Below are 58,731 nucleotides of genomic sequence, written 5' to 3' on the forward strand. Positions count from 1 at the left end.
AAAAGACCTCGTACTGCCTCGTACAGGATGCTGCACCCTAGTGAGACGAAACACTTCCCTTATGATAATTCCAACGCAGCTACTAAATCGGTCTCAAAGGAGACAGAGAAGTTTGAGCAAACCCAACTCAGTTCCCCTAGGCCATAGGCGATCAACCCCTTGGGACAAATTCTAGAGAGGACTTGTGCCCTGGTATGGGGCCACTGAGAATGCTCATGAAATAGATAGGTTGGGTTATGTTCTTGAAGGACATCTTAATGCAACCATGCTTGGGTTTAGAGCTGCCTCCGCAGAAATTAAACAGAATAGGTTAATGACTTTGCAAAATAGGGCAGCCTTGGATTATCTGTTGGCAGCACAGGGGGGCGTATGTGCTCTAGTGGGAACTTCATGTTGTACTTTCATTCCAGACTACTGGAAATATCTCCACTGCCATAGAAGAATTAGACAAGCTAATGGGCGCGTTAATGGAAGGAGAGGCTGTTGAAGGTAGCTGGCCTTTTGCATGGCTGACTTCCCTGTTTGGGGCTTGGGGAGCAACAGTTTTCCATTGGCTCATCTATGGCCTAGTAATCCTTCTTGCTGTACTACTTATCATTGCTTGTGTTAAGAAACTTTGTAGCAAAACGGTTGACACTGTCCTCACTATGCCATTACTTACCACTGAAGATGAGGCATCGGAGCCTTACCCCCCAGACTTGTTTCCCATGCCTGATTACATGTCTGATGAAGATGATGCTAATCAAGAGCATCGGAATGACAATGTCAATCTGATGGCACACCTGGTCTGTAGGCCATGCCCACAGCAAGGATTCTGTAAGGGGTGTTCTAAGGAGCTTCATGAGTGCACAGGTGTGTAATACCTTTTGAATTGTATACACTATGTGAAGGTTTTAAGTTCAATGACTCAACGGCGGTCATTCATGTGGATAAGGTCATAGTGTTCGAAAGATCCCTTCCCCAGATGTTTATACTTATATCTGCAAGGCTGAACAATGGAATCCTTAATTCAGACAGGTTACCTTGACGTTCTTAGGCACAGGGACTATGATGATTTGCTTGAAACATAATAATGGTTGCAATTGATATCAGATGTGTGGGTGAATTTAGCGTGTATTGATGGTTTAATGAGAGATCAACTGGCGATAATCTAGTGGCCATCCATTGTTGCAATAGGACCCTTGGCTTTAAATAATAAATCTATCAGTGATGCTCCCCTTCCCCGATTCCCTGCACAGATTATGGTCGTGTTCCCCTGCTCATACGTTTCATGCATCAACCAAAGCTTGCGTGCCACGTCTTTGACTGTGCCATCAGGGCAACAGATTGCTATAATATATGATATGGTTAGCTGATACATAAAATACCTATCCAGGCGTTGTAAGAACTGGCAGGCCTCTGGGCAGAGGAACCTGCCCTTACCTGAAGCTTCACATGTCCTTGAGTTTAGATTGCATAGGGCAAGCTGCCAAACAGGACTCCTGCATTGAATATGGGACCCCCTGATTCTTGTCATCTTGCATCTGATAAAAATGTAGGATAAATGTTGGATAGAAATGTAGGACATTGCCCCTGTGCTGCGTTTTTGGGAATCATTTTGATCACTATAAATGATTAACTACAGGCGTTGTTATCTCTCAGATTGAAAAGCCTTTGCTAGCAGCAAATAATGAAATTACATGATTTTATTTTATACTGGTTTCATCTCAACTACTGCATTGCTAAGCAAGTCTAAAAAAAGCATGAGTCATGTCTTTCTTCCAGAGTTCCGCAGTACACACGCGCACACATGCACACGCACTTCGGTGCAGCAGCGCATCCCGCGCCTCACTGCAGTGAAAAACGTCCCATCCACCTACAGCATACACCAATTGCGTCTAGTTATATTTTTTTAGCTCCCATCAACACCAACGCGTTAGGAGTAGCTGTACGCGCCTTATCGCCATTATAAAGCAGAAAATAAATAAAGGAACGGCTTTCTTGTTCGAACCAGAGGAGGTAAGACAGAATACACACTTTAATGCGGCTTGCTTTGTGAGATGGTCTAACTGGGACATGACGTAGCACATGCCCTTCTTATGTAGCCCAAGTTAGCAGGTGTATGGTTAAACTTACAATAGCCTACCCATATTTATCTAATTTGACGACTACAGAACATTGCAGATATCTATCGGTTTTCTGACTAAAGCATTATGTGCAATATTTGTCAAGAAGATTAACTATAGTGTGGCGATGAGCTCGTCCTCACATGGGTTAAAGTTGTGTGATGATGGCGCAGTACAGAGTTTGGAGAATTGCCAAAATCGACTGCGGTCCTGATGTTGCTCTTTTTTCACCAGGGGCAGACGTCTCAATTTACCTCCCTCTGAAATATTTTGAAGTTGATTGGAACGCAAACATGATATTGATTTATGTTCACGAAGAGTTCTTGATAATTTAGGTCTTATATTTATTTTATTTTAAAATGTAATTGAGAGCCTGCATGTTCAAGATCACAATTACCTTTTATTGCCTGTTGTTCCCAGAGGTCTTAATAACCTTTGTCAAGACAAATGGCAGGTTTCCCCCACTAATGCATATGCATATTTGTTCAAACCATAGATGGCATATTTTACACCAATGTCAATGAAGTATCCCAAATTCCTGATATTATCCTGCAAAAAGATTTCCTGCAGTTTCATTTTAACTCTCTATTATTGCTGGGTTCCTCAAAACACGTACATTTCCTCCTCCTTCTCTTTTCATCTTTGCATACTCTTCCAGTAATTTACTGCAGCTTTCATTCATTGCCTTGTCCATAATTTTCTCAGTTCATTACTGTTTATGTATCCCATTTATGTATCTGCATTTTTTTCAATCTAAAGCCTTGTCACCCTCAACAACATGGGCCTCGAAAGCCAGGACCCCCTGCCTCTCCCCGGCAACCTCACCTCAGGACAGGTGGGCTCCTTCCAGAAGGTGGAGCCTAAAACCTTGGGGGTGAGTGAAGTCATCACATGGACATTCAATCATCAATACAGATGGTTGTGATACACTATAAGGATATGATATGGATCAATAACAGTTACAATTATGTACTGTAGAATAAAGCATCATCACGTTGCCTTATAATATAATGATAATATGTTAATTTAGGAGACTCTTATATTCCCATGCCTGAATCAAACTCATAATTGTGTCGTGTTCAGTAGGCACCAAATGAAAGAGAAAAATGAATCAGGGAGTGATTCCTGGCTTTAGGACTTAATAAGAATAGCTCAATTCCATTTTGCCTGCTGAACACGACTATGCTGTTACCAAACACTGTGCTGTAGATGAGAGTTCTTAATGTATGGTCTCAGGCCGTCCAGATCATCATCGGGTGTCTTGTCCTCTGCCTGAGCGCCTCTGTGTTGCAGCTCCACGAGATCCACTTCACTGGTGATGTCGTTGTCCTTTTGATCGTTGTCTTACAGGTGAGTGAGCCATTGGTGACCCCAACCAAAGATCTAGAATCCGATTTCCCTACCCCCAATTCTAACCTTGACCATTAGGGTGATATAAATCAATCCCAACCCTATATCAGTTAGTAAGGGCAACTTCTACCTACTCCAGATGACGCGTACCAGTCAGAATTTACAGGCCAAGTATCAACTGTTACAACAGCGCCCTCTATAATGGCAGTGTGTCTTTAGGCCAGGTCCGGCCAACCCTCCTCCTGGAGAGCTACCCTCCTGCAGGCTTTCGCTTCAACCCTGATCCAGTACACTTGAATAGGCTTACAGCCCTACAATGGCAATTTTCTAGAATAGATGATTTATTTAGTTGAATCAGTTATTTTCATCTCTGTATAGGTGTGTATTCTGACCTGTGAGTCGTGTCTTATTCTGTTATGGGTGTACTCCCACAGCTCATCCTTTCTGGGTCGGTCCTTGTCCACGCGGGCAGGAAGCCTTCTCTCTTTTGGGTGGGTATAATGCAATTGGCACGCATTCAGCTGGTTACATTTTTTACTGCATTTTTCAACAGTATGTACCGAACAACACATTATCCCGAAATGCTGCACACCATTCTTTGAGGTATGTTTGCTCCTGTTGTGGCAGAGTGTGACCACTGATCTTTGTGAGTGATGTAGGCGATTATAAGAAATCACACAAACCAAAAAAAACTACCTTTCAATGTATAATGTTTTCTGTCAATCTCGGTTTATTCAGTGTATCGGTGTACTCTCTCCCCAGGTGAAATGTACCCTGGTGCTGCACTTGATTAGTGCTGCCTTCTCCACGGCTGCTCTGGGCCTGATGTCCAAACACCTACCTTACCGCCAGGACTCCTACCACTGTGAACACTGCCGGAGACTGGAGCTGCATGCCGTGGTAACCAGTCATTCTAACAGTATACCCTGAATTATTACATCAATATGCATATAAAAAAATATGACATACATTTGCATATAAAAAAATATTACATACATTTGCAAATTGCAAAACATTCTAAAGAAAGAATCTAAAAGAATTACATAATTTTAGAAAGAAACAATTATGTGCAGGCTGAATTTTGATGTAGTCATCATGGTATAGTCAGCCTTCTTGGTCATCTCGATTGAGTAGCTGACCATGTCACACATTCTCCCCCCTTGAGAGTTCATATGGTCAAAAGACATACAATGAGAGTCACAATGTAAAATTCCCTAACTCATTTGCTGAATTTTATATGATTTTAAGCTAGTTCTTTGAAGCCTTGTCAGTGTGCAAAATGTGTTCACAATTAATTTATTCTGACAAATGTTTTGAAAGATCATTGTTACTATTATTGTTTGAATACATTTGTATCAGTTGTTTATATGCATTTTCTGAAACAATGTTTGCTCAGGACTAGGGTTGCAAAATTCCTGGAACTTCAATACATTCCCTGGTTTTCCAGACACCTGGTTGGAGGATTCCGTATATCCCGCCTATTCCCTACTGATTCTGGGAACCTCCAACCTGGATTTCGGAAAAAACTGTGAATTTGTTGAAAGTACAACATTTAAATTTTTCTTAAAGAGCAGAAAGGTTGTTACATCCAACAATAGCCCATACAAACAAATAAATTGTGTCTTTCGTGGAAGTATTAGTGTAATGCCTTCACTCAAGGCGGTATTCTGACATGAGATCAGCACGCTTAACTTAAATGATCAAAGACTAATGCGTAAGTCTGAGTTGCGCACACTTATTTGCTCAAGATATTATACACTGAGTGGACAAAACATTAATAACATTACGGTTTTTCCATGACATAGACTGACCAAAACCTTTGTTTGCAATTACAGAGATCATACGTTTCCTGTAGGTCTTGACCAGGTTTGCACACACTGCAGCAGGGATTTTGGCCCACTCCTCCATACAGACCTTCTCCAGATCCTTCAGGTTTCGGGGCTGTCGCTGGGCAATACAGACTTTCAGCTCCCTCCAAAGATTTTCTATTGGGTTCAGGTCTGGAGACTGGCTAGGCCACTCCAGGACCTTGAAATGCTTCTTACGGAGCCACTCCTTAGTTTCTCTGGCTGTGTGTTTTGGGCCGTTGTCATGCTGGAAGACCCAACCACGACCCATCTTCAATGCTCTTACTAAGGGAAGGAGGTTGTTGGCCAAGATCTCGCGATACATGGCCCCATCCATCCTCACCTCAATACGGTGCAGTCGTCCTGACCCCTTTGCAGAAAAGCATCCCCAAAGAATGATGTTTCCACCTCCATGCTTCACGGTTGGGATGGTGTTCTTGGGGTTGTACTCATCCTTCTTCTTCCTCCAAACACGGCGAGTGGAGTTTAGACCAAAAAGCTCTATTTTTGTCTCATCAGACCACATGACCTTCTCCCATTCCTCCTCTGGATCATCCAGATGGTCATTGGCAAACTTCAGACGGGCCTGGACATGCGCTGGCTTGAGCAGGGGGACCTTGCGTGCGTTGCAGGATTTTAATCCATGACGGCGTAGTGTGTTACTATTGGTTTTCTTTGAAACTGTGGTCCCAGCTCTCTTCAGGTCATTGACCAGGTCCTGCCGTGTAGTTCTGGGCTGATCCCTCACCTTCCTCATGATCATTGATGCCCCACGAGGTGAGATCTTGCATGGAGCCCCAGACAGAGGGTGATTGACCGTCATCTTGAACTTCTTCCATTTTCTAATAATTGCGCCAACAGTTGTTGCCTTCTCACCAAGCTTCTTGCCTATTGTCCTGTAGCCCATCCCAGCCTTGTGCAGGTCTACAATTGTATCCCTGATGTCCTTGCACAGCTCTCTGGTCTTGGCCATTGTGGAGAGGTTGGAGTCTGTTTGATCGAGTGTGTGGACAGGTGTCTTTTATACAGGTAACGAGGTCAAACAGGTGCAGTTAATACAGGTAATGAGTGGAGAACAAGAGGGCTTCTTAAAGAAAAGGGGAAAGGGGGAAAGGGAGATATCTAGTCAGTTGTACAACTGAATGCATTCAACTGAAATGTGTCTTCCGCATTTAACCCAACCCCTCTGAATCAGAGAGGTGCGGGGGGCTGCCTTAATCGACATCCACGTCTTCGGCGCCCGGGGAGCAATTAGGGTTAAGTGCCTTGCTCAAGGGCACATCGACAGATTTTTCACCTAGTCGGCTCGGGGATTAGAACCAGCGACCTTTCGGTTACTGGCACAACGCTCTTAACCACTAAGCTACCTGCCGCTAACAGGTCTGTGAGAGCCGGAATTGTTACTGGTTGGTAGGTGATCAAATACTTATGTCATGCAATAGAATGCAAATTAATTACTTAAAAATCATACAATGTGATTTTCTGGATTTTTGTTTTAGATTCCGTCTCTAGTGGTTGAAGTGTACTACCTATGATAAAAATTACAGACCTCCACATGCTTTGTAAGTAGGAAAACCTGCAGAATCGGCAGTGTATCAAATACTTGTTCTCCCCACTGTACAATCCATGTCACAATTGTCTCAAGACTTAAAAATCCTTCTTTAACCTGCCTCCTCCATTCATCTACACTGATTGAAGTAGAGACCACCCCCCGACTAATTGAAGCTGTTCTGAGGGCAAAGGGGGTGGGGGGTGGGGGGAGGGGGGTGCAACTGATTATTAGGAAGGTGTTCCTAATGTTTGGTATACTCAGTGTATATTTTCCTTTGCCATGTGCTGCAAGTTAAAAGCAACGTGTGGTCTATATACAGTATATCTGATTAAAGCAAAGATTTTTCCGTAAAATAAGCATTAAAAACATTAGTTGATTAATTGGTTCAGCACAGCACCAAGCTTCAAACCATACAGTAATGACGGAGAGTATCAGTGACATTGTTTTCATGAGTATTTCATCTACACAAATATTTTTTGGTTTCGAGTCAGGCACTCCAATCTCCACCAAGGAATACTGGCAGACATGCATACCTTTATTTCGGTCGCCAAGTGGATTTTTATAATGGCCTATATTTCAACATGGCTCCCTTTATACATGATTTATGACCACTTTATCAAAAAATATGAATGTACAAAAAAACATCCCACAACAACTCTAAATGTGTCAATTAAGTGTGCAGGCTTTTCTTTTTCTGTCACATCACATATTATTAGTACATATCAGTACCACAACAACAATACTTGTTTAAATGTTATTATTGTTTAAACAAATCAGCAAATGAAAGAAATCATTGATGAAACATGTAATGAGTGTTTTGGGGTTTGGTATTACCCAGAATGATTAAAAATTACCTTTTAAAGAAATTCAGCAAAGGAGTTTAGGATTTTGATTATCATGGCAAGGCTTTGACCAATTTGAACAACATTGTTCTAAACTGAGAAAAGGCTGCAATGAAACAATTCGGCCTGAACTATTTATGGTGGGAGCTATGTCAAAATGGCTCATACAACAAAGTCTTTGACCCACTTTATTCTGTCTGTCTGCATAGGAGGTAGCACCCATACAATTTCTACTATGCTAACACTACTGCTCAAACTTAGTCCTCATATAGAACAATACAAAACCTGTGTGGGATCTAGAATTGAATGTTAATGAAATGTCTATTTTTGATGACACTATTAAGATTTGAATTGATGATATAGTCAATCATCCATTATATTTTTGCCACATTTTAAAGTAACACATATGTAGTAACATATTAAAAGTTGTTGTTTATAGAATAGAAACACAACATATGAGCATCTTATCTAGGTTAATGTAGTTTCAAGAGAAAGTGTAATTGTTCTTCAAAGTGGAACATGTCTTTCTTTGTGTTTACTGTTTACTGCAGCAACATTGTTTCAGGAAATGCACTGGGCTGATCGAAATGAAATGTAAAGTAAGTAGTTGACCACTATTGTAGATATGTTCTGGTCAATGCTAACACTTGTGCTATACACAGTACATGCATGGTAGGTAGCAGTATTTCTGCCTTGTTCATATAGTTACTCTAATAAAACATTATCCGAAAAGGTATTGCAGCAAAATATTTAAATAACATCTTACCCAATCGTATGTTTAGATAGGTATTAGTTGTTATACATTTTATTCACTTTCATGTGATTGATTATATGGCTATTCAAAAGGCCTAGTTTGACATCTGTTTGTATTATCTTGCTAAATTAATGAATGAATAAGATCTGACATTATAGTTTGCTTTTTGGACAATGTTTTTTTTTCCCGCAATTGCTTTTATTTCATGCTGTATTCAAATGATTGCTGCTACTGTAATATCAAGCATTTTTCTCTGGACCACAATACCATTGTCCATCCCTCATGTCTTTCTTCACCTGTCTCTCTCCCGCCTGGGTGGTTTCTTATAGCTCCTGATTGACGGCATCATAGGTACTCTGGTTATCTTCCTTATTCTGGAGCTGCTCATCTGCATCACAGCCATGCTGTTTGGCCTCAGTGTGCTGGCCTCAAGTGGTGGAATGCAGGTGAGCCAACATATAACAAAACACATGGGGAAGGACATTCTAAAACGCTCCAACACCATTTTATATGTGCAGCGTTGCCCGGGCATTGCGATAAAAACCTGTAATAATTTGGAACACTGCAGGTGGTGTTTGCTGCATGTCTATCTATTTATTTTCTATGAGCCCGATTCAGACTTAGGAAATGTATGCCTTTCCTACGCTTTTTCATTTAAGCACTTCTCAGTATTTGGTATTCAGACTTACTTTACGCAGGTGCGCAACAAGCTCTTTGAGAGTGGCTCCCTTATGTGCACTGCATACATTTAATTCAACCGCTGAAAACCCTCCCACTTGCTGGCCAACAGAGTTTCTCATGGACTTTTAATTCACTGGGGTTTTCAGTTATCTAAATACGGTGCACCTTTAATTATAATTTTCTCGACACTCACTATAATACATTGAGAGAACGGGTTCAGAATATTAGGGATCAATGAAAGAAAGCCATACAATTATAGGCCTATGCATTTCTCAGTTTCAGCACCAATTGGTAAATTGAAAAATTATCTGATCTTGTACATTATTAAGGGTTAAGAACATATTTAGGAATCTACCTACTTAAAAAACAGGTTTGGAGAGCCTTTACGCACAAAATATATTGCTGAATAAAAAATACAGTGGTTTGATTATCCTGAAAGTTGCTATTCAGTTGTTCAATCCATTAAATATTGGAAGGGTTGACCAATAGTCCTATAAATCTACCATAATCCTCACTGATCATGGAACTGATATGACAACGGTCCAGTAGTCGTAAACCAGGCTCCAGGTTTAAACTGCCAGGCTTGGTCTGCGTTCCATGATGATTCCATGTTGATTCCATGAAGTAGGCTACATGTCCCAAATTATTGAACAACTTGTAATACGTTAAATATTATCCACTATTGCTAGCGACCCTCAGGATCAACCACAAGGACGTGACAGAGGAAATAAAAGGGAACTAATGATGTAATGGAATGATGTCAAATGCAGGCTACAAATTGAAGGGAACTAACACCCTAGTGACAGTTTAAAATGTGTGTGGGTATTACTGGCTATTGGTGGCTATTATTTAACATGATAAAATTGTTTGTTTGTTTACTGAGAAAACATTGCTGACATTATAACATTCTAGAGCGCACAAAGGTTAAATTGGACCCCGACTGTCACTCTGCACGGATTTGGCTTCTCATCTCATTTGGCTTGAGTCTCCAAGATTCATCCCTGCACGTTATAAGGCCATACAATTTAAATTCTGCATAATGGCACAGCTTTTCACATACAGTATACTGGTGACTTCCTGCTTAAATAAAGGTAAATAAATACTTCACTGTGGGAAAGGGGCACACATAGCCTACCAGTCATGTTGATTTGCTTCAGTTTGCTGCCATATGACTGGTTTCACATTTGTCTCCAGAGATCATAAGGTAAAATAGATCTAAAACAATTGTCATTTATATTTACAATCCCTTTATCCAAATGGATTACTCATTTACCTAGCTCTTATCAATAGCTCTTATCAATTTGTAAATTACAGCGCATAGAGAAAGGTGATATTTCTATCGGGAAAAAATAATGTTGATGTTTTTTGACTCATTCATCGTTTCCTCACGCTTAAAGGTGGTGGAATTATGAGGGAATTAAGTCAAGGTCAGAATACAGCTTATCTGTAGACACAACTCCGCCACACCTCCATTTCTTTGATCTCCACCCCAAACCCTGGCACTGGCTTTTTTCCCATGTGTAAGTTCAAGGTCAGAATACGCGTGGAGAGAAAAGTGCATAAAAAGGAATGAAGTCCCATTTACATGCGCAACTCGGGTCTGAATTCCCCCCTATGTGCATAAATAATCGGCACCTTAAGGACATTGTTGTATGGGAAGTTTTTAGACATTTTGTTTCAAGGTTTGTGAGGTTTTTTCAGTGCAAATTGTGGCTGTTTTAAGAAAACAACCCTTCATGTATAAAAAATGGCATGGTGACCACCCTACTGCATATAGTTACTGAACATCACATGTTCATGTCTTGTTCTCCCTTTAACTTCCTCTTTCTTGCTCTCTCTCTCTCTCTCTAGTCATCCAGTGGAACTCAGCGCCCAGCCTACCCCCAGACTCGGCCCCCGGCAGGTCCTCCTGCCGTGCAGGCTGCAGCATCTCAGGTAGGGTCTAGCTAGCCCGAAGAAGTTAGCCTACCATATAGTGCTAGCCTAAAATGGCTTATCCATTTAGCACTGTTGGCTGCCATTTACTGTGCATCTCTTGAGGTCTGATTACCTTGATGTGTTCGAGTAATAGAGTCTTCTAATGTCAAACATTACATGTCAATATTATACCTGTCTCTTTCTCCGTCTTTCTCTCTCTCCCCCTCTCTCCTTGAGCAGGTGGCTGTTGTTGTCACTGAGCCCGATTCCGACCAGGTAGAGGAGGTCCCCACTCCCCCCACCGACCCCCAGGTGGAGCCCATCGAGGCGGCCGAGCCCTAAGCCAAACCCCCTTCATCCTCCACTCTGGCCACTTTTTGGCGGATTATATGGGCAACAGTGTAGGTCTTAATCTGAATTCCAAATCGAGCCCTAGCCCTTACTTCCCTAGACACTTCTATAGATCTGAAACGATTAGATAGGTGGTGGAAATTCCACCCAGCCTACCAGAAGGCAAGGTGAAGCATTGGACCTACATACTGTTCAAACCTATCATATCCTTTCAGATCTACAGGAATGCCAACGGGTATAGGGGCTAGGGGTTGATTGGGAATTCAGCTTTTTATGGAGATGGTGTGGTGACCAGCAGGTCAAAGTCCCATGAATGACGTATATAACTGTTTTGCCCTAAATGGAGGCACTCAAACCTGTATTGCCTCAGTAATTATTAAGCTATAGAAAATGGGAAGAAAGTGTAAATTGTAACCAATGTTAGTCATTTTGGGGATGTTTGCAAAGCTACGAGACTATGATTAGAAGTATTATCGTGGATGCAGAAAGTGAAGAATGAAGATATAGGACAGGGGTTCTATGTCTCTGATCCTGAAGAATCATGCAGGTTTTTGTTCTAGCCCAACATTAATATACCAGTTTCAAATAATCAACTAATCAAGATCTTAGTTTCTAACACGGTCACTGCATGGATTGGAGGATGCTACCGAGGGACTAACTGAAGCTAATGTAAAATTGTATACCTTCATTGCTTCTTTTGTTGCATTTTGGTGGCATCACACTTTTTAAGACCAAATAATACAAGCCTTTATCACCAACGTGTCATAATACTGTATAGTGATCTATTCAGGATGCTTCTTGCTTTGCGCTTTACATAATATGATTCTGTGCATTGTTTTTAGTCTGGTTCTGCACATTAATGTATTTTGAAGTGAATGATATCACAACTCTAATCACTTACCAAGCTAACCAACCAATGCTGGCAATGTACTGTAGTGCTCATTGAGAGGATTATATAGTGTTAGAATGTAGAATAGTTGTAGATGAACACTGAAGAACACATTAGCAAAAAGAAAGCAAATACTGTTACATGTCACAGCAACATACAGAATATGTAATTGATCCCTACCATAGCCTAACCTTTTCCTAACCTGAATTGTATGGCATTTGTTTGAATATCTACTTTATTTGTTTATCTATTACTTGTTTTTTTTATTGAACAATTTGCTCTAATTACATTTACATTTACATTTTAGTCATTTAGCAGACGCTCTTATCCAGAGCGACTTACAGTTAGTGAGTGCATACATTTTCATCTCTGGCGTATGCTCTAAAATTCCAGACATACTAAAATACTCAAAACAGTAAGAATATTCTGGACTGCCCTTAAAATAATAAAATGTATGTCCATTCGACATTTTAGCCAAAAGCTAACTGACATTGCTGTACTTGTTTTTGTGTCATTCCGGCCCTTGTTGACCACTGAACTAACTTTTGTAGTTCTTCCTTTTGCGACATCCCAGCACTTGTCGACCACCCTCCACCTCTTTTCATTATAAAGAAAAAGTAACTGCTGTTACTGTAATATTTGTGCATGGTCCACTGATGCCTTGTCCTCACAAGAGGGCAGCATTGTGAATGTGTTTATGTTCTAAAGGTCTGGTTTGCTGTTTATCGACAATGTGTTTGACTGTGCTGTTGATATTGGTGTTTCTGTTAACATGCAGTAAAGTAAGTCTTTCAGAGCATTACTTTTTTTTGTGACCAACTTTTTATTTAGTTATGTCATTTATTTCAGAGGGGGGGTTACAGGTACAAAAACAATCAAATAAATGCATACAAAGATAACCCAAACCCATTCCCTCCCCTCAGTCCCTATCCACCCACCCACCCACACCTTCCCCCACCACCCGGAAACCACGTAAGAAACTGTAAAATGGTTAATAATCCAGCAAACCAGTTTCATTTAATCATATGCAATAGACACTGTTTACTACAGCGCCTTCAGAAACTATTCATACCCCTTGACTTATTCCACATTTTGTTGTTACAGCCTGAATTCAAAATGGATTACAAAAAAATTTAATCTCACCCATCAACACATAATACCCCATAATGACAAAGTGAAAACGTTTTTTGTAAGTTTTTTTTTTATGTATTGAAAATGTAATACAGAAAAATATAACTTACATAAGTATTCACACCCCTGAGTCAGTACTTTTTTGAAGCACCTTTGGCAGCGATTACAGCTGTGAGTCTAAGAGCTTTCCACACCTGGATTGTGCAACGTTTTCCTATTATTCATTTCAAAATTCTTCAAGCTCTGTGAAAATGATTGTTGATCATTGCTAGACAAGCATTTTCAGGTCTTGCCATAGATTTTTAAGTAGATTTAAGTCAAAACTAACTTGGCCACTCAGGAATATTCACTTGTCTTCTTGGTAAGCAACTCCAGTGTAGATTTGGCCTTGTGTTTTAGGTTATTGTCCTGCTGGAAGGTGAATTCATCTCCCAGTGTCTGGTGGAAAGCAGACTGAACCAGGGTTTCCTGTAGGATTTTGCCTGTGCTTAGCTCCATTCTGTTTCTTTTTTATCCTGAAAAACTCCCCAGTCCTTAACGATTACAAGCATACCCATAACATGATGCAGCCACCACTATGCTTGAAAATATGGAGTGGTACTCAGTAATGTGTTGTTTTGATTTGGCCCAAACATAATAATTGCATTCTTTACAGGCTTCCTTCTTTTCACTCTGTCAATTAGGTTAGTATTGTGGAGTAACAATGTTGTTGATCCATCCCTCAGTTTTCTCCTGTCACAGCCGTTAAACTCTAACTGTTTTAAAGACACAATTGGCCTCAAGGTGAAATCCCAGAGTGGCTTACCTCCTCTCCGGCAACTGAGTTAAGAAGGACACCTGTATCTTTGTAGTGACTGGGTGTATTGATACACCATCCAAAGTGTAATTAATAACTTCACCATGCTCAAAGGGATATTTAATGTCTGCATTTTAGAAGAAAATGCATGTGTGGATAATTGCATGTGTGGGGTACAGAGATTAGTTAGTCATTCAAAAATCAGGTAAACACTATTATTACACACAGAGTGAGTCCATGCAACAAAGGTGTTGAATACTTATTGACTCAAGACATTTCAGCTTTCCATTTTTCATTAATTAGTCAAACTTTAGAAAAACATAATTCCACTTTGACATTATGTGGTATTGTGTGTAGGCCAGTGACAAAAGAAATCAAAAAGTAAATATTTTAAATTCAGGCTGTAACACAACAACTTGGAAAAAGTCAAGGGGTGTGAATACTTTCTGAAGGCAATGTATGTTAATAGGGTCCTCCTCAGATAATCCTTGCATTCATATTGCAAATCCAGTGAGACTGTCATTCTGATTGTGTTGATTGTGAGTCTTTACTAATCCATATGGAAATACACTACGTAGGTCTTTGAAAAACCATGCTCAATGCCAAAGGATACAGGGAAATTCACTTAATTGGACATTCCTTACAGATTATAATAGTTTTTTTGAGACTTTCCATTAATTTGATAATTGAACTACAGGTCCTCTTTGCTTTTCGTGGAAGACAGCCCGTAATTGGGAGAAAAAAAGTTTTGATACTGACGTAAGCATCAGCAATTATCACCATTTATTTGATTGATATCAAGATGATATCGATACCAGCATCCTCAATATGCTGCAAATAGTTCCGAACATTCAGTCCTTCGGTACCTACAGTATGTTCAAGCACTATGGGCGTTTCTCCAATTGGATGAATAATGATGGCCATTTAAAGCAACAGCCTGTTGATAAATGATCCACAAATAAGGCCTTTGTTCTGCCCGCCTCTCCCCTTCTGACGTAAATAATCTTCTATAGATATAGCTAGGTGAAGTGGTTGTGGCCTTTGTCAATGTTTTCCCTTAGAAACCAAACATTAAACATATCCCAAAAAACAACAAGTTGGTTTTGCACAGTCGTGCTATCAATAAAGCAAACTCTTTGGTAACACTTTATAATAATGTTCAGTAATAAACTATTTATAAAGGCATTTGCAAACAGTTGGCTGATCATGTATTAATCATTACTCATTCATAAGATGTTTAATGTAGGCCCTTATAAACCATTGACTAATCATTAGTAATGTATTTTAGCAGGCTCTAATCTAAAGTGAGGGCTACAGTGCATTCGGAAAACATTGCAGGTCCATTTACGTTTTCTACTTTTTGTTACATTACAGCCTTATTCTAAAATTGATTAAATTATTTTTTTCACTCATCAATCTACATTTGACATTTACATTTACGTCATTTAGCAGACGCTCTTATCCAGAGCGTCATACAAAATGGTGCATTCACCTTATAGCCAGTGGGATAACCAATTTACAATGTTTTTTTTGTTTTTTTTTCTAGGGGGGGGGTTAGGGGGGGTAAGGGGGGGTAGAAGGATTACTTTATCCTATCCCAGGTATTCCTTAAAGAGGTGGGGTTTCAAGTGTCTCCGGAAGGTGGTGAGTGACTCGTGAGGGAGCTTGTTCCACCATTGGGGTGCCAGAGCAGCGAACAGTTTTGACTGGGCTGAGCGGGAACTGTGCTTCCGCAGAGGTAGGGGGGCCAGCAGGCCAGAGGTGGATGAACGCAATGCCCTCGTTTGGGTGTAGGGACTGATCAGAGCCTGAAGGTACGGAGGTGCCGTTTCCCTCACAGCTCCGTAGGCAAGCACCATGGTCTTGTAACAGATGCGAGCTTCAACTGGAAGCCAGTGGAGTGTGCGGAGGAGCGGGGTGACGTGAGAGAACTTGGGAAGGTTGAACACCAGACCGGCTGCGGCATTCTGGATGAGTTGTAGGGGTTTAATGGCACAGGCAGGGAGCCCAGCCAACAGCGAGTTGCAGTAATCCAGACGGGAGATGACAAGTGCCTGGATTAGGACCTGTGCCGCTTCCTTTGTAAGGCAGGGTCGTACTCTGGATGTCGTCAACCTTCTTTTCAAAATGAGGATTCAGCAGGGAGGAGAAGGTGGCAAAGAGCTTCCTAGGGTTAGAGGCAGATGCTTGGAATTTAGAGTGGTAGAAAGTGGCTTTAGCAGCAGAAACAGAGGAAGAAAATGTAGAGAGGATGGAGTGAAAAGATGCCAGGTCCGCAGGGAGTCTAGTATTCCTCCATTTCCGCTCGGCTGCCCGGAGCCCTGTTCTGTCAGCTCGCAATGAGTAATCAAGCCACGGAGCAGGAGGGGAGGACCGAGCCGGCCGGGAGGATAGGGGACATAGAGAGTCAAATGATGCAGAAAGGGAGGAGAGGAGGGTTAAGGAGACAGAATCAGGAGATTGGAGGGAGAAGGATTGAGCAGAGGGAAGAGATGATAGGATGGAAGAGGAGAGAGTAGCGGGAGAGAGAGAGCGAAGGTTGCTACGGCACATTACCATCTGAGTAGGGGCATAGTGAGTAGTGTTGGAGGAGAGCGAGAGAGAAAAGTACCCCATAATCACAAAGCGAAAACAGGTTTTTAGACATTTTTGCAAATGTATTACAAATAAACAGAAATATCGTATTAACATAACCATTCAGACCATTTGCTATGAGACTCGAAATTGATCTCAGGTGCATCCTTTTTCCATTGATCATCCTTGCGATGTTTCTACAACTTGATTGGAGTCCACCTGTGGTAAATTCAATTGATTGGACATGATTTGGAAAGGCACACACCTCTCTATATAGGGTCCCACAGTTGACAATGCATGTCAGGGGCAAAACATAAGCCATGAGGTCAAAGGAATTGACCGTAGAGCTCCGAGACAGGATTGTGTCGGGGCACAGATCTGGGGAAGGGCGCCAAAAAATGTCTACAGCATTGAAGGTCCCCAAGGACACAGTGGCCTCCATTATTCTTAAATGGAAGAAGTTTGGAACCACCAAGACTCTTCGTAGAGCGTCAGGTAGGTGACCAAGAACCCGATGGTCACTCTGAAGGAGCTCCAGAGTTCCTCTGTGGAGATGGGAGAACCTTCCAGAAGGACAACCATCTCTGCAGCACTCCACCAATCAGGCCTTTATGGTAGAGTGGCCAGACGGAAGCCAGTCCTCAGTAAAAGGCACATGACAGCGTGCTTGAAGTTTGCCAAAAGGCACCTAAAGGACTCTCAGACCATGAGAAACAACATTCTCTGGTCTGATGAAACCAAGATTGAACTCTTTGGCCCGAATGCCAAGCGTCACGTCTGGAGGAAACCTTGCACCATCCCTATGGTGAAGCATGGTGGTGGCAGTATCATGCTGTGGGGATGCTTTTTAGCGGCAGAGACTGGGAGACTAGTCAGAATTGAGGGAAAGATGAAAGGAGCAAAGTACAGAGAGATCCTTGATGAAAACATGCTCCAGAGTGCTCAGGACCTCAGACTGGGGCGAAGATTCACTTTCCAATAGGACAACGACCCTACGCACACAGCCAAGACAACGCAGGAGTGGCTTCAGGACATGTCTCTGAATGTCCTTGAGTGGCCCAGCCAGAGCCCGGACTTGAACCCGATCGAACATCTCTGGAGAGACAGGTTGGCAGCGACGCTCCCCATCCAACCTGACAGAGCTTGAGAGGATCTGCAGAGAAGAATGGGAGAAACTCCCCAAATACAGGTGTGCTAAGCTCGTAGCTGTCATGAACCCTGCGTCCTGAGTCTGTTCCTGCCTGTGTTGCCGTTTTTCTGCTCGGTATCTCCTGTTTCCTGTAGGTGCCTGAACGCACCCTGTCCAGTTGCCGGGCGACGTTGCTAGGCGGGTGATCTCTCGATTAACCGCACCTGCTTCTCATCAGCCTCGGCACACCTGGTCCTGATCATCACCCCTTCTTAAGCTCTGACCTGACATCCATTCCCTGCCGGATCGTTAGCCATTAACAGTATGTTTTGTCAGCGTATCAGCCTCTGAGTACTAGCGTTAGTTTTGTTGTTTTTGCACCTTGTTGACCTGCCTTGTACTTACCTCCGTTTTTTTCTGTCTTCAGTCATTCTCCCGGAACCTTCACCCAACCCCTGCCGTGCCATTATTTAATCTGCCACTTCACCTCCATCTACTCATCTCCGCCACCCTCTCCGTCTCCTGGATTATTCTGCATCTTTTGAATCTGTAAATAAACACTAACCTTCGTTCAACTCACCTTGTCCTGGTCTGCTTTTGGGTTCTGTCTTAGAGAACCGTGGCAGTAGTGTCATACCCAAGAAGACTCTAGGCTGTAATCGCTGCCAAAGGTGCTTCAACAAAGTACTGAGTAAAGGGTCTGAATACTTATTTAATGTGATATTTCAGTTTTGTATTTTTGATAAATGTGAATTTCTTTCAAAAAACATTTTTTTTTCTTTGTCATAATGGAGTATTGTGTGTAGATTGATGGGGGGAATTTAAACAAAAAAAATCTATTTTAGAATAAGGCTGTAAGGTAACAAAATGTGGAAAAAGTTAAGGGGTCTGAATACTTTCTGAATGCACTGTATATATACAGTACCAGTCAAAGGTTTGGACACACCTACTCATTCAAGGATTTTTCTTTATTTTTACTATTTTCTACATTGTAGAAAAATAGTGAAGACATCAAAACTATGAAATAACACATATGGAATCATGTAGTAACCAAAAAAGTGTTAAACAAATCAAAATATATTTTAGATTTTAGATTCTTCAAAGTAGCCACCCTTTGCCTTGAAGACAGCTTTGCACACTCTTGGCATTCGCTCAACCAGCTTCATGAGGAATGCTTTTCCAACAGTCTTGAAGGTAGTTCCCACATATGCTGAGCACATGTTGGCTGCTTTTCCTTCACTCATCCCAAACCATCTCAATTGTGTTGAGGCCGGGTGATTGTGGAGGCCAGGTCATCTGATGCAGCACTCCATCACTCTCCTTCTTGGTCAATTAGCCCTTAAACAGCCTGGAGGTGTGTTTTGGGTCATTGTCCTGTTGAAAAACAAATCATAGTCCAACTAAGCGCAAACCAGATGGGATGGCATATCGCTACCGAATGCTGTGATATCCATGCTGGTTAACAGTGCCTTGAATTCTAAAAAAAATCACTGACAGTGTCACCAGTAAAGCACCCCCACACCATCACACCTCCTCCTCCATGCTTCACGGTGGTAACCACACATGCAGAGATAATCTGTTCACCTACTCTGCGTCTCACAAAGACACAGCGGTTGGAACCAAAAATCTCACATTTGGACTCAGACTAAAGGACAGATTTCCACCGGTCTAATGTCCATTGCTCGTGTTTCTTGGCCCAAGCAAGCCTCTTCTTCTTATTGGTGACCTTTAGTAGTGGTTTCTTTGCAGCAATTTGACCATGAAGGCCTGATTCACGCAGTCTCCTCTGAACAGTTGATGTTGAGATGTGTCTGTTACTTGAACTCTGTGAAGCATTTATTTGGGCTGCAATCTGAGGTGCAGTTAACTCTAATAAACTTGTCTTCTGCAGCAGAGGTAACTCTGGGTCTTCCTTTCCTGTGGCGGTCCACATGAGAGCTAGTTTAATCATAGTGCTTGATGGTTTTTGTGACTGCACTTGAAGACACTTTCAAAGTTCTTGAAATGTTCCGTATTGACTGACCTTCATGTCTTAAAGTAATGATGGACTGTCATTTCTCTTTGCTTATTTGAGCTGTTCTTGCCATAATATGGACTTGTTCTTTTACCAAATAGGGCTATCTTCTGTATACCACCTATACCTTGTCGCAACACAACTGATTGGCTCAAACACATTAAGAAGGAAATCAATTCTACAAATTAACTTTTAACATGGCATAACTGTTAATTGAAATGCATTCCAGGTGACTACCTCATGAAGCTGGTTGAGAGAATGCCAAGAGTGTGCAAAGAGTGTAGAAAATTGTAAAAATAAAGAAAAACCCTTGAATGAGTAGGTGTGTCCAAACTTTTGACTGGTACTGTATATATAGACAGTGCTGCTTGAAAGTATGTATTTTTTCCATGAAATCTTCATTTAATCAGAACTAGTCTTTTTGATCTGACATAACAGTTTTATATTTACCAATACCATATGTTGGTGTAGAGGAAATCACGAGTGTAGTAGAAAAACAAAATAAAAAAGGAATTAGTGCAAGCGCAAAAATAAGTGAACCCCAAGTTGCATTGGTTAAGTGAAGTCGGTTGGTAGAATCAGGTGGGTAAATAATTAGCTACCAAATGAACCAATCAAAGGAGAGATCGTTAGGAAAGAGTTTGGGCAGGACTCATTGATAAATAGAGATAAGAAACCTGGTCAGTTTGGTGTTACCCATCTAGGTGAATGCAAAGCACACCATGCCGAGAGGAAAGGAGATTTCAGAAGATATCAGGACGAGGGTAGTGAGAGCACATCAGTCTGGGGAAGGCTATACAATCATCTCAAAAAGATTTGAGCTCCATCGGTCCACTATGAGGCAAATCATTTACACATGGAGAGCATTTAACATGACAGCAACCCAGCCTAGAAGTGGACGCCCTTCCAAAATATCCCCAAGAGCCACAAGAACAATAATAAATCAGGTAAACGCCAACCCAAACATAACATCTAGAGATTTGCAGACCTCCCTTGTTGCATCTCAGGTAACTGTGCATGCTTCAACAATAAGAAGAACACTGAATCGAAATGCCATTCATGGGAGGGTTGCTAGGAAGAAGCCTCTGCTGTCAAAAAAGAACCAAACTGCCCGTCTTAACTTTGCCAGAGACCACCTGGACAAACCTGAAGGTTTCTGGAAGTCCGTTCTCTGGACCGATGAGTCCAAAATGGACCTTTTTGGTCACAATCAACACCGCTATGTTTGGCGAAAACCCAACACTGCCTACCACCAAAATAACCTTATCCCAACAGTCAAGCATGGTGGTGGGAATGTCAAGATCTAGGGACTGCTTTTCCACCTCTGGACCTGGACGACGCCACATCATTAAGGGAACCATGAATTCTGAGGGATACCAGGAGATTCTTGAACAGAACGTCAGGCCATCAGTCAAGGAGCTAAAGCTGGGCCGAAAATGGGTCTTCCAACAAGACAACGACTCAAAGCATTCAAGCAAATCTACCAAAGAATGGCTCAGGAGAAAGAAGATTTGTGTTTTAGATTGGCCAAGTCAAAGTCCTGCCCTAAATCCAATCAAGATGCTGTGGCAGGACCTGAAGTGGGCAGTTCATGCCAGACACCCCTCAAACCTCACTCAATTGGCTGAGTTTTGTAAGGAGGAGTGGGCAAACATCCCTCAAAACAGATGTCAGAGATTGATTACTGGCTATAGGAGACGTTTGGTCCAAGTTTTCACTGCTAATGGAGGTGCCACAAGCTATTGACTGAAGGGGTTCACATATTTTTACACACATCAAATCTGGGTTTCTGTTAAATAAACCACTTTTGTTAAATAAACAATGAAAATACAGTGGGGAAAAAAAGTATTTAGTCAGCCACCAATTGTGCAAGTTATCCCACTTAAAAAGATGAGAGAGGCCTGTAATTTTCATCATAGGTACACGTCAACTATGACAGACAAAATGAGAAAAAACAATCCAGATAATCACATTGTAGGATTTTTAATGAATTTATTTGCAAATTATGGTGGAAAATAAGTATTTGGTCAATAACAAAAGTTTCTCAATACTTTGTTATATACCCTTTGATGGCAATGACACTGGTCAAATGTTTTCTGTAAGTCTTCACAAGGTTTTCACACACTGTTGCTGGTATTTTGGCCCATTCCTCCATGCAGATCTCCTCTAGAGCAGTGATGTTTTGGGGCTGTCGCTGGGCAACATGGACTTTCAACTCCCTCCAAAGATTTTCTATGGGGTTGAGATCTGGAGACTGGCTAGGCCACTCCAGGACCTTGAAATGCTTCTTACGAAGCCACTCCTTCGTTGCCCGGGCGGTGTGTTTGGGATCATTGTCATGCTGAAAGACCCAGCCACGTTTCATCTTCAATGCCCTTGCTGATGGAAGGAGGTTTTCACTCAAAATCTCACGATACATGGCCCCATTCATTCTTTCCTTTACACGGATCAGTCGTCCTGGTCCCTTTGCAGAAAAACAGCCCCAAAGCATGATGTTTCCACCCCAATGCTTCACAGTAGGTATGGTGTTCTTTGGATGCAACTCAGCATTCTTTGTCCTCCAAACACGACGAGTTGAGTTTTTACTGGTGGTCCTCTGTAGCTCAGCTGGTAGAGCACGGCGCTTGTAACGCCAAGGTAGTGGGTTCGATCCCCGGGACCACCCATACACAAAAAATGTATGCACGCATGACTGTAAGTCGCTTTGGATAAAAGCGTCTGCTAAATGGCATATTATTATTATTATTTATTACCAAAAAGTTCTATTTTGGTTTCATCTGACCATATGACATTCTCCCAATCCTCTTCTGGATCATCCAAATGCACTCTAGCAAACTTCAGACGGGCCTGGACATGTACTGGCTTAAGCAGGGGGACACGTCTGGCACTGCAGGATTTGAGTCCCTGGCGGCGTAGTGTTGTACTGATGGTAGGCTTTGTTACTTTGGTCCCAGCTCTCTGCAGGTCATTCACTAGGTCCCCCCCTGTGGTTCTGGGATTTTTGCTCACCGTTCTTGTGATCATTTTGACCCCACGGGGTGAGATCTTGCATGGAGCCCCAGATCGAGGGAGATTATCAGTGGTCTTGTATGTCTTCCATTTCCTAATAATTGCTCCCACAGTTGATTTCTTCAAACCAAGCTGCTTACCTATTGCAGATTCAGTCTTCCCAGCCTGGTGCAGGTCTACAATTTTGTTTCTGGTGTCCTTTGACAGCTCTTTGGTCTTGGCCATAGTGGAGTTTGGAGTGTGACTGTTTGAGGTTGTGGACAGGTGTCTTTTATACTGATAACAAGTTCAAACAGGTGCCATTAATACAGGTAACGAGTGGAGGACAGAGGAGCCTCTTAAAGAAGAAGTAACAGGTCTGTGAGAGCCAGAAATCTTGCTTGTTTGTAGGTGACCAAATACTTATTTTCCACTATAATTTGCAAATAAATTCATTAAAAATCCTACAATGTGATTTTCTGGATTTTTTTTCCTCAATTTGTCTGTCATAGTTGACGTGTACCTATGATGAAAATTACAGGCCTCTCTCATCTTTTTAAGTGGGAGAACTTGCACAATTGGTGGCTGACTAAATACTTTTTTCCCCCACTGTATATCATATTTTGCAGTCAGCGGCGGTGGAGTTGCCATACCAATCTTCTTGGCCTAACTGCGACACCTGGTGTTGTAGGTGTCCTGGAGGGCAGGCAGTGTGTACCCAATGGTGCGTTCGGCTGAATGTACCACCCTCTGTAGTGCCTTGCGGTCAGCGGCGGGGGAGTTGCCATACCAAGCTGTGATGCAGCCCGACAGTATGCTCTCTATGATGCTCCTGTAGAATCCTGTGAGGGCCCTCGGGGACAGGCTGAATTTCTTCAGCCTCCTGAGGTTAAAGAGTCGCTGTCGTGCCTTCTTCACCATGGTGTCCGTGTGGTTTGACCATTTCAGCTCCTCGGAGATGTGTACGCCGAGGAACTTGATGTTTTTTACCGTCTCCACGGCAAACCCGTTGATGAGGATGGGGGCATGCCCTGCCTGGTTCCACAATCAGATCCTTTGTTTTGCTGACATTGAGGGAGAGGTTGTTTACCTGGCACCACACGGTCAGAGTGCCTACCTCCTCCCTGTAGGCCGTCTCGTCGTGATTGGTAATCAGACCTACTACTGTCGTGTCATCAGCGAACTTGATGATGGAGTTGGAACTGTGTGAGGCCACGCAGTCGTGGGTATAGATCAGTGTGGAGAAGATAATGTTGCCTACCTTCACCACCTGGGGGTGGCCCGTCAGGAAGTCCAGGACCCAGTTTCATAGGGAGGAGTTCAGTCCCAGGGCTGTGAGCTTTGTGGTGAGCTTAGAGGACACTATGGTATTGAAGGCCGAGCTTTAGTCGATGAACAGCATCCTCACATACGCATTCCGCTTGTCCAGCTGGGTGAGGTCAGTTTGTAGTGCAATGGCGATTGCGTCGTCCATGGATCTGTCGGGGCGGTAGGCGAATTGGAGAGGGTCGAGTGTGTCGGGGAGGGAGGAGGTGATGTAGTTTTTGACTAGCCTCTCGAAGCACTTCATGATGATGGAAGTGAGTGCTACGGGTCGGTAGTCATTCAGTTCAGTTACTTTCCCTTTCTTGGGCACTGGGATGACAGTGGACACCTTGAAGCAGGTGGCTATGACGGCCTGAGCTAGAGAGAGAAAATGTCTGAAAACACAACAGCTAGCTGGTCTGCACATGATCTGAGGGAACAACTAGGGATGCTGTCTGGGCCGGCAGCCTTGCGAGGGCTAACACTTTTAAATCACTTACACATAGTCCTCGTTGTCCTCAGGGGCTCTCCTCTGCAGCTCAGAGTCATTTTGCTCGAAGCATAAAAAAAAGGTGTTTAGCTCATCCGGTAGGGCGGCGTTGGTGTCTGCGACATGACTGGCTTTCTTTTTGTAATCCGTGATTGTTAGAAGCCCCCGCTGAATTGCTCCTCCATTAATCCTCCAATTGTTTAACCTTTGATATGTTCTAGACCAGGGGTGTCAAACGTCCGGCCCGCGGGCCGGATCAGGCCCGCAAACGGGTTTAATCCGGCCCGCGAGATGATTAAAAAAAAATAAAAAATGAATTAAAAAAATTGTAAAGTATAAAAATGCGCTGCAATTTTTCAATAAAATAAACTGCTGTTCCAATTGCGTCCATTGGATGGCGCAATAGCAATTGTGTTAAGCAAGCAAACTGTTTATACCGGGGCAGAGCAAGTAGGTCAAGCACGTGCAGCCAATGAGCTACTTTGTTTTGCCCGCGATATTTATTACGGCTTCTACTTTTAACATTATGTGCTTTGGCACCCTCATTGCCCCAATATGTCTCTGTCAAAAAAGAGAAAAGTGGACGCAGAGTGCAGAGTGTTCCAAGAAAAATTGTCATCCTATTTATTCACGGAATTGAATGGGAAAGCTGTATGTTTGGTGTGTTCAGAGCATGTTGCAGTGCTGAAAGAATATAACCTTTGTCGCCACTATGTGAGTCTTCATGCCGACAAATATGACAACTTTCAAGGACAGCGGAGATGAGAGAAGGTGAATGAACTGTTGGCGGGTCTGAAGAAACAGCGGTCTGTGTTTACTCACAGCTGAGACATCAGTGACGCTGCAGTGAAAGCTAGCTACCTCATTGCTAATGAAATCGCAGTGGCTTCAAAACCATTTAGTGAGGGTGAATTTGTAAAAACATGCATGATGAAGGCAGCGGAGATTGTGTGCCCTGAAAAGCGGCAGGCTTTTGCAAATATCAGCCTGACAAGAAACACAGTTGCAGACAGGATTTCCGATCTTTCAGTGGATTTGGACAGCCAGTTGAAGCAAAAAGTAAAGTCATTTATTGCGTTTTCGGTTGCAATTGATGAAAGCACGGACATTACAGATGTTGCACAACTGGCCATTTTCATCCGCGGAGTTGATGACACATTGACCGTCACCGAGGAGTTCGTGGAGTTGGTGCCGATGACAGATACAACGACAGCAGCTGATATTTTTACCGCACTCGTCGGCGCGCTGGACAGGGTCGGAGTGGACTGGTCCCGCGCTGTCAGCCTGGCTACAGATGGTGCTATGATCGGGAAAAAAGCAGGCATTGTGACAAAGTTCAGAGAGAAAGTGCAATCTGCAAATGGAGGATGTGATTTTTTGACTTTTCACTGTATTTTGCACCAGGAGGCTTTGTGTTGCAAGTCATTAAAGATGGATAACGTCATGAAGGTGGTCATCCAAACTGTTAATTTCATCCGATCCAGAAGCCTGAATCACCGTCAGTTTGACAGCCTTCTCAGAGAGAAAGACCACATCTATGGCCTGCCATACCACACTGAGGTAAGATGGTTAAGCCGAGGTGCTGTGCTGAGGCGTTTCTTTGATTTACGAGAAGAAATTGAACAGTTCATGGAAGAAAAGGGCAAACCAGTGTTAGAATTTCATTCCGCAGAATGGATGCAGGACCTTGCATTTATGGTGGATGTTACAGAGCACCTGAATAAATTGAACAAACAGCTGCAAGGGCGCAACAAAGTTGTCACGCAGTATTATGACAGCATACGTTCTTTCAAGTTGAAGCTGTCATTGTGGGAGACGCAACTTGCCGGTGGTGATGCAGCTCACTTCCCCTGTCTGAAAAATGTGTGCGCGACCCAACATGTGGCAGACATGAAGCGGTTCAAAGATAAAATTACGGGACTGTTACGGGAGTTTGAGCAACGCTTTCAGATTTATGTTTATATGTTTTTATGTTGATGTACTATTGTTTTTAATTGATTTTATTTTATTTGTATATTTAACCTATTCTTGACTCTGTGGTTCTTGCACTTGTTTGGGGAACAGGATTTCATTATTTTTATCTACATTTCTGCCTGAGAAATGACACCCTGATATAGTTCTGTGATCTGTGATATACTTCTGTGAATCACTGAGGCATTGTGTGTTTGTGTGTTCTTTGTCCTCAGAACTTTCAAATAACTTGAGGTGTTTTATGATTAATAGTGATGTTGTGCTTTTGGACACTGTCCTCAGGCTCCAGCTTTATGTTTATGTGGTCCTCTGTAGCTCAGCTGGTAGAGCACGGCGCTTGTAACGCCAAGGTAGTGGGTTCGATCCCCGGGACCACCCATACACAAAAAAATAAATAATGTATGCACGCATGACTGTAAGTCGCTTTGGATAAAAGCGTCTGCGAAATGGCATATTATTATTTATATGTTTTTATGTTGATGTGCTATTGCTTTTAATTGCTTTTATTTTATTTGTATATTTAACCTATTCTTGACTCTGTGGTTCTTGCACTTGTTTGGGGAACAGGATTTCATTATTTGTATCTACATTTCTGCCTGAGAAATGACACCCTGATATAGTTCTGTGATCTGTGAAACAGTTCTGTTAATCACTGAGGCATTGTGTGTTTGTGTGTTCTTTGTCCTCAGAACTTTCAAATAACTTGAGGTGTTTTATGATTAATAGTGATGTTGTGCTTTTGGACACTGTCCTCAGGCTCCAGCTTTATGTTTATATGTTTTTATGTTGATGTGCTATTGTTTTTAATTGATTTTATTTTATTTGTATATTTAACCTATTCTTGACTCTGTGGTTCTTGCACTTGTTTGGGGAACAGGATTTCATTATTTTTATCTACATTTCTGCCTGAGAAATGACACCCTGATATAGTTCTGTGATCTGTGAAACAGTTCTGTTAATCACTGAGGCATTGTGTGTTTGTGTTTTCTTTTTCTTTAGAATTTTCAAATAAACTTGATGTGTTTAATGATTAATAGTGATGTTGTGCTTGTACTATTTTGGACACACTGTCCTCAGGCTCCAGCTTTATGTTGTATGTTGATCGTATTAAAACAAAGAAAACAATCTGAAGTTGTTGTTTTTAAGTTATATATACCATGATTTTTCCGGTCCGGCCCACTTGGGAATAGATTTTCCTCCATGTGGCCCCTGAGCTAAAATGAGTTTGACACCCCTGATTTAACCTATTCTTGACTCTGTGGTTCTTGCACTTGTTTGGGGAACAGGATTTCATTATTTTTATCTACATTTCTGCCTGAGAAATGACACCCTGATATAGTTCTGTGATCTGTGAAACAGTTCTGTTAATCACTGAGGCATTGTGTGTTTGTGTGTTCTTTTTCTTTAGAATTTTCAAATAAACTTGATGTGTTTTATGATTAATAGTGATGTTGTGCTTGTACTATTTTGGACACACTGTCCTCAGGCTCCAGCTTTATGTTGTATGTTGATCGTATTAAAACAAAGAAAACAATCTGAAGTTGTTGTTTTTAAGTTATATATACCATGATTTTTCCGGTCTGGCCCACTTGGGAATAGATTTTCCTCCATGTGGCCCCTGAGCTAAAATGAGTTTGACACCCCTGTTCTAGACCATTTTGAGACCTTAAAGGAAAACTCCACCCAAAAACGATATTTTGGTATTTCTTTCAGTAGTCCGTTGTTGGTATAGTCCCAAAATGTTTTGCATGTCAGCACACATGCGTCAATCTAAGTAACATATATACTTTTTTTAAAGATCCAAATCCGTCAGTTGAAGCTAGGTATATTGTATATTTTTGTCACACCCTGATCTGTTTCACCTGTCTTTGTTATTGTCTCCACCCCCCTCCAGGTGTCGCCCATCTTCCCCATTATCCCCAGTGTATTTATCCTGTGTTCTCTGTTTGTCTGTTGCCAGTTCGTTTTGTTTCGTCAAGCCTACCAATGGTTTTCCCCTTGCTCCTGTCTTTCTCAAGTTCCTGTTTTCTAGTTTTCCCGGTTTTGACCATTCTGCCTGCCCTGACCCTGAGCCTGCCTGCCGTTCTGTACCTTGTCACACCACCCTGGATTATTGACCTCTGCCTGCCCTGACCCTGAGACTGCCTGCCGTTCTGTACCTTTTGGACTCTGATCTGGATTACTGACCTCTGCCTGCCCTTGACCTGTCGTTTGCCTGCCCCGTTTTTGTAATAAACTTTTGTTACTTCGACAATGTCTGCATCTGGGTCTTCTCCTGAAACGTGATAATTTTTTGCATGGGCTGCATCTCAATCCACCTCATTCGCCTATGTCGTCCTTCCGCATCTGCACTGGAAGTTGGCCGAGCTACAGCAGTGTTTGTCAGACCATGAGACATCCCGAAAATCGGTCTTCTCACGAAAACTTCTGTAGCGTCCAAATGGTTTGGCCTACAAACGAATGGAAGTATGGAGGTAGTTTTGTGCCATCAAAAATAAGGGGTTAAATATGTATTTTTAAAAAACAAGCTTTTTTATACAGTATCTCCTAGATATAGGACATACACTTCAAAACCTTATTCCTTATGATACATTTTTTTATGAATGTATTATTCAATTCGTATGACCATCTTAAAACAATTCCATATGTTAGCTTACTATTTACAAAGCATAACTGGGGTCACTAGACATGATGGATGTAACGTGAAAGTAAGATAAAAAACTCAAAATATGATGATCACAGACGCAAGTGTTCTTGGATACAGTATCTATAAACATTGACAGGTAACCAAAAAAAGCCAAAACATTCTAAAGACTTCTATTCTCTACAGAATTCAACTTTTGGTTCGGGGAAGCTAGTACCATCTAATCATGGATTGTTAACATGGTAGAGTAAATAATGTAATTATTTCAATTTCCACATCCTGTAATTAATCCCCTTGTATTACACAGTTGTAAGACACTCAAGACTCTAGAATGTGATACAAAGCTGAGCCCATGTTGAGTGTGCATGATGTGTGAATGTGTTTTTGTATACCAAAACAAGGATTTTATGGAAAGGTGCAGGTGTGCGTGTGCATGTGTCTCATTTTCTAAGTGTGGGTATATTCTTATGGTCTCATTGGTATTGTACTTGGCTACACCCTGCATTGTGTACGTGGCCTTTTGGATCCTATGACTCCAATTCTATTTTCGACTCTCCGTTCTCAATGGAGTACCAATTGATCATCATGCAAATTGACCTGATGAAATAATGCCCTTAAACATTCTATCGTCAGGCTATCGTCATTAAGAATAACTGTGTGTGAAACAGTTTGCTGTAGTTGATGTGTCTTATCATTTTGACCAGTGCCATGATAATGAGATATTTAAGATCAATAGAGCATTGCTACAGTGTCCATTGAAAGAATTACATTTAATGTTGCCCACTATTGTAATGCTCTATGCTCGTAGTAACATAGGGAAATGAATGACTGACATTGTCAGCATCAGATGGGTCCAGTAAAAGACTATCTTCCGAAAAAATCATTTGTTTCAACTGAATACACTGAACAAAAACACAACATGTAAAAAAGTGTTGCTCCCATGTTTCATGAGCTGAAATAAAAGATCCCAGAAATGTTTCATACGCACAAAAAGCTTATTTTTCTCAACTTTTGTGCACAAATTTGTTTACATCCCTCTTAGTGATCATTTCTCCTTTGCCAAGATAATCCATCCACCTGACAGGTGTGGCTCATCAAGATTAAACAGCATGATCATTACACAGGTACACCTTATGCTGGGAACAATAAAAGTCCAATCTAAAATGTGTAGTTTTGTCACACAACACAATGCCACAGATGTCTCAAGTTTTGAGGAAGCGTTCAATTGGCATGTTGCCAGAGAATTGAATGTTCATTTCTCTACCGTAAGCCGCCTCCGATGTCGTTTTAGAGAATTTAGCAGTACGTCCAACCGGCCTCAAAACCGCAGACCACGTGTATGGCGCCGTGTGGGTGAGCAATTTGCTGATGTCAATGTTGTGAACAAAGTGCCCCATGGTGGCGTTGGGGTTATATTATGGGCAGGCATAAGCTACGGACAACGAACACAATTGCATTTTATTGATGGCAATTTGCATGTACGAAGATACTGTGACGCGATCCTGAGGCCCATTGTCGTGTACGACAGCGTGTTTCAGTTCCCGACAATATCCAGCAACTTCGCACAGCCATTGAAGAGGAGTGGGACAACATTCCACAGGCCACAATCAACAGCCTGATCAACTCTATGTGAAGGAGATGTGTCATGCTGCATTAGGCAAATGGTGGTCACACCAGATACTGACTGGTTTTCTGATCCATGCCCATACCCTTTTTTTAAAGGTATCTGTAACCAACAAATGCATATCTGTATTCCCTTTCATGTGAAATCCCATGTAGCTCAGTTGGTTTCCCACAGGGGGCCAGTATGAAAAAAAGGATATATATAAACAAAAGGTATGCACTCACTAACTGTAAGTCGCTCTGGATAAGAGTGTCCGCTAAATGACTAAAATGTAAATGTAAATCCATAGATTAGGGCCTAATGAATTGATTTAAAATTGACTGATTTCCTTATATGAACTGTAACTCAGTAAAATCTTTGAAATGGTTGCATGTTGTGTTTATGTTTTGTTAACAGAAACAATGTTATAGAAACAATGTACAGGAATACAATAGTACCCAAAGACAGTCAATGAAAAATAAATCAAATGTATTAAAATAGTATTAAGTTGGCTTGTTAGTTGACTGTCTTTATCTGTCTAACTAACGTATAAAAACTACACATCCAGGTATTTTATATATAATCACATATGACAATTAATGGTATAGAAACGGTTTTACCCAAGCCTCCAAAGTTATAATGACGTTTAGGGTATGGGGAGGAGTAACTGTCGAAAGCTGTGAGCTCCAAAAAAACAGCCCCCCGTGATTGTGGGTGGCCTGTGTGATCCATGGAATGATTAAATCCATTTCTAGTTCCATATGAGTTCCAAACAACACAGTTATGAATAAGGAACGCACATAAAAGTTAGATATTGAAGAATTCACATTGAATGGGCCAAAATAGGCATATCAAGTTTTCTATGTGTGTTCGTTTGCAACATGTTTGGAACAAAAAATGGAATGGAAATATATTCAATGGATTACATGGTTCTGGTTGAGGGTCTTTTGCACCAAAATTATTACGTTTTCTCAAAACCATCTCATTACAATCACACTGGGAGCACGTACGACAGGAAGAGCTCAGCTGAACACACCTGAGTATTTGTGTAAAGCTTAGAGGGATTACGGCCTGAAAGTCTGTTTTATTCTGTAGACTGTTGACATTCCCCATCATGTATTGACCCTGTCCTTTACAACTCATAGTGCACAAACACAATGTGGATTTGGTGTTCATGGTTGTAAAGGAAGATTTTCACAGGCTTATTATATTTATATATATCCTTCTTATTCCGGACATATACATACACCTGTGGTACCAACTGGGTTTGAACCTGGCTTTGAACGTCTGCACTCCAACAGACGGTTAGCCTGCTGAGCTAAAGTCTTACTAAAGCATAATACACATAAATACATATTTGGTTTTCCTATATTTTATTGGAGTTTTTTTCCTTTTTTTGTGCAAGACAAAACATGCCACAATATTTAATAAAGCATTTAATCTTAATTTAATATTTAATAATGATTAAAAAAGCAATATAAAGCACAAGTTTTCAGATCTCAGTCAGGTTTACTCATCATGCGAATATAGTTAATCTATCAAAGTACTTCATCAAACCACCTCCACCTTACAGTGAGATGGATTGAGAGAAATATAATTTTCTTGGAGCATCGTGTCATTCACATATTACTCATATACATTTGAGTCATTTAGCAGACGCTCTTATCCAGAGCGATTTACAGTTAGTTAGTGAGTGCATACATTTTCATTTTCATACTGGCCCCCCGTGGGAAACGAACCCACAACCCTGGTGTTGCAAGCACCATGCTCTACCAACTGAGCTACAGGGGACTACTATACCACACATGCTAAACAACCTGTCTGCTTATGTAATGCTAATTGTATTCGCATTGGGCTCAAATAAATATGAATTTCCCATTTAAAAGGTGTGTCCTTCCTTTAAGGGTGTGGTGTGTAGATTACATGGACAGGTAAGCAGTACTTTGTACCAGCCCACATCCTATATCTGTAAATCAATAATGCCTCAACCAAACGTAATGTAAACCAAAGGACATTTGGGATTGCATGCATTGTGAATGACTTCAGATCAGATGACTTGAAGCATGTACTTATTTCTACATTAAACTACTTTTAAGGTAAAAAAATACCAACTTTTATGTTGGAGTGAACTGTCACTTTAATGAGGACACAATTAAGTATTCTATTAAATTGTACATAACATGATGTGATACAAACTCAATACACAGAAATCCAGGACACTAATGATTTTACTTCTATTTACATGTGTAGTGCTCAACTCCCAAAGCTAACTTAAGATCTGTGCATGTAACTTGAGTTTTTGCTAATCTTCCATTGACATCAATGATCTCTTAGGATTCAGCCCTCCATCTATTTCCATTTTGCAAGATATCACATTATTACTGTAAACTCCCTATTCAAATATCTGAACAATTAAGGAATGCACTCTTTGATTTTCACATACTGTATATTTTTTAACAATAATCTTTAGCATTATACAATTGAACAGTTACACAAGATGCAAAGCAAAACTTGAGATATTTGTACCAATATTTATTAGTACAAATGGAAAGTCAGAATATAACACACTCAAAAAAGACGCTGGTTGTGTTGATAACAGGGTCAAAGATGATGACGTCATATAGAGTAATAAAAATACTAGCAAGGTTGCCCAATATTTATGTGCAAACAAGTGTCATAAATAAAAAAGTATGAAACCATTCATTCCGATCATTTTCATCCTTAACATACTAAATTCCTAACAAACTATAAATATTTACAGAGGCTGTGACTTGGTTTTGCTTGTAGCTCATCTTTATCTGTTCTTGTTCTGCTGACCAGAGTTTACCTGTAAAAATAAATAATGATTATCATTCATATCTATCATATCAGATAGATTATTATTTTATTCATCAAGCATGTTAATATGTTTCAAGGGGGTTTGGCTTGACCAGACCTATTAATAAACATCCTCACCCATAGTATGGAACCAAGGCCCTACTGTTGATTTTCCCAATAATTTAATTGCTTGTTTATGCCAATATTACATATTCTCATTGAACACATTTACTGGTCATTTACACTGAAAATTACAGGTTATTCAAACCACACACACACACACACACACACAAGGTGGACAATCCAGTTTTTTTGCAATTCGTCTAAAATAATGACTCATTTTGATTGAGCCTCATATGGGAACATATCGCCAATGAATGACTCATAATGGGAAGTGGGGAGAGGCAGCATTGTATAGGCTTCTTCCCATACAATATTGAGCCATTACATTTGAGGCTATTATCAATTTGATTCACATGCACTGGGCAGGGCCACTAGAATGCAGGTGTGAGTCAATCTGCCGCCTTTACTACCAAGGTAAGTACAGTGGTATCAATCACCAACAAAACAATGGTGCTGGGTGCCATTCACAGGAAGTATCACTTATAAGCCTTTGTAAGAGAGACATATAGTGGCATTAAGAATGCATAAAATATTGTAGGGCGTTGCTGTGAATGGACAAGCTGGGTACTGATCCAACATAATCTGATATCAAATAGGAAAGACAAACTGTTTTAATTTGACCCCTCTCTGCCCATAGCAGGCCTATTGGATGTCAAGAAAACTAAACTACAGGTTGCGAATTAGATTGAATGTGTTCCATCATTCCATCACTGTGCACGTTGACACTCAACACAATGAAACCATATCTATTTCATTTTTAACCTCAAATATATCTTGGCCATGATCGTGCTGCAAATGATTTGCATAAATTCCTGTAATGTGATTAACTGACTATTTCCTTTAACTCCCTCCACTGTGTATTGTATTTTGAATAGTTTAATGTATTTGTGTGCTCTGCTTGTGTGTAATGTACTGCAATGTAAAAGCCATTGTAGAACAGTATTATGAGGTTGACTTCATTTGTATTAATAACAATAGCAAAGAGCACAGATGAATGCATTTGCTTACGTTATGCTTCTCCCCTGTTATTTGGATTATATGGCTGTGTACTGTGTGGCTTGGTTTAATTTGTTTAAGGTGAAAGGGCTCGCTCTACCCATTTGTCCCTGTGGTAAGCACTTGAGCCCAAAGCTTTCTGGCCCCTCCTCCTTTCTCAGTCCTTTCGATTCTGCTCTTTGTGTTTTGCAAATGTCTTGGAACTTTATTCTTATTGCTATGATGACAACTGGGAAACGTAATAGATTTGGACAATGGGATATGGATACTGTCAACAGGTGGAACCTGCAGACATCATTCGATTCATGTATCCATATGTACCTGAACTTGAATACGCAAAACGTGGCTGTCACAACTATCCTGAGCAATATGTTATTTGTATGTCACAGGTCAATTATATTTTAAGCCGTATTTTAGAGTGACATAACATTCACAACCAATCCAGAACGGTCTTAGATTGTGGGTCTGTTAAAACCACCAATCAGGAGCTGTGTTGGATTTAGATACCTGTTGGTATGTCACCTCCACATCTTCCTGCTCAGGGGTTCACTATGTACATGCCTGTTTTATTCTTCTTTCGTGGGTCATCCTGTTGAGAGATATAACTCAGTATCAGACAGATGCATTCATTTCAGAACTTCCTATTTAAAAACCCCTTCCTCTAATGTCTATTGTCAGATTATCCCATTCTCACTAAACGTATGCAAAAATGGTGTAGGCGAATTTCATGAAATCCATTCAGCATTGTTAGTCCAATTCACTTTTTAACACTTTTCAAATATTTGGATTAAAGTCTTTCACTCTGACTTTTCAGTTTGCAGATGTTGCCTTGACGTGGTTTTGTAGAGGTATGCCTCATTTGTTTTCCCCACTATATGGTTCCTTCCATTTGTGGCTAATACAGATAACCACAGCTTTTGACAACAAGATGCACTTGAGTTGTTACATCCAGACACTAGAGTGCTTTGATAACAAACTTTACTCAGAGATAGCCCCAAAGGAAGACCAAAGGCCAAAAGGAAGGCCTCTGAGATTAAAGAGGAAGCTGGATTGTAGATTATCAAAAGTATTATTGTTTCTATTCCTTTGTTATTGATTATAATAAGTATCATAAAATGTACATAGGGGGCCAGGTCAATGTGATAAAGTTGTATTGTATTGCACTAAATGTAGTATTAGTAATACTAGCAGCTGTAATATTCAAAATTTCCAGAGCCAATGGCAGATAAAGGCTATGTTGAGGTAGACGACTATAAGTGCATTATCAGATGATCAGACTTCATGTTTAGAGGTATTCTTACAATGGTCTCAAAGGTCTTTCCATTGGGTTGCTCCTGTATGGGGGCTTGGGGGCCATGGGAGACATATGCTGGGAAAGAGCCGATGTTGGGGAAGTTCTTTCTTTCATGAGTGTACAGATCTTTTGACCTTTTACAGCACCAACGCACCACCTGTTGAGAGAGTAACATAAAAAAGCTATCAGACAGTGAGGAAAACTATTGCCGTTAAAGTGTCAAATGGACCCAGAATACCATGCAGGTTACTCACCATCATGATGAAGATGATAATGAGGAGTAGCAGGATGACAGCGGCTAACACCAACAGAGCAATGGCCCATCCTGGTACCCAGTCATTGAACCCACCATCATTACCCCCGGAAGCCATGTTGGCAGTTGTGCTAGATTTAGTTGTGGTGCTTGACTGATGCCTGGTGGAAGGCTTCAGGGGACGTTTGGTAAAACCACTTGATGGGGAGGTAGTTGGTCTCTTACTGGTTTTTGCTGGGTCCACCCTCCCAGGTGAAGTACTTGCACCATGACTTGTTGTTGGTAGAAGAGTTGTATTGGTCCTGTTGTTTCCTCCTGAACCATCGGTTATCACTGAAGAAGACGTAGATGTAGGACTGGATGTACTGCGTACACTATCGTTTCTCATTCCACTGCCTGTAGTGGTAGAGAGGGTTACAACGCTAATTTGACCTTCTATGGTTTTGTCAAAAGTAGTTGTAGTTGTAGCCAATGGAGTGGTTGTTGGCTGGTTAGTAGTAGTGGTTGTAGTCATGGAAGTCGTAGATGTTATGGTTGTAGTAGGTGTGGTGGGGATGGTTATGTTTGGAACCACGGCTGGTACTGGTGTTGCTTCAACTGAACAGAGAAAAGGGGAACTCACTCAGGTAAAACAATTTATCAGAGTAATGAATCAATCAATATTACATTATGGAAAAATACAATTGGTATATTTGTATGTCTTACATTCAGTATAATGTGTATTTATCTGGAGGGCAGAAGGTTTGTCTTTGATATTTTCCAGGAACAGAAACTTGACCACCCATTGATTGATAGCCTCTGTGTAGAAAATGATGGTAGCGTTTGCTATCACTGATCCATGTCTGTGAAAGATAAGATTCCGAAAATTAAGAAAGTTAAAGATAATACAGTATAATAACAAATCCAACAACCTTAACCAGGTGGATTGCGGGCATTAAACACGGATTGTAAACCAGAAGATCACATGTTCGGGCCCTGTGTGAGGCACAGCCATTTTCAATGTTTTTATTTTGTTTCAAAGATTGATGTCTGTTTTAAACTCTACCCTAACCCACCAAAACTTAACATTAAGGATCTTGCGTCATTGAAGCTATAGTTTTTACGAGCTTATGTAGTTTAGATGAGTCAAGTCATTCCAAGTCATAATTTGACATTTCTGTCTAAGTCAAGTCCAGGTGACTTAGTCAAGTTTACTGTACCTGAAAGTCATTGTTGCAATGCCCCCATAAACGGATCCTGTTGAGCACGTAGGACACCCGTAGACTTCAGCAAGCTGCAAAATACTACATTAGTCCACCATTTCTATCATTGTCATGAGACCATCACTTTCAGAGATCATTCCTGCTGTGATAATTGCTGTAAGTAAGTAAGCAAGCCTTGGACAAGTAAGCCTTGTCCGAGCCAGAACAGCCTATAGGCCCATGCTGTGGTATAGTTTACATAGTGGTATTGTTTATTCAAGGAATGGTTCTCAATCTTTTTTTAAATATATATATATACACAGTGAGGGAAAAAGGTATTTGATCCCCTGCTGATTTTGTACGTTTGCCCACTGACAAAGACATGATCAGTCTATAATTTTAATGGTAGGTTTATTTGAACAGTGAGAGACAGAATAACAACAAAAAAATCCAGAAAAATGCATGTCAACAATTTTATTAATTGATTTGCATTTTAATGAGGGAAATAAGTATTTGACCCCTCTGCAAAACATGACTTAGTACTTGGTGGCAAAACCCTTGTTGGCAATCACAGAGGTCAGACGTTTCTTGTAGTTGGCCACCAGGTTTGCACACATCTCAGGAGGGATTTTGTTCCACTCCTCTTTGCAGATCTTCTCCAAGTCATTAAGGTTTCGAGGCTGACGTTTGGCAACTCGAACCTTCAGCTCCCTCCACATATTTTCTATGGGATTAAGGTCTGGAGACTGGCTAGGCCACTCCAGGACCTTAATGTGCCTCTTCTTGAGCCACTCCTTTGTTGCCTTGGCCGTGTGTTTTGGGTCATTGTCATGCTGGAATACCCATCCACGACCCATTTTCAATGCCCTGGCTGAGGGAAGGAGGTTCTCACCCAAGATTTGACGGTACATGGCCCCATCCATCGTCCCTTTGATGCGGTGAAGTTGTCCTGTCCCCTTAGCAGAAAAACCCCCCCAAAGCATAATGTTTCCACCTCCATGTTTGACGGTGGGGATGGTGTTCTTGGGGTCATCGGCAGCATTCCTCCTCCAAACACGGCGAGTTGAGTTGATGCCAAAGAGCTCGATTTTGGTCTCATCTGACCCAGTTCTCCTCTGAATCATTCAGATGTTCATTGGCAAACTTCAGACGGGCCTGTATATGTGCTTTTTTGAGCAGGGGGACCTTGTGGGTGCTGCAGGATTTCAGTCCTTCACGGCGTAGTGTGTTACCAATTGTTTTCTTGATGACTATGGTCCCAGCTGCCTTGAGATCATTGACAAGATCCTCCCGTGTAGTTCTGGGCTGATTCCTCACCGTTCACATGATCATTGCAACTCCACCAGGTGAGAACTTGCATGGAGCCCCAGGCCGAGGGAGATTGACAGGTCTTTTGTGTTTCTTCCATTTGCGAATAATCGCACTAACTGTTGTCACCTTCTCACCAAACTGCTTGGCGATGGTCTTGTAGCCCATTCCAGCCTTGTGTAGGTCTACAATCTTGTCCCTGACATCCTTGGAGAGTTTGGAATCTGATTGATTGATTGCTTCTGTGGACAGGTGTCTTTTATACAGGTAACAAGCTGAGATTAGGAGCACTCCCTTTAACAGTGTGCTCCTAATCTCAGCTCGTTACCTGTATAAAAGACACCTGGGAGCCAGAAATCTTTCTGATTGAGAGGGGGTCAAATACTTATTTCCCTCATTAAAATGCAAATCAATTTATAACATTTTTTACATGCGTTTTTCTGGATTTTTTTGTTGTTATTCTGTCTCTCACTGTTCAAATAAACCTACCATTAAAATTATAGACTGATCATTTATTTGTCAGTGGGCAAACGTAGAAAATCAGCAGGGGATCAAATACTTTTTTCCTTCACTGTATATACACACATATACATATCCTTAAAATATATATATATATTCCCCTTTATTACTTTCCAACCCCGCCACCCTTTCCCTACTTGGAGTAAACTAGTGAACAACAATGCTTAGGCCTCTACTTCCAGTTTATACTTACTATCTACATTTTATGGACACAGTCAATTTTACAATAATTATATTTTGTTTGTTTTTTCTCCTGAACTTCTTCTACTCTCAACCTCTCCGATCATTTTCATGATGTCCATCCGGTTTGCTTCTATATGCCATATCTTTCTAACTGTGCTCTTTCACAAAAGCTCCCAACCTACAACCTATATACTTATTATGGACACAGTATGCTTACATTATTAGTTATCTTGTTATTATTTGTTGTTAGTTGTTATTAGTCCCATCCTTCAATTCCATTCAACACCTCCCATCTATCTCCTAACACCATCCATATAGGATTTATATTTGCCATATATATATTTCAACTGTACTGTGATGTCTTACAAAAGTTCTGAACCTTTCTATTCTCATTGTTTCTACAGATTGTGAATTGAAAATAAACATTTTTGCTAAAAGTATTATTATATTATTGATCGATTGACTATGACTTTTCAGATCTATGAAAAGTCATATGACTATGGTTCTCAATCTTACCAATTGGTTGACCTCGTCATACATTTTCTTGTAGTCCTCGGAATTTGGATTCAATAGGGAGTCATTGAAGACCCGATTGGTGATCTCCATGCAGATCTGGTAGGCCATTTTTGCTGTGGGGGTGGTGCTCATACCCGCTGGGGTGACTGAGCGGGGCACTCGAAAGAAGCTGGCAGACAGGGCACCTGTGGGAAGCAAAATATACACCTTACTCAAGTGGATAAATTAAGGCTGTGAGTGTAACATGGACAAACTTTAATCTTGGGAATCAGAGGATATTTGAGGTAGCCTAAAGTGCTTACAGATAGATGTAGGGTCTTAATTTGAGCCATTTTGCTACAGCAGGAAAATTAGCCTGCAGCAACAGGAAATGCGAATTATTATGTTGATTATAATTAATGGACACTTTTTGTAAGGGTTGATACATTTTTCATTAGGGCAAATCAAGTCTGTCATTTTAAAGTGGAAATTACGAACGTTAGAAGCCTTTTTAAATCTTGAATACACTACAAGTTTGCATTTCCTGCTGTGTATGTAACTTATGAATTTTGTATTGTCAATTTGTTGTCTACTGTATTTAAACGTCACTTTAAACATGTACATGATACTGCAACAACATTTCCTTATGGGGACAATAAAGTCAGTAAAGTGCAGGAATATTCTCAGCAGCAAAAGAGATTAAGATCCTACATCTGTAGCACACTTAGAGCTAGCTGTTGGCTGTATAGTTTGAGATAGCCTGACGACTGTTTAATAAAATTGTATTTTTACTTACTTTACCAGTTGTCCGTGCGGTTGGTCCTTTTGTAGGTAGGAATGTGAGACAATATATCCACAGGAAAGTATAATTACATCAACTTTTCAAAGCGCTTGTAGTGCGTTCAGATTTCTTCAACTTTTCAAAGCGCTTGTAGTGCGTTCAGATTTCTATCACCTGAAGCATGCGCAGAACCATGTAAACACGTGCTTGGCAAGTATGCAAACGTCTCGTGCATGTATTTTCATCTTGCTTCAACTGATACGAATCTGAACGCACTACCAGCGCTTTGAAAGGTTGATGTAATTATACTTTCCTGTGGATATATTGTCTCACATTCCTACCTGCAAAAGGACCAACCACACGTACAACCTGTAAAGTAAATTGAAATCTCATTTTATTTAACATTCTGGCTTATAGAGGTCGTGAGAGGAAACGTTCCTCACCCAAATGCTCGTTTATGCCCGACATAGAATTCAATGTGTATCGGATTACTCTTTCCTCATTACTCTTTAGCTTTCAATTACTCTATTCGCATCAGACATCAATTGAAGTACAACATCCCTCTCAAAAGTGTTCGCACTTAGATTGACTTTGCTAATTAGTTGTTGTGGGATGCTCAACTCATGGAGTTCTGTCTGTAGAGAACACTCTTGAGTGATTCCATCACTGCCATTATTATGCAAGCCATTTATGGTTGGGACTAGGATTACAGTATACAAGGACCATTTTCCTTTTAGCTCAAATGAGTCAAACCAAAGTAGATTGAATTGAATATATTTCAAAATAATAGTATTATCAAGTCACAGAATATATGGCATCTTTTCCCACTTAAAATCAGGCAAATACACCTGACTCAACGCCAAGACAATCACCAGTCACATTTTTTGTAGGGGCTGAAACATTTTTTGTTAGGGCAAATCAAGTGTGACATTTTTCAAAATTCAAGCCACAGAAACATTTCTCCTTCCTTTTTCCATAAAGCAACAATAATGTTGTATTTACTTAACTGGATGCATTATCTTACCTGAGATGACAAATATTAAGACGCATTGTGTAATCCTCAAAAGGTTCGTCGAAGGTCGTACCATCTTGATGGGTAAAATCAGACTAGTTAAACGAATTCAACCAAATATATGATACAAATTATTTAACTTCTCAAGTATGGACTTTTCAATGATGAGATGTAGTTTGTCATCTGCAGGGTGAGGTACCAGTCTTTTATCTGGGGAAACCTAACCACATGGGTCTGAGGCTGGGCCGTGATAAAAATTAGTGAGCGGTGAATCACACCTCAACTCTGTTTGCTTCAAACATTTGTTTGACCTGAACACACACTACATTGAATTGGATCTGGAAAAAAATGATATCTATATTTGTCCTGACACTTGTGTGTAAACCATTGGCTGGGCTGCATTCATTTAACAATACAATGGGAATTTGTATTTAACCTTTATTTTATCAGGGAGTCATACTGAGACCAAGGTGTTATTTACAGATGAGCCCTGAATTACATAAATTACAGAGAATACACACATTAAAATACAAAATGCAAGCAGAAACTAAAACATGGTTATAAAAAACAAACACATTCATCAGTAATAATGTCCTAAAATCAGCTTTCTGAATTGCCCTAGAGACACCAGAACATCACATTTAAGAACATTTTGAAGATTGTTCCACAAATAAGGTGCAAGAAAACTAAAAGCTGATTTACCTAACTCAGTAGAGACCAAAGGAATGTCCAGAGTTAGCCATCCCTGAGACCAGGTGTGGTAACTCGTATGTCTAAAATGTAGTAATCATGTTCGGTACAGTGGGACTTTTTGTAAAAGGGCTTTATAAATGAAAACATAGCAATGTATCAACCTACACTCTAAAAATTACATTTGACATTTTAGTCATTTTAGCAGACACTCTTATCCAGAGCGACTTACAGTTAGTGAGTGCATACATTTTTCATACTGGCCCCCCATGGGAAACGAACCCACAACCCTGGCGTTGCAAGCGCCATGCTCTACCAACTGAGCTACAGGGGATTTGAGGACCTAGGGGTTCAACAAGGGTTCTTCTAAGATCCTCAAAGTTCTTCGAAGAACCTTAGGGTTCTTGGCACTGAAAATTGCACCCAAAAGGTTATTCCAAGAACCCCATAGGAGGTGGGGTTCATAGAGGAACCTCCTTAGTTGGTGGGGGTTCTTGCAGGAACCTAACTGCCCAACTGAAACATTTGGATTTTAAATTTGAAAGGACACCTGGTGCAGGCACTTAACTGAAACATTTAAAGATCTCCTCAATTTAAGGTAAGGTTTGTCCCTTGTATGATCTAAATTGATATTGTTTTATGATGATACCATCTATCTTTTCATATTTGTGCAAATCTTTCTAAAACAGAAGAACATTTACACAATTCAATGGATATCAATCAACAAATAGGTAAGAATATGTAGGATATAAGCATATGTTGAAGGCTAGCTGTATTGGGTGCAGATGACTGAACTACTCACTTTTGTGTCTGTAGGTATGCAGACGAGGAGGCATACAAAGGTATGTAAATTGGCATTGGTATGTTATGCAGATCACATGTACCATCCTCCTCCCTTACCTCTTCAATGAAAATCCCATAGGCCTCTACATTATGGACATGGTATGTGTATGAAAACAATTATCAAAAAAAAAAATGTCATTCACATTTACCACAAAAACCAAGTTATGAATTTTTAACCAGTTACATGCAGCCTGGTCTAGGCCAATTGAGGAAAGCCTCTGAATTAGCAGTGAGTGATCAACATTATCGAAAGCCTTTGACAGGTCAATAAAGAGGGCAGCACAATGTTGCCTTTTATCCATACAGTTAACCACATCATTTATAACAAGGAATACAGCAGAGATAGTGCTATGACCTGGTCTAAAACCTGACCAATGTACATTTAGAATACATTTCAAAGATAAGAAAGATCTTAGCTGAGAATTAATTAAGGATTCTAATATTTTAGCTAGGCAAGAGAGTTTAGAACTAGGCTGATCATTATTTAGGTCACAAGGGTCACCACCTTTGTGAAGGGGGAGTACATGGGCCACCCTCCAAAACTTGGGGATAGTACCAGATATAATCGTCAGGTAAAAACTATGGGTTAATGATTCAGCAATCAGGGGGGCAGAGAGCTGCAGCAAAAATGGATCAAGCACATCAGCTCCAGTGGATTTTCTCAGAGACTAAAAGAGTAGCTCAATCAAAAAGCTTTAATATATTTGGTTATGAACTATATTGAACTTAAACTTCTTGATAACTGAATTTCACATTTTGTAATTGATTAGGATCGGTTTATACACAAACAAAACATCACCTTGACGTTCGTTTTTTGCCTAACCTATTCCTATAATAATTGTGCTTCAAAAGGGAAGGGAGTTGTGTGGCAAAGGAGGACACAAATAAAATTGTTTGACGTATGTAGCTTGTAAAATGGCCTTTTAATCCATCTATAATAGGTTGTATTTGCTGTCGCACAGCCTTGGAGCTTTTGCTAACTATTATTAGGTCTTGTATCCACCCAAATGACTTGTCATGTTGGAATGATTTACACACCGTTGCGTAATGGCAAACCCTGTGGGATGCAATTTATCAACCAGAAAATAAAACTATGAATAAGATCAGGGTTGGGGAGTAACTGATTACAAAAAACTATAACAGTTACCAGCAAAAATATTGTAATCAGATTACAGATACTTTAGAAAAAATAGATGATTACTTATTCGATTACTTTTAATTTCAGAAAGGATGTTTGCGGAAAAAATACATTGACACTTTTCTGTTTTCTCAATGATATTCAATTCACCATAAGTTTGTTCCACCTGGGCGAGTCTGGCCTCAAGTCAGAGACCACTATGATGAAATACCAAATGCGTTTGATTGATCCTTTTTGTCTAGACTATGATTGAGCTGAGTGATTGACAATCGAACACAAAACAAATAATCAACAACACAAGTGAGGTACAGTGTCTGTTTTCTTGCATTTCTTCCATAGCCGCAACATGTTTCAAGGCTGGGATTGTCATTACCAATGTATGGCCAAATGAACATCATATTACTCACAGGCTAGTGAGACATTGGGTGCAGACTTTGTTGATTTTCAACTACAGTATAAAAAAACGATGTTTGCACTCTTGCTGCCTACAATCCATTGGCTATCTGTATGCGATTAGTGCCACCCAGTGGTAGAATGTGATGATTATTTTACCTAACGTGTCTGCTATTTACCTATACCGTGGACCATGAAGTGCAATCTACAGTGTTCTCAGTGTTCATGTATTTTATTTTTCTATCCTGCTTACCTTAGACGTTGGATTTTGACTCTGCCAGAAATGTCAAAATATGACTTCAATGATGCAAGAACACCGAAAAGGTTGAGTTTAGGTAACAATAAATTAAATACATTTTAAAAAGACTTTGAAACAAAACACTCCACATCATGCCTAGGTTTTGTATGGGTGTCAGGATGAAACCTCCATTTCAACATTTGACCCCGACCCTATGCTGCTTAGAAAGGATTATCTTACTAAGCTTATTGAGCACACAAGTACCTCACCATACCCGACCTCTGTAAGGGGTATTGGCAAGTGCCAATGTCAGAGGCAACCAACCCGGAGTCATCAGCCTTCCACACATCATTTGATAATATCAAACATCATATGAACTGTCAATGACTGCTTCTCAAATGCCTCTCAGACCACAACAAAAAAAACAGAGGAACAAGCATTTTCTGTATAGTTCAACACAATCAAACCATGATTCAACCGCGATTCAATAAAATATATTATAAAACAAGTTTAAAATCCTTCATGTACAAGCTGTTATTGTGTGTGTGTGTGCATGAATGTGTGTGTGTGTGTGCAGATCTGCATGGGTGTGTGTGCATGCATAAAAACATGAACGTTCCCAGTTTGCCAGTTTGTCCCTTCATCCCCCTCAAGTACCTGCAACAAATCACCACATGGAGTTGTTAGGACATAACACACTTCTTTTTTTTAAGCATGGCAAGCTTTGTCAGCTTTTTAAAATAATAAGAGCACCATGAATTAAAAACATTGTTGCTACGGTCATTTATGGGAGATGCTATCACCGTTCCTTTTTTTGGAATACCAAAAAAGTACCCCATTCCAGATAAGTCTTTTAGTAGTGCCAGCACATCTGAATTCTGGTAAAGGTCTCACTTTTGCCATATTTATATAAACATAGCAGGATCAGTAGAAGGACCAGTTAAACACAGGTGACCACAAGACCCACAATCACCCACCCATCTGGGACTGATGGAGACGATCCAAAAGCTGGGAATGTTGAGACTTTAAGGACCACAAAACATCAGACCAAGACTCAAAGAAAAAAGATAATGAAATACAGAATAAATATAATTTATTGAAGTGGACACATTGCTGTACATAGATACAGAACAAAAATATTGACAACTGACTGGCAAAGCTTGCACCTCCAAAACTATGCTTGTTAACACTAAAATAACAAATCTTAGACTATCAAATACATTATGAAAAGATAACAAGTGGTCAAATATGTTCTCACCTCCCACTGTCACCCAGCTCTCTAGTTATTCAGCTTCATTAGACATACACTTATAGGAGCCTTCATCTGACTTTGCCACTATGGGGATAGTTAATTTCTCCGGTGTTCTCATTCTTGATGAGTAATCCGTCTTTGTAGTACTCAGCCCTGATATCTAAATCCACAGCGCATAGTAATAGATTCTCCCTCAGTCTCCAGGATCACAGCAAAAATATATTTACACTGTAAATCGTCATGAATTAATCAACATCACTACACACATCATACAGACATCACACACAATTTAACAACATCGTTTTAGCTTGTATCTCATAATGCATTGCATTCTACAATGACAATTGTACCATGCAATGTGATGTTCACAGCATTATTGTACTCTACTGATCCAGACTCACGCCAGTATACTCTACTGTCCCCTTCAAGTGTGTAGCTGATGGTACATGTGGACCCTGTTATTGACCCCCTGTTATAGTCAGATGGACACTGACAGGTATCCTCTGTCTTTGTACCTTTTCAGTCTCCATCCAGCAGACTTCCCCTTCTCCTCACAGCTCAATGTGAGAGTTTTCCATGCATAATGCTGGGTTTTGTTAGGAAACTGAAGAAGGATGCATATCTAATACAAAGAGACTTGGTCAGAGTTTAAACTGAGATACAGTAGTGTGAGATAGACAAGCAGACAGACAGAACCATAATGGCTTACCTCCTGACCAGAGAAACTGAAGTTTGCTATTTGCCTCTCCCAGCTACACAAACATATCCTCCTTTGTGAGTAGGACCAGCAGGGATAAGAGTGTAGAAGCTCTCTGAATTCCCATTACTTCTTTCATATAGGGGCTCTAGAGGTTTCTGTAGGGAACAATCCTGTTCCAGAAGAACCTCCAGCCTGTAGATAACTCTTTAATCCCACAGCTCAGTCACTGAGCCTCCAGGGTTTGAACCTCTGTCAGTCATTTTGGCAGGACTGATTCTGTACTAGGGCTCTGTATTGGAGTAGCCGGACATCCTGTCCTTTTACCACTCATACTCCCAGTCTCTTACATCTAATAATGACTCTCTCCCCACTGAGGCCAGTCAGACTGCAGGGTCACAACAGCATTGGGTATGTCTGTACAAACACAACACACACAATAATCTCAGTTTTACAATTCTGAATATATTAATAGATACTCATGACAAAAAGCTGGGCCAATTGAGCAACGTCCTATGGGACTCCCGGTTGTGACACTGCCTGGGATCGAACCCAGGTCTGTAGTGACACCTCAAGCACTGCAGTGCCTTAGACCTCTGCGCCACTCTGGAGGCCCCATATGGTTTGATTTTTAACACATTCTAAGGCTGCATGATGGGAAAAAAGTCACATGAAAGGCATGAGCTCTGATTTGTTTCTTGTGCAGGCTCCACACACTTCATCAGTCTCATTCACAATTTGACAAGCACTTGATAATATTCTTACCAGGCCTCAAATTTCCTGGGGCGGCATGCCCCTTGTGTGGCCATAATGCCCCCTAAAAGATCCATGCCTTTTGTGGCCAAAGTAGCCGTTGTGCCCTTGAGCTGAATATAATAATTATAATTCCCTTTTCCTGGCTCCGGAGCACCTCTCACTCACATGGCTCTCTCAGATATCTCAATTCTTATTATCCAATGCCCATCACATGATCGGGTCCATCTCACAGGCATCTCAGCTCCGAAGTAGGCTACAAGCTAAGACAGACACATTGGGGACTCAACTGCGCTCGTCCCTCTTATCGAATTCTGAGGTGCATATTGAAGATGTTAGAAGGACTGTCAACATTTTGCCTACTTTTCGTCAGCCAATAAGATGAGTAGGCCTAACTAACAGCAAAAGCACTAGCTTATGTCAATCTACTATTCCCCATAGTACAACGGTTGACCTATTCTATTGGTCAACTTGTCCTTCTGTGCGAGAAATAAATATTCCAAACATACTCTAGGACAGTTGTGGGATGCGATAGAGCCCAAATTAATACAACCACTGGCATCATTTTTAATTTTTTAAGCAATGAGGCTGATGCAACAGATCAGAACGTTTAGCTTAAAATGTTGGTAGACTATTAGGCTATTTCTTCACATTATAAGCGCAGCAATGCGCACATGGTAGTAGGCTATAAGGGCGAATGTTCGAAAATGCAATCAATTAGCTAAAAACACTGTGTCACTCAGAAGTGACCGCAAATACAATTTATTATGTAATGCTTTATTATAAAGGTGCATTTTTATGGTGAAAATGATCTTCCCCAAACTTGAAACTCACATGCCGCATATGTATTCCTGTTAGGCTCTACACCAGTTGTAAAGCTGTTTAATGTGCTTAATTTTAAGAAGTTATTTGGCCACTTTAGTTGTGATACGAACCTTATGTCATCTATGCACTTAAAATGCTTTTCCCGTGGTTCATTTTCATGCCAGCCAGGTAGGCTATACTCCTGTTGTATTAGGAAAGTTGAGAAATAAATATAGTAGGCCTAGCCTATAGAAAGCTGATGGGATCCTCCTCTTTTTAATAGAGGCCATCAAAACACTGTTTTCTCAAGTAATTGCATAGCCTATAGAAATGTTGCGTAACATGAGCTCATGGGCTCTCATGAAGTGTTTGATTTGATTTTCAAATACATTTGCATTGATGTCAGAGTGATTAGAGCAGGGGTGTCAAACGTCCGGCCCGCGGGCCGGATCAGGCCCGCAAACGGGTTTAATCCGGCCCGCGAGATGATAAAAAAATAAATAATAATAATAATATATATATATATTTTTTTTTTTGTAAAGTATAAAAATGCGCTGCAATTTTTCAATAAAATAAACTGCTGTTCCAATTGCGTCCACTGGATGGCGCAATAGCAATTGTGTTAAGCAAGCAAACTGTTTATACCGGGGCAGAGCAAGTAGGTCAAGCACGTGCAGCCAATGAGCTACTTTGTTTTGCCCGCGATATTTATTACGGCTTCTACTTTTAACATTATGTGCTTTGGCACCCTCATTGCCCCAATATGTCTCTGTCAAAAAAGAGAAAAGTGGACGCAGAGTGCAGAGTGTTCCAAGAAAAATGGTCATCCTATTTATTCACGGAATTGAATGGGAAAGCTGTATGTTTGGTGTGTTCAGAGCATGTTGCAGTGCTGAAAGAATATAACCTTTGTCGCCACTATGTGAGTCTTCATGCCGACAAATATGACAACTTTCAAGGACAGCGGAGATGAGAGAAGGTGAATTAACTGTTGGCGGGTCTGAAGAAACAGCAGTCTGTGTTTACTCACAGCTGAGACATCAGTGACGCTGCAGTGAAAGCTAGCTACCTCATTGCTAATGAAATCGCAGTGGCTTCAAAACCATTTAGTGAGGGTGAATTTGTAAAAACATGCATGATGAAGGCAGCGGAGATTGTGTGCCCTGAAAAGCGGCAGGCTTTTTGCAAATATCAGCCTGACAAGAAACACAGTTGCAGACAGGATTTCCGATCTTTCAGTGGATTTGGACAGCCAGTTGAAGCAAAAAGTAAAGTCATTTATTGCGTTTTCGGTTGCAATTGATGAAAGCACGGACATTACAGATGTTGCACAACTGGCCATTCATCCGCGGAGTTGATGACACATTGACCGTCACCGAGGAGTTCGTGGAGTTGGTGCCGATGACAGATACAACGACAGCAGCTGATATTTTTACCGCACTCGTCGGCGCGCTGGACAGGGTCTGACTGGACTGGTCCCGCGCTGTCAGCCTGGCTACAGATGGTGCGCCCTCAATAATCGGGAAAAAAGCAGGCGTTGTGACAAAGTTCAGAGAGAAAGTGCAATCTGCAAATGGAGGACGTGATTTTTTGACTTTTCACTGTATTTTGCACCAGGAGGCTTTGTGTTGCAAGTCATTAAAGATGGATAACGTCATGAAGGTGGTCATCCAAACTGTTAATTTCATCCGATCCAGAAGCCTGAATCACCGTCAGTTTGACAGCCTTCTCAGAGAGAAAGACCACATCTATGGCCTGCCATACCACACTGAGGTAAGATGGTAAAGCCGAGGTGCTGTGCTGAGGCGTTTCTTTGATTTACGAGAAGAAATTGAACAGTTCATGGAAGAAAAGGGCAAACCAGTGTTAGAATTTCATTCCGCAGAATGGATGCAGGACCTTGCATTTATGGTGGATGTTACAGAGCACCTGAATAACTTGAACAAACAGCTGCAAGGGCGCAACAAAGTTGTCACGCAGTATTATGACAGCATACGTTCTTTCAAGTTGAAGCTGTCATTGTGGGAGACGCAACTTGCCGGTGGTGATGCAGCTCACTTCCCCTGTCTGAAAAATGTGTGCGCGACCCAACATGTGGCAGACATGAAGCGGTTCAAAGATAAAATAACGGGACTGTTACGGGAGTTTGAGCAACGCTTTCAGATTTATGTTTATATGTTTTTATGTTGATGTGCTATTGTTTTTAATTGTTTTTATTTTATTTGTATATTTAACCTATTCTTGACTCTGTGGTTCTTGCACTTGTTTGGGGAACAGGATTTCATTCTTTTTATCTACATTTCTGCCTGAGAAATGACACCCTGATATAGTTCTGTGATCTGTGATATACTTCTGTGAATCACTGAGGCATTGTGTGTTTGTGTGTTCTTTGTCCTCAGAACTTTCAAATAACTTGAGGTGTTTTATGATTAATAGTGATGTTGTGCTTTTGGACACTGTCCTCAGGCTCCAGCTTTATGTTTATATGTTTTTATGTTGATGTGCTATTGTTTTTAATTGTTTTTATTTTATTTGTATATTTAACCTATTCTTGACTCTGTGGTTCTTGCACTTGTTTGGGGAACAGGATTTCATTATTTTTATCTACATTTCTGCCTGAGAAATGACACCCTGATATAGTTCTGTGATCTGTGATATACTTCTGTGAATCACTGAGGCATTGTGTGTTTGTGTGTTCTTTGTCCTCAGAACTTTCAAATAACTTGAGGTGTTTTATGATAATAGTGATGTTGTGCTTTTGGACACTGTCCTCAGGCTCCAGCTTTATGTTTATATGTTTTTATGTTGATGTGCTATTGTTTTTAATTGATTTTATTTTATTTGTATATTTAACCTATTCTTGACTCTGTGGTTCTTGCACTTGTTTGGGGAACATGATTTCATTATTTTTATCTACATTTCTGCCTGAGAAATGACACCCTGATATAGTTCTGTGATCTGTGAAACAGTTCTGTTAATCACTGAGGCATTGTGTGTTTGTGTGTTCTTTTTCTTTAGAATTTTCAAATAAACTTGACGTGTTTTATGATTAATAGTGATGTTGTGCTTGTACTATTTTGGACACACTGTCCTCAGGCTCCAGCTTTATGTTGTATGTTGATCGTATTAAAACAAAGAAAACAATCTGAAGTTGTTGTTTTTAAGTTATATATACCATGATTTTTCCGGTCCGGCCCACTTGGGAATAGATTTTCCTCCATGTGGCCCCTGAGCTAAAATGAGTTTGACACCCCTGGATTAGAGGGACAGTAGAGTGCTGAGTACCAGACAGTTAGCAAGTTTGGTAGGCTACTAATGACCATCAGCAGCATCAGAGCTTGGAGAAGCCTAGTTACTGTGACTAAACAGTCATGTGGAGTTTAACTGCGGTCATGAGGGTTAAGTGCCTTGCTCAAGGGCACATCGACAGATTTTTCACCTAGTCGGCACGGGGATTAGAACCAGCAACCTTTCAGTTACTGGCACAACGCTCTTAACCACTAAGCTACCTGCCGCCCCAGTATTGTTAGTGAACTCACCAGTGACATTGATGCTGAGGGAATAACTAGGGTTGACAACTGGGGCTGACCTTTCCTCTTCCCAAAACATACAGTGAGGTACCAACACATGCATTATTGAAATATAGATGGCCAATAATATTCAGTGGGGCTCCACAAAGTAATAAGTATGCTAATGTTGCATTAAATGCTATGGCTGAAATGACTAAAGAGCATCTTTAAATGTGTGCCCAATATGAAGTAGTTATGAAAGCACTAAGATGAAAGAGAGATGCTCTGATTTACCTGCCACTGTCAGATTGACAATATCACTCCACTCAGAGTCCTGTTGGTCACTTTTACGTCTACCAATACAACTGTAGTCACCAGCGCAGTAATACGCCAAAATAAAGATATATTGATACGTTTTCATTGGAGACTTGACTGAACTAGGTGTATTCCATGTGTACTCCCAGTCAGTGACTATTTCACCCTTTATGTCACATCTGAGATAGACAATATCTCCAAAGTATATCTCTGTGTAAGGCTCCACTGTCACTACAGGTTTTGGTCTCTATGCACAAACAAAACCAACTAAACACAATTACCACAATGAACACATTTCTTTACATATCATACACAATTTGACTGAGGAGTGAGTTTCATTGAGCCCAATCTGATTCCTTTGCCAGATGTAAGAAACAATGTAGGCATACAGTTCAAGAAAGTGGATCTAGATCTAACACGCAGGATATCAACCCTGGTCTCCCACAGGAACAACCAACATTTTAGACCTTAGACCAATAGTGAATTCCCTTTTGGTCCAGGGGCAGACACTGGTTTTGAAGTTCACAGGCGGGGGCTACCTCATCACGTGACCATGAGTAACTATGCCCGACTCATTTCCACTACATAGGGTTGAATTCTGGTAACTTTCCCAAAATTCTCTTTATTTTCGCGGTTGGGATATTCCTGGAATCAGGAGGGAATAAACGCAAAATCCGGATTCCTACAGGATTTCTGGAAAACCTAGGATTTTTTGGTCATTTATAACTCTAGTTGGATCACATAAAAATTTAGAATAAATAATGTGATGATTAAAACAAGCAGTATATTCAGTAGCTTAAGGGAAACAAAACATGGGGAGAGGTTTTGTGTGGGTGGGTCTTGGGTAATTTGAGAGGCAAAATTCTAGGTAGTTAGGGAGAAAAAGGCAGGAACGTTAATATGAAAACGTTATAAAATAGATAAAGCTAGGTACCACTACAGGATATTGTTATGTGAAATGTACATGCAATTCAGACTTCATCCACTAAACAGAGTGACACTGGGCCAATCCACTTAACTATTAAGTTTATAGAAGTAAATTATGAAGATACTGTAAAATCCTGGTCACTGCTGCCCTATACTGAGATCCTCCAGCGACGGCTCATCTGTACTTTAGGATACAGGCTCTTTTGGACCAAGGACTTCACTCAGTCAATCATGTGCTGCTGTCCCCTGAGAGAAAGTGGACTTACTACAAGCTTTCAGTTGTGCACACAAATATTAACGGTTAAACAATAACTTCTCAGAATGGGTCTGCTTCTCAGAATTGGTGGTAAAGGGTTAATTGAACAAAAGAAAGGCAAATATTATTTGACCACACCCCAAACAATTCTTCAAGTCAAGCAGCACAGACTATACACAGGACCTTCGGGACAGTAGTCTCAGAAATCCCAGACCTAGGGCAACAGCACTAGAACATTGGTACATTTTTACACAGCTGATTCAAATAATGAACTCATCATCAAGCTTTGATTATTTGAATCAGCTGTGAAGTGCTAGGGCAAAAACCAAAACGTGCACCCTTTGGGGTCCCCAGGACCGAGTTGGGGAAACGCTGGTTTAGAGAGACTAGGACAGAAGCGGCACGCCCACCTGAGGTGTATTCATTAGTCGTACACCGCTGCATATTTTTAACATTTTTTTTGGAAACCGTTTACTTTAGGAACCAAGCGGCGAGGGACCTACCTGAATTTGTCCAACAGAAACTCTCGTCTGCGTTGCAAAACTTTTTCCTTTTGGAGTAAACAGTTTCCATTGCAAAGTTTTGCAAGGGAATCCGACTAATGAAACACCCCTGGTGGTTCAATAGGCTACATTTTACATGTTGTTTGCCAATTAAGGTCCCCTAGGAAACATGGACCAAAACTATGGTTCCCACATTTTCACATGTTTTGACACATCTCTGTAGTCTGGATGTATTTTACTAGTTGTAGTTAAAATTGACATATTATAAATTAAGTATCTTTTTAGTTCAATAAACATGTGTCCTGTCCAGTGGCGGCTCCTGAAAAATTTCTCAGGGGGGGCAATTTTTCTGATGATTTAGGTGACCTACACACATTTTAAAAAAGATATGTCCAGCAACAACATGAAGACAGGGGCAGCATATAAGTCAATACCAGAAGCATTTATTGACTGATCTCAAAAGTGTTGGCTTACCAGGGTTGGTGGAGCCCTCAGTTTCATCTTTGCCTCGCAAAGCTAACTCAAACACTCCGCAAAACTTCACACACTGGATTAGCCGGCTGAGGATGTGGCGGTTCTTGCTAATGTCGTAGTAAATATATTTGTTATAGTGAATATGGAATATGATATGTTGAGTAAAATGTTGTGCTAAGATCTATTTAGGTCAGGAGCTGGTTATAAGTTCTGTTCCTATCCAATAACAATGGACAAAAGGGTCCTATCTTGTCAGCCTTGTCAGCAGGTGGCCAAGGACAACACCCACGCCATAGGCCTCTCAGTTCTTCCAACTCACGAGTTCTTGCTCTGAGGACACACACACACACACACACAAACACACACACACACACATCATCACTGTTAAACACACACACACACACACACACACACACACACACACATCATCACTGTTAAACACACACACACACACACACACACACAAAAATCCCCTCTCTTAGGCTGAACATTTGAAGACAGAGAACCCGACTCAGAGCCAATGCAACAGTGACAGTAGCCTGGAGGGGACCTCGCCCAACTCATCAGGACCAATCAGAAGATCAGAACTACTAGATTCAACCTACTTCATTTATTGCATAAAATGTCTGCACACAATGTTTCGGGGCTCTCTTCAGATAATAATAATAATAATAATAATAATAATAATATGCCATTTAGCAGACGCTTTTATCCAAAGCGACTTACAGTCATGCGTGCATACATTTTTGTGTATGGGTGGTCCCGGGGATCGAACCCACTACCTTGGCGTTACAAGCGCCATGCTCTACCAGCTGAGCTACAGAAAGTGGATACTCATGGATGCGCATCGCAATTGTAAAATGTCAACACAATTGGAGACACCACGTCATTTTTGGAGACATGTTATTGACAGTAAACTATTGTAGATGCGACTGCTAACTAAATAAAACATTTTAGCTGGCTAGCTAATCATCTTAGCTAAATGTGGGGCAAACAATTCAGTTATTTACCGTTAATTTGAGGGATTGGGGTGAAAGAAATCGAGTTACATAGTGATACTTTACGATATACTGTATTGACAATATCGCAATATTTTAGCGCTAGTTGGCTGTACCTGCACCAAAACACCATTATTGTTCCTTCATAGCTTGTTCTCAATCTTTTCACATTGGGAGCCAATTTGTTTTCAGCACTTTTATTTCCATGACTGATCAAAACTCATTCTCATGGCTTTCTGATCCCTCTGCAACAGACATATGGTGCGCAATAAAATCACAGTATCGAATCGCAATACGTATAGAATCATGAGACTCGCAATGCTGATCGGCTATGAAAAGCCAACTGAGATTTATTCCTGATTATTATTTGACCATGCTTGTCACTTATGAACATTTTTGAACATCTTGGCATGGTTCTGTTATAATCTTCACCCGGCACAGCCAGAAGAGGACTGGCCACCCCTCATAGCCTGGTTCCTCTCTAGGTTTCTTCCTAGGTTTTCGCCTTTCTAGGGAGTTTTTCCTAGCCACCGTGCTTCTACACCTGCATTACTAGCTGTTTGGGGTTTTAGGCTGGGTTTCTGTACAGCACTTCGAGATATTAGCTGATGTAAGAAGGGCTATATAAAATAAAATTGATTGATTGATTGATTGATGCATATATCTTATCGTGAGGTTCCTGGCAATTCCCAGCCCAAGTTCATTTGCCACAACAAATCTCTTCGCTAGCAAACGCGATGTCTTCTCCAAAACGGCAATGTGTCTCCAGCAATGTTTACTTTTTTGACGTTCTATGGCATCTCCACTTTCCAAGCATATATGACCACATGTAATATTTTGGTAAGTGATGCAAATAGTGAACTATGTAGGGCCAGGATGTAAAATATATGTAGCTGCAGCAATTTCTCTTATCTGATATGGTAAGTAATGGGGCTTAATTTATAGCTCCCTAAGAGTTTGACGAACGGGTCCGTGCACGCGATTCCAGATATCTTTACCTCTGAATAAACTGCCTTTATTATACCATATCCACCCTGTCCAAAGTCTCTACTTGGTCTCAGTTCTCCAGTAAACTTGTGATTATCAACACTAACCTCATCGTTGTGGCGGCGGACAGCTAGCCTGTATCCCTCATCAAGTTGAGTGGCAATGTTATTTTTCCGTTCAGTACCAATTTTTGGAAAATCCTCGGGTGTAGGACTTTCCGCCTTTAGTAGAAACCTGATGAATTATTAAATTTGGTCTGGGAGGTCCTAATTGTTTCGTTGCCAATTTATCTTCATTTGTTCGCCGACAAAAAGGAACTTCTTTCAAAGACACAATCCGCTCTTTTCTCAGTTACGTTCATGGTTACGTTACGTTACGTATGACGAAAGCGCGTAAGTGCAAGCCCTCAGACACCCATAGAGATTGTATTGAAGGCTCTGAAATTTGAAAAAAATAGATTTTACATTAGAGGCTATGAGAGACTTCTGGGCGATTTTCAACCTGACTGAAATCGCCCCAAAAGGGGGGGGAGCCATTTGAAGCACGACTTTAGCCTGATTCGACATTTAGTGGCAGTGTGGCACTGTGGCAGATCAGACGTATAGATTACAACACTGATAACTACTGTTGCCGTGATATAATTGATTAGAAAAAAAATCCCTTCCTTTTCCCGTTTGGCAGTGCGTCGCCCATATCGCCCTATTGAACAGGCCGCCCCTGCCAGCAATGTTTACTTTTTTGACGTTCTATGGCATCTCCACTTTCCAAGCATATATGACCACATGTAATATTTTGGTAAGTGATGCAAATAGTGAACTATGTAGGGCCAGGATGTAAAATATATGTAGCTGCAGCAATTTCTCTTATCTGATATGGTAAGTAATGAGGCTTAATTTATAGCTCCCTAAGAGTTTGACGAACGGGTCCGTGCACGCGATTCCAGATATCTTTACCTCTGAATAAACTGCCTTTATTATACCATATCCACCCTGTCCAAAGTCTCTACTTGGTCTCAGTTCTCCAGTAAACTTGTGATTATCAACACTAACCTCATCGTTGTGGCGGCGGACAGCTAGCCTGTATCCCTCATCAAGTTGAGTGGCAATGTTATTTTTCCGTTCGTACCAATTTTTGGAAAATCCTCGGGTGTAGGACTTTCCGCCTTTAGTAGAAACCTGATTAATTATTAAATTTGGTCTGGGAGGTCCTAATTGTTTCGTTGCCAATTTATCTTCATTTGTTCGCCGACAAAAAGGAACTTCTTTCAAAGACACAATCCGCTCTTTTCTCAGTTACGTTCATGGTTACGTTACGTTACGTATGACGAAAGCGCGTAAGTGCAAGCCCTCAGACACCCATAGAGATTGTATTGAAGGCTCTGAAATTTGAAAAAAATAGATTTTACATTAGAGGCTATGAGAGACTTCTGGGCGATTTTCAACCTGACTGAAATCGCCCCAAAAGGGGGGGGAGCCATTTGAAGCACGACTTTAGCCTGATTCGACATTTAGTGGCAGTGTGGCACTGTGGCAGATCAGACGAATAGATTACAACACTGATAACTACTGTTGCCGTCATATAATTGATTAGAAAAAAAATCCCTTCCTTTTCCCGTTTGGCAGTGCGTCGCCCATATCGCCCTATTGAACAGGCCGCCCCTGGTCCTGTCCTCTCCAGAGATGGAAGAGGAAGCGAGACATCCCATTCCCTCATCTTTTCAGTTTCAATGGAAGTCAATGAACTAAGTAGACCAGACCAAGCTGCTGTCGCATTGGTGTCTATGGGAGAGCCACCCCCTTACTTAGACAGGAACTGACCATTTATTTCAATGGTAAACAACCTGAGTGAACTACCCGTATCTTCATGTATCCACCATCTTTGTCCTCCCTTCTTGTGCCTTCATCAAAGAGCTCTTCGTTCTATCTGTGCCTTCATTCAACGTTGCTAAGGAAGTCAAGCATCATGAGGTTACCTGAAATAGGTCAAAGCATATATTAAATTGAACTCAACATCTTCGACACAGACACAAGTTACCTGCTATATTTGGGCAACAGGATTA

The 58,731-nt window shown here is 40.9% G+C and overlaps 2 protein-coding genes across 3 annotated transcripts; one reads left to right on the forward strand and one right to left on the reverse strand.

The window, feature by feature from the left end:
* The first annotated feature begins 1,802 nt into the window (after positions 1-1,802).
* On the forward strand, positions 1,803-13,090 carry LOC123491524. 2 transcript variants are annotated; one of them, XM_045222363.1, is made up of 9 exons: positions 1,803-1,998; positions 2,865-2,979; positions 3,342-3,455; positions 3,890-3,946; positions 4,218-4,355; positions 8,248-8,295; positions 8,780-8,896; positions 10,983-11,066; positions 11,289-13,090. In XM_045222363.1, exons 2-9 carry the CDS (start codon positions 2,884-2,886, stop codon positions 11,388-11,390), a joined length of 756 nt encoding a protein of 251 aa, XP_045078298.1. In that variant the 5' UTR covers positions 1,803-1,998; positions 2,865-2,883; the 3' UTR covers positions 11,391-13,090. The 2 variants fall into 2 exon arrangements, with proteins under 2 accessions (XP_045078298.1, XP_045078299.1); XM_045222364.1 differs by lacking the exon at positions 8,248-8,295.
* Positions 13,091-33,141: 20,051 nt separating this feature from the next.
* On the reverse strand, positions 33,142-41,007 carry LOC123491525 (cell wall integrity and stress response component 1-like). The gene is made up of 8 exons (XM_045222365.1): positions 40,899-41,007; positions 40,124-40,308; positions 37,616-37,689; positions 37,122-37,258; positions 36,418-37,013; positions 36,171-36,320; positions 35,377-35,458; positions 33,142-33,760 (listed from the first exon to the last, which is right to left on the reverse strand). The coding sequence occupies exons 2-7, from the start codon at positions 40,253-40,255 to the stop codon at positions 35,408-35,410; spliced, it is 1,140 nt and encodes a 379-aa protein (XP_045078300.1). The 5' UTR covers positions 40,256-40,308; positions 40,899-41,007; the 3' UTR covers positions 33,142-33,760; positions 35,377-35,407.
* Between the last annotated feature and the right edge of the window lie 17,724 nt (positions 41,008-58,731).

The sequence above is a fragment of the Coregonus clupeaformis genome, chromosome 8, assembly GCF_020615455.1.
Source record: "Coregonus clupeaformis isolate EN_2021a chromosome 8, ASM2061545v1, whole genome shotgun sequence".
Classification (NCBI taxonomy): Eukaryota; Metazoa; Chordata; class Actinopteri; order Salmoniformes; family Salmonidae; genus Coregonus; species Coregonus clupeaformis.

What these genes read in the sequence shown, in the direction of transcription:
- LOC123491524 (XM_045222363.1), top strand. Translation starts at nt 2,884, where the DNA reads ATGGGCCTCGAAAGCCAGGACCCCCTGCCTCTCCCCGGCAACCTCACC. An exon ending in GGAAGCCTTCTCTCTTTTGG is followed by an intron (nt 3,947 to 4,217) that starts GTGGGTATAATG and finishes CTCTCTCCCCAG; the next exon opens with GTGAAATGTACCCTGGTGCT. An exon ending in GACTGGAGCTGCATGCCGTG is followed by an intron (nt 4,356 to 8,247) that starts GTAACCAGTCAT and finishes TGTTTACTGCAG; the next exon opens with CAACATTGTTTCAGGAAATG.
- LOC123491525 (XM_045222365.1), bottom strand. Translation starts at nt 40,255, where the DNA reads ATGAGCACCACCCCCACAGCAAAAATGGCCTACCAGATCTGCATGGAG. An exon ending in TTATCATCTTCATCATGATG is followed by an intron (nt 36,321 to 36,417) that starts GTGAGTAACCTG and finishes CTCTCTCAACAG; the next exon opens with GTGGTGCGTTGGTGCTGTAA. An exon ending in GAAAGACCTTTGAGACCATT is followed by an intron (nt 35,459 to 36,170) that starts GTAAGAATACCT and finishes ATCTCTCAACAG; the next exon opens with GATGACCCACGAAAGAAGAA.